We start from the raw sequence: 72,089 nt of genomic DNA on the forward strand, positions 1-72,089 counted from the left end.
GCACCTGGGTGGCTCAGTTGGTTAAGCGACTGCCTTCGGCTCGGGTCATGATCCTGGAGTCCCTGGATCAAGTCCCGCATCGGGCTCCCTGCTCGTCAGGGAGTCTGTTTCTCCCTCTGACCCTCCCCCCCTCTCATGTGCTCTCTCTCATTCTCTCTCTCTCAAATAAATAAAATCTTAAAAAAAAAAAACAAAAAAACAAAACAAAAAAAACCACATGATTACACAAGTCCTGGAACAAAAGGAAAATACCAAGTAAAATTGGAGAATTAAAAAAATAATAATAATGAAAAAAGTTGTGATAACTAGAACATGATATATCAGAATACTGGTCCAAATGCTTTTATCAGAGGACATTTTATAGCATTCAATTTTTAAGACAAACATATAACTCAAAAAAGCAGGACAAAGAAAACCTGAATTAAATAAAAGAGAAAGAAGAAATTAATGATTAAAACAGAAATTTAAAAGTTGGAAAATAGTAAAACTAATCCAAAAGCTGGTTTTATAAAAACAGGAAAAAGTCACTAATTAACAGGACTAAGGGACAAATGAAGAAAACAAACACTATTTGAGGCAAAATAATCTTCAAAAGTGAGAAAAAATTTAAGTATCATAAAAGTTTACTTTGTATATCTATTAAAATACTTTTAAAAATCTGAATGAAATTGATAGTTTTTTTAATAAAAAACTAATATTAAGTCTAATTAAGTTAAAAAGTTAGAGATCAGTTCCCAGAGAAGCAACAGAGAAAACAAGAGAAAGCTACTCCACAAACAAAAACAAAACAAAACAAGGCACTAAATCTGGAGATCTTCATAGGAAATTGTTTCCAACCTTTTAGGGGTCAGGTCATGAAAATGTTAGTTAAACTATCCCACAAAAAAATTGGGCAAACTTTCACATTTGTTATGTGAGGAAATATATGATCAGTTCTCCAAACCTGACAAGGACATCATCAAAACATACAAAACTACAGACTATTCTTCTGTATAAAAATGGATGTAACAAACAAACAAACAAAAATGGATGTAACAGGGGCGCCTGGGTGGCTCAGTTGGTTAAGCGACTGCCTTCGGCTCAGGTCATGATCCTGGAGTCCCTGGATCGAGTCCCGCATCGGGCTCCCTGCTCAGCGGGGGGTCTGCTTCTCCCTCTGACCCTCCCCCCTCTCATGTGCTCTCTCTCATTCTCTCTCTCTCAAATAAATAAATTAAAAATCTTTAAAAAAAGATGGATGTAACAACCAAAGTGAAAGGCTAGGAAACAAAATGCAGTGGCATGTTAAAAAATAAAACACACTTATTTAGGTTGCGAGGATGTTGATGAAATAAGCCATATAAAGTGGCAAGAATAAAACCTTGCACAAAGTAAAGGTGCAACTACTGTTAGTCATGATTATTAGTCATCACAGATTGGACAAGTGAGATTATTACAGGACATGAGGAAGAAATCAAGGAACATCAATGCTTAACTAGCTGCTAGAGAACAAACCTAGAAAATTCGCATTTCCCAATCTCAAAACTCACTACAAAGCTACAGTAAACAAGACTGTGTGGCACTGGCATAAGGAAAGACCTCAATCAATGGGAGAGAATTGAGAGTCCAAAAATAAACCTTACATTCATGGTCAATTTATTTCCAAGAAGGGTGCCAAGACAATTTAGTGAGGAGAGAATGGTCTTTTCAACAAATCATGCTGGGATAAGTGGACTTCCACCAGCAGAAGAATGAAGATGGACCCCTAGGGCCACCACATATAAAAACTGACTCAGGAGGTAAATCTTTGTGATCTTGGATCGGGCAATGGTTTCTTGGAGAAGTCTAAAGCATAAGTAACCAAAGAAAAACAGAGAGAAATTTAACGACATCGAAATTTAAAAATTTGAGCTTCAAAGGGTACTACCAAGAAAGTGAAAAAACCCCATATATTAGGTGAAAATATTTGCAAATCATGATCTGGTAAGTCTAATGTATGGAATATAAAAACTCCTGCAACTTCACAATTAAGAAAGCAAACAGCTCAGTTTATAAATTTGGCAAATAATTTGGTTTTTCCCCCCCAACTTTTCAATAGCCAAATATCTTTCATTGGTAATGTTATTAAGCTTATATTTTGCAGAAGAGACACGGGAAGAGGAAAAATGTCCACAAGACGGTGAAAGAAAACAAAATGCCAGGACCCTCTCACCCATTCATTTCCTCTGAAAAAATCCACAGGGAGAAAATGAGCATTCCTGTATTACAGATGATGATACCGTGGTTCAGAGAGGTTCGCGGGCCTTCTCACTTTTACCCCTGCCAAGTTCCTCGCCCATGTGGTGTAGTAATCATCCACGCTTTCCTACCTCACCAGTCCTCATCAAAACCCAGCACACTTCAGCTCTGCTTCCCACACCATCACCATCGCTCCTGCGCCTCTGTGGGGCCCTGGTGCGTCAGTCACCAGTCCTGAGCGCGGGAGGAGCTGCCCGGGTCCCTCCGGAGTTGTGGGACGCCCACGGTGGGCGCCAGCGCCGGAGAAGAGCCCAGTGGCGGTGGGAGCCCGGGGATGGGGGGAGTTGGGGGTGCAGATCCTGGGCATCCCAGCGGGCAGCTGGACATTCCCCCTCCAGCTCTGGATCAGCACTTCTACTCAACGCCTTCAAGGCGGAGGGCGGCGGTCAGGCGGTCAATGGGGACCCCATGGGTGGCCTGGCAGCACCGCCCACCCACCCAAAGGGCAAATAATTTGAATAGGAATTTCTCCAAATAAGATATACAAATGACTACTCAGCACATGAAAAGATGTTCAACATGATTAGTAATTAGGGAAATACCGACCAAAACCACAATGGATGGCCCTTCATGCCCACCAGAATGGCTTAGATCAATAGGACGGACGATATAGCTAGTGCTGTGGAAGATGTAGAGAAATTGCAAGCTTCATACGCTGCTGGTGCGAAAGCAAACTAGTGCAGCCACCTTGGAAAACCGCTTAGCAGTTCCTCACAAAGTTAAATCTAGAGTTCCATATGACCCAGAAATTAAACTCTTAGGTATACACACAAGAGAACTGAAAACACATGCACACAAAAGCTTGTACACAGATGGTCACAAGAGTATTATTCATATTAACCAAAAGTGGAAACAACTCAAATGCCCATCAGTTTATGAATGGGTAAACAAAAAGTGGTATATCCATACAACAGGATATTATTCAACCATAACAAGTAAGGAAATACTGATTTATGGTACAACATAGACAAATCTTGAAAACATTACACTAAGTGAAAGAAGCCAGATACAAAAGGCCACATATGTATGATTCTGCTTTTATGAAATGCTCAGAATGGGTCGATCCTTAGAGAAGGAAAGTAGACTAGCGTTACCAGGGGCTGGGGGAAGCAATTAATTGGGATCAACTGCTAACTGTTACAGGATGTCTTTTGGGTTAATGAAAGTATTCTGGAATTAGATGGTTGTACAACTTTGCGAATATACAGAGACTACTGAATTGTACACTTTTAAAAAGTGAATTTTATTGGGTTATAGCTCAACAAAATAAAATCCAGCAGGCCACAAAAAGCTAGAAAATGGATTAAAAGGGAATTGTTGAAAATTTAGTAAATTTTTAATAACTCTAGAATCCAGGTGGCAGGTGAATGGTTGTACCCTATACAAGTCCTTTGACCTTTTCTTTATGTTTAAAATTCTTACCAAAAAATGTTTGTGAAGTAATTGACCAGAAACAGTTTTTTTAAAAAATAAATACGAAGCAGTCATCAGGGTCAGTGCAACAGAGAGACTTCAAGGAATTTAGAAATTAGGAAGAGAACTTTATGCAAAGCAAACTCAATGCACAGGATCCGTGTTGCCCATCAGGATGAGGCAGGGGAGAAACAGGAGACACTGAGCGTAGGCCACTGGACTTGGCCTAGAGTCTTGCTTCTTTTTTTTTTTTTAATCTTATTATGTTATGTTAATCACCATACATTACATCATTAGTTTTTGATGCAGTGTTCCATGATTCATTGTTTGCATATAACACCCAGTGCTGGCATTAATTCACCTTTAAATGAGACCCTCCTAAAACCCTCCCCAATCTCCCTACCTTCTCCTGTTCCCATCCTACCTTCATCCTCTCCTTTCTCATTCGCTAAGTGTTCATTCAGTATGTTAACTATGTTTTATCACTACCAGTGTCACGCATTTTAATTATTTGTATATGTGTCTTTCACTCCTAAAAGACTGAGATCCTCAAGGGCTGCTGTCATTTCCTATAGATCTGTGGATCTGCCCTCCAGGTCTAATCTTGTTTCTGCCACTTTGTTGGTACTAAAGAAAAACAGCATTTGAGGATAAGGCTATCTAAGAGGAGCCATTCCACTGTGTAAGAACAGTGAATCAAAATTAATTTAAAGTGCAGAATCAGGAAAATTATAAAATATACTTATAAAAATGAGAGTAATAATATGGCCCATAATAACATTAATATCATTTTTGTTGAAATACAGTCTAGAGACAAGTGGAAAAAATAATTTATTGCAGATTCTCTTACACATGAACATGGGACATTTATACATATTTAGATGTGCTGATATGAAATGCTAAATTTAAAGACAAACATTTTTACACAAAAGTAGTTGCACTATATTTTATAAAGGTAGGTATTAATAAATTATCAGAGATATTTAAGAACAATGGGCCAATTATTCCAATAGGAATGCTTTCTATGTCAAATTTAAAGTAACTTTTCTGAACATGATGGCCTGGATATAATCACATTCTTCCAAGTTAAGAAAAAGAAGCTCATTTCTGGAAATAAAGGCCAGAAATGGCTCTTTCAGGAGTATCCCAGCAGTGTCTCCAATTTTATTCTTGGATGTGGTTAGAGCGCCTCACATTTATCCTAGGCTAATGTAATAGCTCAGTGTGAAACAGAACAGCTTTTTATAACAGCTGCATGTGGATAATGAGATTTAATACAAGGGATATAGTACAAATGATAGAATTTTAGAGGAATTATAATGCCACATGATTTGAGTGAGCAACCAAATACTTTGGTAACAGAAATGTGCATCCTCTATTTTTGAAGGAAAATGAGCACAATTCAAAATAGTCACTATTTTCTTAGCATGGTATATTAATTCTTATTTTGGGAATCTGAAAATAAATGGCATTTTTTTTCCTAAAACTTAGAATTCACTCCTTTATAAAATGATTTCTATAATGATGTACACCAACATGATATAAACTTTGTTCTATGTTATTATAGTCATGAAAATATACATAGACATATACATGGAACACTAAGCAGATTTGGTAAGCCATGATATGATATATACACATGACCAAATACTGTTCAGTGTCACTTAATTAAATTCAACAAATATTTATTGGGTGCCTACCACTTGCAAATTACCATGCTCGGCAATGCTTGTGGTAGATCTTAAGACACAGGAAGCTCACATCATTCACATCTAAAGCCAAACTTCAGGTAATATACTAAACCTTGAAAATAATCAAAAGCAGAGCTAAGGTTGAGTAATGAATCATGAAAGCTATACCGAGGAGAAAGGCTTGGGATAACTGCAAAAGACAAAGCGAATCTGTATCCACAGGGAATAATGGCTCCCAGGCTTGGCGTGTGACAGTGGACAAGAGCCCATTCTGCCATCTTCTTCACCCCACAGTCTAACATTCAGTCATCATCCTGGGTTGTTTCCTTTAAAAAGTGGAATAAACAGGGATTCATTTTCAGTGATAATAAAGCTAGTAGTATCCCCCAAAATATTTTCTTTCTTTTTTTTTCCTTCAGACAGAAGTGTGATCTGCATTCACATCTGTTCTTCTGTCCTCCTACCCTAATTCTGGGTGAAACAGGGCCACCCACCTAAAATGAGCAACACTTGAGGTAGAGTTTAATTTATCAGAAGAACACCCGTAAGCATGCCAACACCACAAGTAAATTATTTAAAGTAAAAAGAGCAGAAAGAAGATAAAGATAAATATTTTAAAATTTGGCATTCCATTCCTTTTAGGACTTAGGCTCTACCAGCATTTTTACGGGATGTATGCATACGGAAAAAAGAAATAATCAGCGAGTCTCACACCCCTCTGAAGAACCAATACATCAACAGGGGAACAAAGTATCAAACTCGCTCCTGATGCAGCGCACTGCGTTTGGGAACAGAGGGGGCATGACCTTGGTGTGTGCAAGCCTGGTGGGAGTCGGGATTCCGGGTCGGAGGGCCAGTGTCTGAGGACTGTTCTAGCACATGGCTTCCAGCTAGAGTAAGACCATAGCACTAGCATGAAGCTGAGGCTCCCTTACACAATCATTCAGGTTCGGGAAGATTATAAATTGCTCTTCTTTCTAGGAAAAATGCCCAAGGGACTAGGATGTCTAAAGATCACCAAACATTCCACAGAGAGATGGCTTGACCCTCGGAAGGATCCGAGGCTTCATGATGAAGAAAACTCCCATAAATTGTGGTCCTGACTGCCCAGTGGTGACCTCAGAATGGCTTAGGGAGCTAAGGAAAGAGGCCGGGGAGTCTCTCAGAGCCCTCTCACCTCAGCCGTGTTTGAGCCAGATTATGGCGGAAGAACAAAAACAAAACAAACAAACAAAACAGGTCTTCCCCATCTGGTGCTTTTGGTTTTAATTTCATTAGAGGACAAAAGCCCGCAAACATAAAGTATCCCCTAAGAAGTTTTTATTGTTCTAACTGGCTCATTAATGTTTCAGTATTTCCGCTACTTTATTTGAAAGTTCATTTCTGTAAACAAGAGTTCTTTTCAAATAAAACATATTCTCAGTGATTATAATTTAGCTCTCTCTATATTTTATTTATTTATTTATTTATTTTTAGCTGTCTATATTTATATTCTGTCTTTAAAAAAAAGGAATTGCATGCTGTTTAGTCATACCTCTGTTCCTGTATTTTTTCTGGAAAGAAACCAAACTTGCATTGGCTCTTTTTTGCCCTTCATGGACACAGGGCCTCGGTGCTCCAAATGGAACTGTGGATCTGAGTTTTCTGGTGTCATAAGACATCTAAAGGACAGGGGACAGGGAATAGGGAGAGACATATGCAGTATGGTTGCATGGAGAAAGTGACATGAACCTAAATTAGAAATAGAGACAATAATGACACACACTAAAGTTTTATTTAAAAGTAACACAAGGTTTTAGTAACAATGATCATATAGGGAATTCCTAAAGTGGTGTGAAATCATTAAAAGTGGGAGTAATGATCCAGTCTTCTCAAATAAGAAATAAACAATCCGAAGAGCATTAAGTGATGACTGCTTATTTTTTTAAAGATTTTATTTATTTATTTATTTATTTATTTATCTATCTATTTGACAGAGAGAGAGAAAACAAGCAGCAGGAGTGGCAGGTAGAGGGAGAGAGAGAAGCAGGCTCCCCGCTGAGTTGGGAGCCTCACTCCAGGCTCGATCCCAGGACCCTAAGATTATGACCTGAGCAGAAGGCAGACCCTTAACCAACTGAGCCACCCAGGCGCCCCATGACGACTGTTTAAAAATAACAAAATCACTGAGAGTTAAGCCACACGTAAAGAGACATTTTTCTTGCAGATCAGTAAATACTAAGACATGTTTCTTACCTGTATGTATATTCAGACACATTTATTTTTCCTTTTTCTCCAGTGGTTTCTGTTCTGCTTGTGAGGTTAACGGTATTTCCAAAAAGGCAATATCGAGGCATCCTCTGCCCTATGACACCAGTAACTACCTCTCCAGTGTGTATCCCTATTGTGATCTGCAGAAATCAAAACTTTGTTTCAATAAGTTCCATCACCAAAACACTAATTTTTGATTACTTTATATTACAGAATGTGGAGTCATCATATAAAAATCATAAGAATTCTCTAGAACTCCGAGTGTATTACAGCATATTTATAAAATAGAAGAACTCCAAGCGTATTTATAAAAATAAAAAACCCTCACAAAATCTGTCTTCCAAGAGAAACATTCTTTCTCTAAAGTCTGAAGATTTCAAAGATATGAATCTGGCAACTTGTATGAGACACAGGAAAAGAGATTTTAAAAAATAAACCAGAAAGGACAGGAAGTTTTATCTCATCCTCATGATTTCAGCACATGAAATAGACTAGGTAATTTCAAATAGGTGGACAGATTTCCCATCTCTATGAAAAAATGGAATACAATGGGTTTGAAAAAGATTATATACAGTCTTTGTTCTCAAGGAGTCTTTCTTTATACATAATTAATAATTGCCTGGTAAAAAATGTGAGTCAGATGTCCACAAAGGTCTACTACTACTATTATAATATCTATTTTATTTACTAACCTGAACAGATTCGCCATCCACTTGAACCTGACCAGCAATTTCCATCATGTCCAAGGCCAGGTGGCAAATGGATCGTGCATGGTGGATGCACGGCTCTGGTAAACCACTCACTGTCATATACTTATCACCAACTGTCTCCACCTAACACAGCACATATAATTTACATGTTCATTGGTTAGAATACACATTACCGTTTCATTTACTACCTTTATATATAAACAATGTTTTTCCAAGGCTACCAATAGCTTTAAACTTTCCTTCTCTGAATTATTTTAAAATTCTAGTGCATTCAACTCCAATAAGATGAAACCTTGTAATTATTTCAAATTTACACACTGGCACTTGAGGTCTTTGATTACAGGCAGGTACAGACACAGCATTATTCTCTCCCTAATAATTCCTGGTTTCTCGCCCCAGATACCTTACAATTCAATAGGACATTTAATTACCAATAACTCACTAAAATTATGATGAGTTACAGCACAAGAGCCACTGCCCAAAGCCCAGTGATTTATCACGTTCATTAACCATTTATATTTTGATGTGCTCACAAAGTGTTCCAGTGTACCTCAGAAAACCACTCTAAAATAGACAGTTTTTGTGGCACTCCTATTACTCCAGATGCCTGGAGATGGTTTAGTTAACATTCTTGCTTTTATGAAGCAATATAATCCCCTGACTTCAGTTTTCCAATATTATCGCTGTTCTTAATTGAAACAAAGGGCAGAAATGCCTTATAAATGTTTATCTTCAAGTCAGTGTTATCTAAAAGCAGATCAGAGTCCCCAGTACCCTTCTCCTGCTCTCCGACTTCTTTCCTAGGCAAAGCATTTATCTATTTCAGTAAAAATGTCTCCTGCAGAGCACTACAACGAATGTTACGTTTATATTACGTGTGATAAACCACCTGCGCAGATTCATTAACGTAAGTGCAAATGAGCTGCTGAACATTTCATTTTCACCAGGGGATCATCAGTGCTATTCCTTTCGGTTACCAGGAAGAGAAAGTTTTGTAACAAGAGGGAATTATTTGAGAAAATGGTAAACCGGGAATACACGGAGGCTGGCTGCAGCATGGCTACAGCGCTAGCCTCAGAGAAGGTGCCGGCAGTGCCCCTGAGCGTTAGGGTCCCAGAATTCAGACTCGGAGGAGCCCCGCATTAGGATACGATCTGGACTTGCCTTATAAACAAATGGATTTTTCCGGGAGTCAGTCAATGTGTCAAATCTGGTGTAGAGGTCATTGAGGAGGTTTACAATCTTCATGGCCCCTTCCCCAGATGCGTGCTTGCTACAGAAAGCATTGAAGCCCACAATGCCACTAAAGAGGATGGTCACATTGTCGTATCTTTTGGCAGGCACCGGACGCTTGTGTCTCAGCTCATTGGCGACAGACGGAGGGAGGACAGAATACAACAACCTGTTCAGTTCAGCGGGGTGGGGAAAAAGCCACAGTAAGAGATGCTGGGAAGAGCTTTAGTGCTTCTACTGTCCACCTCCTAAAGCTTTGATGTCATGTGTACTGTAAAATCCTCGAGTGGTAATAGGACACCCATTACTGGCCGTATATGTAAGCGAGGTATCAAAGATACTGAAATGTATTTGTTTTAATCACATACAACATCTCCACACACAAACCAGTTCACGCCAAATGAAAATAAGCCTAACAAATAAATAGGCAAAGCGGAAGACCGGCCATAGGACGGCAAAGTTTTCATCTGTGGGACTGAATTCCGACCTGCCATTATGGTTCACAGTATGAAAGCGGTCATCTCGAGCACTTAAAATGCTGTCTGCGCAGCATAATACCAGGACCACGTTTCTCTCTTAGGATTAAGAAATCTACCTGAATTTGTGTAAATAATATTAAAAGAAGTAGATTTCTGGGCGCCTGGGTGGCTCAGTCGGTTAAGCGTCTGCCTTCAGCTCAGGTCATGATCCTGGAGTCCCGGGATCGAGTCCCGCATCGGGCTCCCTGCTCGGCGGGGAGCTTGCTTTTCCCTCTCCCTCTGCTCCTCACCCCTGCTCGTGCTCTCTCTCTCACTCACTCTCTCTCTCTCTCTGTCAAATAAATAAATAAAAATCTTAAAAAAAACAAAAAGGAGATTTCTCTTCAGTTTCATGCATGCCTCACTCCTCCATGGAAGAAACTGATAAAACAGATGAAGATTGGACTAGACAAGAAAATATTGTATTTCTATAGGTAATACGGAGATTACTCTGATGGCTTCAGGGATTACACTGAGGGACAAGTGTGGTAAGCACAATAGGAAGGGGATGAGAGCCGAGGGTTGACAGGAGAGAAGCAGAAGCGAGGGCGACCGATGTCTCTTGGCATGAGGACCCAGCAGAACAAATGATGCCTCTCTGCTTTTTTCTTCCCTGTAGCCAGAGGGCATTCCGTGCTAAGTTTAATCTTACAGGCTTCATAAAATATGTTATTTTCAGGAATGAAGTTGTACCACTCACTAATCAAACCTACAGTTTGAACTGCTTTTCAAACAGGGGGAGGAATTTGAGCTGCCTGCCCTATATACTTTCTGAAATTTGCAAAATACCTGGATAGATTAAGTAGTCCACTTAGGGCCACAAGGAAAGTGAAGAGGTCTCCAAGAAACTAAGCATATCTTAGTCCAGACAAGTGAATTAAGAAGCTAAGGATAAAGCAAAAGGAAAGAGAGAGAGGCTTTCAAGCAGACTCTCCATTGAGCACGGAGCCCAAAGTGGGGCTCGATCTCACAACCCTGAGATCACGACTGAGCCGAAACCAAGAGTCCAACCCTGAACTGACTGAGCCATCCAGGTGCCCCAGTTATTAATCCTTGTTATTAATACATAGTTCATTGATGTGTTTATGTGTTGACACAGCATTCATCCAAGGGCAGCTACACATGTATCAATGGAAAGAAAAGTATAGAAAGTGATGCTGTTACCAATACCTGGGTGTTCAAGAAGAATGAAATAGTTCTTATGCGAAGTAAGACAGATCAGTTCAATTTTCCAACAAGACAGTTGCCAATTATAAAGCGTTAAGAATGAACACACAAGACCCTGGGTAAAATCACTTATGAACATCCAGTGATTTAGTGCCTTTAACTAGGGTATGCAAACAAAGCCAAGTAGTATGCACACTGCATATTCAAATGAATTACTTGAAAATTAAGTATTATCTTTTTTTTTTTTTTAGGTTTTCTTTTCTCCCATGACAGGGAAAACTATTGGTATGAAATGATCAGATCATCCCACCAAATTTGTGGGTTTGCATATATCCATTTTGACTCTAAAAGTTCATACAAAGATACTAACATAGCATTTTAATTTATTAAAATTCTAACTATTAACTTTATTTTGTTCAGAAGCATGCACAAAAGACATAATTTTATTACTTAAATTTCAATTATATCATGTACCTTTTTTGGAGTTATTGAAACTTAAGGAAGTATTATCTTTAATGCTACTTGTCCAATTTTTCACAATTTAATCCACCATTCATAGAAAATAGTAGTTTTAGATTTTGTTACTTTTTTTTAAAGATTTATTTATTTATTTGAGAGAGAGAGAGAAAACACATGGGGGTGAAGGGGGCAAAAGGAAAGAGAGAGGCTTTCAAGCAGACTCTCCATTGAGCACGGAGCCCAAAATGGGGCTCGATCTCACAACCCTGAGATCACGACTGAGCTGAAACCAAGAGTCCGACCCTGAACTGACTGAGCCATCCAGGTGCCCCAGATTTTATTTTTGTTAACATATGTCATTACAGATGTAATTGTTGTGATTACAAATGACATCACAATCTGTCAAATTCATATCTGCCAAGCCCTAAAATAACCTAGACTCCGAGAAATCTTTTAAAAGACAATGGCCAGTTCTAAGTACAGTGTTCAACGTAACCCTCAGAATCCAGGCAGCCCCTGGCACACAGAGGATGCTCAGGACACAGCTCTCCCATGAAGGAAGGAATGAATAGAGAGTTCAACATTAAATACGCATTTGAATTATTATACTGATTTTCCGAGAGAGCTATTTTGGCATCTGTTCTTTCAACATGGTTTATAAAAATAGAAGACATATTTCCACTACCATTAAGACTGATTTATTTCTGTACGCATAATTTCTTTTTAAGTGACATGGAAGGTTTTATTTACTACTCCGGAGCTACAGTGGGCTCCATGCCCCTATGGTGTGGTGATCAGACCTAACTGTAGCTGAGTCACATTATACGATGCCCTTCCTTCACCACGAGGTTACATTCTTACGTGTCTGTCTTTTTCTTTTCATCTTCCAAGGCTCTTAACGTGAGCTGCAGCCTGTCTGTGAGGATTTCCAGTTCTTGGGTCAGTTTGTATTCCTCTCTGAATTGTTCTCCCAAAAGAACGAGATCACGTGTGGCATCGTGCAGAGGGATGTCACTCAGATACAGACCTCTCCTTGTCAGATCGTCCAGATTCATCACACTGTTATACAGGGAAATGAGGCAAAATCAGTGCCAACTTGTCTGCATGATAATCCTGAGCCTAATGACTGTCAAGGAGTATAACTCTGTCATCTCCTTCTATTCAATTCCTCCTACCCATTCAATAGATCAGGTTAAAGACAAGAAGATTTGGAGTCACATGAAGACTATGACTTCATTCTCTTACATATTTAAAAATCTATCAAAGACATATATTTTGCCAAATCATACTTTTAGATGCCATCAGCCTAAATTGAAAGATAAGGTAGAAACCCGTCCCATGCCTCCTGATCAGGTATTTATCACAAGGCTGTTATTCACTGCTATCACATTTTCCTCTCGTTATAAAGAGATGAAGAAAAATTTCTTTTTACCCTCTGTAACAGGGATGATAGTGCTTCTTTTGAGAAACCAGTTCATTTTGGCCTTAAGGATTCTTTGACTCTTGTAACTGGTTACTTTTCCTTTTTAGATGCAATGATTAAAAGTTTATAATCAGATTTATGACCTGATGTATTTTATATATTTATGACTTTTTGACATGTATTTTATGTGCTACTCTTCCTTCTGGTTCTAATTTCTTCTACTACTCTTCTTTTCTTGGAAAATTTTTCTCATTTTTGAAACATTATTTAATCTTGCTAGATTTTATGCATCTCTGTAACCTAAGTTATTTTTACCTAAGTTATTTTTAGAATAGCATACTAATACTTATTGATTCAGCGATGATCTGGTAAGTGACTGCTTTTTAAAACTTTATTCTTTGGTTAAAATATCTTAAGGTTATTTTATTGGTTTGAATTTTTTAAATACAAAGTAATTACTTCTGGGCATTCCCAATAAGAATTTCTTTAAAATGACATAACAAGTTTTGACTTTACTGAAGAATTTTGGATTGATAAAATGTCTCTTGTTTTACGTTCTCAACAGAAATGTCCAAAATCAAAACAAAAATTAGCATGTCAATATAGAAAAATAAAATGATCAAAGAGTTAACTAATGAAACACATGGTCTCTTTAGATTTTGTTAAAATGCATATGTATGTTAAAGCTCACGTTCAGAAAAGACCCACCTGAAAAGAGGTCAGATCATCTGCTAAATGATATAAAAGACCTACCCAAGAGCAGAGAAAAAAAGATTATAATCTTGAAATGAAAATGGCTGAAAATGCTCATATTGAGTTAGAAAACAATCAAATTATGTCTCGCTCTTTTAAAAATTATTTTAATGGACTATTAACATTCTTTTCCTAAAGTTAAACTAATCATCTTGAAATTATTTACTTTACAAGTAAAACTGCTTTTAGGTGATCTCATTTAATGTAAGTACAAATCTTTCTATACACATGGACAGGTACAATATAACAAACTGTGAATATGTCACTATGTGAATTTCTGCATATGGCAATTAACAAAAAGACTCCAAATTGTCTGCTTCTGTTTCCAAAGAGAACTTTATCTCCATGAACAGAAATTGTCCCTACTGAAAAGCTGTCGTTCTACTAAAGCTCAACTGGAAAAGAGGCAGAAGAAACAAACACTTACAGCAGATGAAGATATAGTAGATCAATGTAGGTGACTAATTAAAAAATATAAAGAATTTATGTTCTCTAATTTTGTCTCTTTTATTTTTATGATACATATTCTCAGGAAAAAGAGTCATTAGTCTTATGTAGTCTTTAATAGTGTATTAAAGGAAGTTGTACAAAGTTCCTTATATTTTTCAGAGATTTTAAGGCAGTATCTTTAAATGAAAAGTGATCATGGTGAACTTTAAATTTTTAGCCAATAGCTCACCAAAACATGCTTGATTGAATGTGTTACTAAATAATGTGTATAGCTTTCAGTTATACAAAGTTATAAATACACAAAATATCACCTAACAAGTTCCAGTTACCTTTTTCTATTTTTCTAGGTAAATGTAGATATATTTTTCTTATTGTGAGTTTCCATGCATCTTTTAGTAAAATGGTTTGTCAAATTGGAAAAACAGCATCCTACAGTTTTACTTCCCTCTGATGTTTATTATAAATAACATAATTTACATAAATTTCAATGTAATACTATATTTTAAATAGTGAATCCTGATTAAAGTTGCTGTATATTTTTGATATAAAATAGTTCAAATCCAGAAATAATTTTAAGAAGTAATTTCTCAGTGCCAAACATATCCATGTATTCATGCCCTCATAGTGGATGCTCTACAGAATTGCTTTTCTATATGACACCTCTTTGGAAGGTATAAAGCTATAGAATTAGCTACCTGCAGATTAGATTTTTCCATGATCTAATGGCATAAACACTCAGCAGACTGATTAAGACAGGACAAATAAGAAAGAATACATGATTTCTTCTGAGCTTATTACAAATGTGAAATGAAATTATCTCTGTTATAGAGAGGTATATAAACAAGGTTGTAAAATCTAATTATACTTAGAACATGTAGACATGATTAAATAAAATGTTATTGAATTTCTCTGTTAGCTAAAGATGGGTACTTATATCCATTATAATTAATCTAAAAAATGATTACCTTGGTGAACACAGAAAAAGTATGCTATCTGCTTCAGGTAAGTAGATCATTTGACCCTTGAGACGTAAGCAGCTGATCTCAGTCCCAGTCAGTTCATCCTCACATTCTAATTTCTCTACATCCAACAATCCTTCCTTGAAAAGGCAAGACATAACCATTAACTAGTACCTTTCTCCCTACCTAACAACTCAGCAAAAAAGCAGGACACGCATGCTTCATTTCCCACCAAACCATAAGGGAGAATAAATGCACCAAGTAGATGAGGAAGGGCATTTCACCAAAATGGTACTAGGTAGTAAGCAAAGTTGGCTACCTGGCAAACACTGCAGGAAAACGAATTGACTAGCTCCTTGAAACCCAGAAAGACAATAGCTGTACTTCTGTTGGCATATTTGTTTAAAGCTTCCATGAATCGTATTTCTGATTTTCTAGTATGACTACAACACATAATACTAAGTTCTAGCAAAGAATAAACCAAGCGTCTCCAGTCCCCACGCGTGGATTCACAGAACAGCTGGGAGTAGTTCCAAGTACATAAAGTACATGTGGGTAAAGGCCTTTGCGAGGGCTGCAGGAAGGTCAAGATGTGTACTCTACGACACTTTTGCTATACCAATCTGAAGAATGGAAACTATGAGATCTGGGTGCTACCTAAATAATCAACTGAATGAATATGTTTTCACTTTTATTTTCCCACAAAAATGGCATGAAGAATAATAGACAATTTAAGGAAGAATTAAATCAGGGCTTTGGTTGAAGTTTAAAAACATTTTCTTTGTCAGTTTTGATTTCTAAAATAGCACATGGTAGCTTTAGGGAGTAAAAGATGTTTGTTTTATTATGTGAAACTGACCTGTCCCAATGAGACAGTCTCAAAACTTATTTTTGTTAATTCTGATCAGTTGATAATGGTTCCACTGGCTCTCAGGCAAACCAAAAATCAGTACCATTGCCTTTGAAAGAGGACTCCCTCTGAGGTTTTGGTTGGGATCTGTCTCTACCTTCTCCATATCATAGAATGGTAGAGTAGCTAACTTTCCCTCAGGACCACTTCTAATTTGTAACATCCCTTACTCAATCACATTGAAAGAAATAACATCTTGATTACCTTGCTTCTCAATACAAAAACCGTATTGATGTGTGAAAGGATCCCATGGAAACTAATGTCAATATGAGGACGAACGAGAGAGAAGACAGACAACAGGCTGCAGTTCCCAGGCTGGAGCTACAATGTAGATGGAAAGAGAAGAACATGTGATTAGCTGAAATAATTCTTTTGATTTGAGATTAGATTAAGCCAGCTCAAAAAGACTTAAAAATAGAAAACCATAATCATTTGGTAGGGGAATTGCCTCAACTATGGACCCCTCTCTTGACCTATGTCACTCGGCAATCAAATGGGCATCATATCGTTGCATGAACACGAAACCTAATATGGCTTCAGAGCATTCATATTCAAATATAAGCTAATATAAGTAAGGGAAGCATTTTCAAAGAAGGAAGAAAAGAAACGTGTCTTTTAAAAACGTAGCATGAGGTCTCAAATGCCTGTGGCTTAAGATGAACTTTAAATAGCAAACCCACCAGCAAACACTCATAGTTTATTAAGAGATGGCTAATAATAATAACAGGTAACAGTTAATAATTGCTTAGACACTGGACCAAATGTTCTTTATGCACTCTGTCTCCTCACATTGTAATGAAGGGAAAATAGGCAGAGAGAGGCCAGGTAATGTGCTCACATTCATACAATGAGAGAGAGGCAGGGCCAGCATAGGAACCCACACTGTACACTACCCGGCTTCTGGATATATAGGTCTACAACAGATCCCATATGGGCTAATCCTCAATTAATAAGTCTCTTTAATTAAAAGTGGAAAGTATCTCTAACATGTTAGATACAACTTCAAAAGTTAGTTAGGTGAGTTTGGAAAAAAGATGGCGGAGGAGTAGGGGACCCTATTTCAACTGGTCCCCGGAATTGAGCTGGATATCTACCAGACCACTCTGAGCACCCACGAAACCAGCCTGAGATGTAAGAAGATCTGGATCTCTACAAACAGAATATCGCAGGTGGTTGGTTTCGAGGTATGAGGCGGGGAGCCCTGATTCCACGGGCAGATATCAGAGGATAAATGGCAGCAAGAGGGTGCCTGGCCGTGGGGATCCTACACCTCCAGTGAGTGACAGCCTCGCTCACTGGGGACGGGCACAGACTCACGGGGAAAGGACTCTAAGGCAGGCCCCAGGGCGGAAACCCGGAGCTGTGGGGTTGCCCGGGCAAACTGGGAGCGGCTGGCGGTTTTAGAAGCACAAAGGGCAGAGACGTGCCCCGACCTGGAGGCAGGACTGGGGAGCACTGCGGAGGGGCGCACAACCCAGGCTGCCACAGTTTATAGCAGCACGGACAGAAACGGAGACGGTGTGGCCTGGAGAGATCACTGAAGAACAGACTGAGGTCTCTCTGCTCTGAGGCAGAGGGTTGGAAACGGTCTCTTCTGCTCTGACTCGCGGAAGAGACACGGAAAGCCGCCAGGGAAAGGCGCCAGAGACCAAAAGCCCCAAAACTGATTCCCGCTGAGCCCATCCCCCGCCACAGGGGGGCAGGGCAACTCCGCCCAAACAGGGTTGCCTGAGTAAAAGTGCGGCAGGCCCCTCCCGCAGAAGACAGGCTGGGAAAACAAGAGGCCAGCAACTTTAAGATCCCAAGAAAACAGGTGCATCTTGCTTGGGTTCTGGTCAATAATTTGGACTCTATACATTCCCTCAAACACCCATCAACAGAATGACTAGGAGGAGAAGCCCCCAAAATAGAAAAGACTCAGAGATTATAATTTATGCTGCAGATTTACAAATGGATGCAGATATAACCAAGATGTTGGAGATGGAATTCAGGCTAGCAATTGTGAAGACAATGGCTAGAATGGAGAAATCAATTAATGGAAACATAGAGTCTCTATGGGCAGAAATGAAAGCTGAATTGGCAGAACTTAAAAATGCTATCAATGAGATCCAATGCAATCTAGATAATCTAACAGCTAGGGTAACTGAGGCAGAAGAACGAATAAGTGACCTGGAAGACAATATAATAGATAAAAAGGGAAAAGAGGAGGCCAGGGAAAAACAACTCAGAATCCATGAAAATAGAATCAGAGAAATAAGTGACACCATGAAGCATTCCAATGTCAGAATAGTTGGAATCCCAGAGGGAGTGGAGAGAGAGAGAGGACTAGAAGATGTATTTGAGCAAATCGTAGCTGAGAACTTCCCTAATCCGGGGAATGAAACAAACATTCGCGTCCTAGAGGCAGAGAGGACCCCTCCCAAGATCAAGGAAAACAGGCCAATGCCTCGGCATGTAATAGTAAAACTTGCAAATCTTAGAACCAAGGAAACCATCTTAAGGGCAGTTAGGGAGAAGACATTCCTTACTACAGAGGGAGGAACATCAGAATAACGTCAGACCTATCCACAGAGACCTGGCAAGCCAAAAAGGCCTGGCAAGACATATTCAGGGTACTAAATGAGAAGAACATACAGCCAAGAATACTTTATCTGGCAAGGCTTTCTATTAGAATGGATGGAGAGGTGCAGAGCTTCCACGACCAGCAGAAGCTGAAAGAATATGTGACCACTAAGCCGGCCCTGCAAGAAATATTAAGGGGGGTTTTATAAAAGGAGAAAGACCCCAAGAGTGATCTACAACAGAAATTTACAGGGACGATCTATAAAAACAATGTCTTCACAGGAAACATGATGACAATTAATTCATATCTTTCAATAATCACTCTCAACGTGAATGGCCTAAATGCTCCCATAAAACAGCACAGGGTTGCAGATTGGATAAAAAAGGCAGGACCCATCCATATGCTGCCTACAAGAGACTCATCTTCCATGCCAGCGGACCTCAAAAGAAAGCTGGGGTAGCAATTCTTATATCAGACAAATTAGATTTTAAACTAAAGTCTGTAATAAGAGACACAGAAGGACACTATATCATTCTTAAAGGGTCTATCCAACAAGAAGATCTAACAATTGTAAATATCTATGCCCCCAACATGGGAGCAGCCCTCTACATAAGCCAACTGTTAACCAAAATAAAGAGTCATATTGATAACAATACGTTAATTGTAGGAGACCTCAATACTCCACTCTCAGCAATGGACAGATCATCTAAGCAGAAAATCAACAAGGAAACAAGAGCTTTGAATGATACATTGGACCAGATGGACCTCATAGATATTTACAGAACATTCCACCGTAAAACAACAGAATACTCATTCTTCTCGAGTGCACATGGAACTTTCTCCAGAGTAGACCACATACTGGGTCACAAATCAGGTCTCAACCGATACCAAAAGATTGAGATTATTCCCTGCATATTCTCAGACCACAGTGCTTTAAAACTGGAACTCAATCACAAGAAAAAATTCGGCAGAAATTCAAATACTTGGAAGCTAAAGACCACTCTGCTCAAGAATGTTTGGGTCAGGGGCGCCTGGGTGGCTCAGTCGTTAAGCGTCTGCCTTTGGCTCAGGTCATGATCCCAGGGTCCTGGGATCGAGACCCACATCGGGCTGCCTGCTCATGGGAAGCCTGCTTCTCCCTCTCCCACTCCCCCTGCTTGTGTTCCTTCTTTTGCTGTGTCTCTCTCTGTCAAATAAATAAATAAAATCTTAAAAAAAAAAAAAAAAGAATGTTTGGGTCAACCAGGAAATCAAAGAAGAATTTAAACAATTCATGGAAATCAATGAGAACAAAAACACATTGGTCCAAAACCTATGGGATACTGCAAAGGCGGTCCTAACAGGGAAATACATAGCCATCCAAGCCTCACTCAAAAAAATAGAAAAATCCCAAATTCACCAACTACCTCTACACCTTAAAGAACTAGAGAAAAAGCAACAAACGATGCCTAAGCCACGCATTAGAAGAGAAATAATTAAAATTAAAGCAGAGATCAATGAATTAGAAACCAGAAACACAGTAGATCAGATCAACGAAACTAGAAGTTGGTTCTTTGAAAGAATTAGTAAGATCGATAAACCACTGACCAGACTTATCCAAAGGAAAAGAGAAAGGACCCAAATTAATAAAATTATGAATGAAAGGGGAGAGATCACGACTAACACCAAGGAAATAGAAACAATTATTAGAAATGATTATCAACAACTATATGCCAATAAACTGAGCAATCTGGATGAAATGGAGGTCTTCCTGGAAACCTATAAGCTGCCAAGACTGAAACAGGAAGAAACTGACAACCTGAATAGGCCAATAACCAGTAACGAGATTGAAGCAGTGATCAAAAACCTCCCAAAAAACAAGAGTCCAGGGCCTGTTGGATTCTACCAAACATTCAAGAAGAAATAATACCTATTCCACTGAAGTTGTTTCAAAAAATAGAAACAGAAGGAAAACTTCCAAACTCATTCTATGAGGCCAGCATTACCTTAATCCCCAAACCAGGCAAAGACCCCATCAAAAAGGAGAATTTCAGACCGATATCCCTGATGAATATGGATTCCAAAATCCTCAACAAAATCCTAGCTAATAGGATCCAACAATACATTAAAAGGATCATCCAGGGGTGCCTGGGTGGCTCAGTTGTTGGGCGTCTGCCTTCGGCTCAGGTCATGATCCCAGGGTCCTGGGATTGAGTCCCACATCGGCCTCCCTGCTCTGCGGGAAGCATGCTTCTCCCTCTCCCACTCCCCCTGCTTGTGTTCCCTCTCTCGCTGTCTCTCTCTCTGTCAAAATAATAAATAACTAAAATCTTTAAAATAAATAAATAAATAAAAGGATCATCCACCACGACCAAGTGGGATTTATCCCTGGGATGCAAGGGTGGTTCAACATTCTCAAATCAATGTGATAGAACACATTAATAAGAGGAGGGAGAAGAACCATATGGTCCTCTCAATTGATGCAGAAAAAGCATTTGACAAAATACAACATCCTTTCCTGATTAAAACTCTCCAGAGTATAGGGATAGAGGGAACATTCCTCAAGTTCATAAAATCTATCTATGAAAAACCCACAGCAAATATCATCCTCTATGGGGAAAAGCTGAGAGCCTTTCTCTTAAGATCAGGAACATGTCAAGGATGCCCACTCTTGCCACTATTGTTCAACATAGTACTAGAAGTCCTAGCAACAGCAATCAGACAACAAAAAGAAATAAAATGTATTCAAATTGGCAAAGAAGAAGTCAAACTCTCTCTTCGCAGACGACATGATACTTTATGTGGAAAACCCAAAAGACTCCACCCCCAAATTACTAGAACTCACCCAGCAATTCAGTAATGTGGCAGGATACAAAATCAATGCACAGAAATCAGTTGCTTTCTTATACACTAACAACGCAACTGTATGAAGAGAAATTAGAGAAACGACTCCATTTACAATAGCACCAAAAACCATAAGATACCTTGGAATAAACCTAACCAAAAAGGTAAAGGATCTATACTCTAGGAACTACAAAACACTCATGAAAGAAATTGAAGAAGACACAAAAATATGGAAAAATATTCCATGCTCATGGATCGGAAGAATAAACATTGTTAAAATGTCTATGCTACCCAGAGCAATCTATACCTTCAATGCCATCCCGATCAAAATTTCAATGACATTTTTCAAAGTGCTGGAACAAACAATCCTAAAATTTGTATGGAATCAGAAAAGACCCCAAATCGCCAAGGAAATGTTGAAAAAGAAAAACAAAGCTGGGGGCATCATGTTGCCCGATTTCAAGCTATATTACAAAGCTGTGATCACCAAGACAGCATGGTACTGGCACAAAAACAGACATACAGACCAATGGAACAGAATAGAGAGCCCAGACATGGACCCTCAACTCTATGGTCAAATAACCTTTGACAAAGCAGGAAAAAACATGCAATGGAAAAAAGACAGTCTCTTCAATAAATGGTGCTGGGAAAATTGGACAGCCACATGCAGAAGAATGAAACTCGACCATTCTCTAACACCATTCACAAAGATAAACTCAAAGTGGATGAAAGACCTCAATGTGAGACAGGAATCCATCAAAATCCTGGAGGAGAACATAGGCAGTAACCTCTTTGACATCACCCACAGCAACTTCTTTCAAGACACATCTCCAAGAGCTAGTGAAACAAAAGCAAAAATGAACTTTTGGGACTTCATCAAGATAAAAACTTCTGCACAACAAAGGAAACAGTCAACAAAACAAAGAGGCAACCCACAGAATGGGAGAAGATATTTGCAAATGACACTACAGATAAAGGGCTGGTACCCAAGATCTATAAAGAACTCAGCACCCAAAAAACAAATAATCACGTCAAAAAGTGGGCAGAAGATATGAAAAGACACTTCTCTGAAGAAGACATACAAATGGCTAACAGACACATGAAAAAATGTTCATCATCATTAGCCATCAGGGAAATCCAAATCAAAACCACATTGAGATACCCCCTTACACCAGTTAGAATGGCAAAAATGGACAAGGAAAGAAACAACAAATGTTGGAGAGGTTGTGGAGAAAGGGCAACCCTCTTACACTGTTGGTGGGAATGCAAGTTGGTACAGCCACTTTGGAAAACAGTGTGGAGGTGCCGCAAAAATTTAAAAATAGAGCTACCCTATGACCCAACAATTGCACTCCTGGGTATTTACCCCAAAGACACAGATGTAGTGAAAAGAAGGGCTATATGCACCCCAATGTTCATAGCAGCCATGTCCGCAATAGCCAAACTGTGGAAAGAGCCGAGATGCCCTTCAACAGATGAATGGATAAAGAAGATGTGGTCCATATATACAATGGAATATTACTCAGCCATCAGAAAAGATGAATACCCAACTTTTACATCAACATGGATGGGACTGGAGGAGATTATGCTAAGTGAAATAAGTCAAGCAGAGAAAGTCAATTATCATACGGTTTCACTTATTTGTGGAACATAAGGAATAGCATCGAGGACACTAAGAGAAGGAAGGGAAAAATGATGGGGGGGGGATTTGGAGGGAGAGATGAACCATGAGAGACTATGGGCTCTGAGAAACAAACAGGGTTTTAGATGGGAGGGGGGAGGGGGGATTGGTTAGCCTGGTGATGGGTATTAAGGAGGGCACGTACTGCATGGAGCACTGGGTGTTATACGAAAACAATGGATCGTGGATTACCACTTCAAAAACTAATGATGTATTGTATGGTGACTAACATAACATAATAAAATTTAAAAAAAAAAGTTAGGTGAGTGTAAAAGGTAGAAAGGATTTTTCAAATGGGTCTGAATAATACAAATCAAAGGCAGCCTCTCATCATCACCCCAACTGTTGTCCTTTGATGCTTTGTCTGCTCAACCCCATGAGAATCTATCATTTTCTTCTTAAGTAAAATTCCCTTCATTCCCTGAAAATGTCAATGATTGACTTTGAAAGATATTTGAAGTCAGCACATATTTACTCAATGAATGAATAAATAAGTGAAAGACGCTTGTTACCAGAAAATCACCCATTTTCTCCTTTGAAAAAAATAAAAACCATTCCCATATAATTTTCCCACTGTCCCTGTAAGTGACTAAAACAGAAAAATAAATAAATAAGTAGCCTTCCTAGGGAAAGTTGCAGTATGCTCAAATATACTCAGCTCACATTTGAAAACTTTATGATATATGATATGTTGCACATCACGTGATATACAATGTGTTAAATGAATAAATGGCCATATGTAACAATGGAGTCTTCATGGCCTTTTGTCTCAGGCCTCAAGGAAGTGTGAGGTCATTTTACCTGGGGAAGCACTCTATATATGGCATTGCCACACTGAGTGACCACTAGGTCCCGGTCAAATATTATGTGAAAAGGAAAAGCTTTGCAGAAGGTATAGGGGCTGATGCGTGATTCCTGGGTACCATTTTCTTCAAATCTATCAAGATCTTCATAAAAGTCTTCTTCTTTTGACTCTTTTTCTTCAATTAAAAATTGAGTATGATCACATTCTTCATTTCTTTGCTGAATAACCTGGATTTCAAAGAGGAAGATGGTGTTAATTGTCTGCATTTCAGTTTGGTTAAAATACCTAAATACCTAAGAAACTGGTTATGAGAATTGCATTTAGAGGATTAATTATGCAAATACTATGCATGTCTTAAATAGGAAACTATTTCTAGACATTGCCTTGTGCAATGTGAAAACTGAATAATTATTTACAATAAAATTGCGAATCTGGTATGGGTCCTTTAGTAGCCCAGACGGCCTCTTGGGTAGAATTAGGAGAAAAGCACCCCCTTTTCCTGTAGGCTCCCACTCAGCCAGTATATTTGTTCAGTGAACAATCTACAAAGCATACAAAGTGGCTCTATTTAATATGATAAAAAATGATATTCACAGAGAGAAATGAAATTTAATAGAGATATATATTTTAAAATACATGCAATGTCACGGTGCCTGGGTGGCTCCATTGGTTAAGCATCTGACTCTTGATTTCAGCTCAGGTCATGATCACTGGGTCGTGAAATTGAGCTCCATGTTGGGCTCCGAACTCAGGGAGGAGTCTGCTTGAGGTTCTCCCTCTCCCTCCACCCCTCCCCCTGCTCCCACTAAATAAATAAATAAAATCTTTAAAAAAATACATGCAGTGTCATTTTTATCCATCAGTTGGCAATTATGCAAAATACCAAATTGGGTAAGACACAGAAAAAGAGTCATCTCAAATACCACCAGTGGAAGGGGATCTTGATTATACATTCTGAAGGGTAGATTGACAATTTACAAGTAATCCCCAAAAAGTTCTATATTCTCTGATTTAATTACAAATCTAGGAACTCATTCTGAGGACCGTGTGGGTCACAAAGAGTCAAACAACAGTTCTCTTTATTGCACAGAGCTAAGATCGTGTATTATCAATAGCAACACAACTTTTAAAGTATAAGACCTGGCTTCTTTCACCTCGTAATCTAATAAAAGAATTAGAATTAGAATTAGATCTTTAAAAAAAAATTAGACTAGATTTAGAATTAGATCTTTTAAAAAAAAAAAGAGGACAATTTTTACATCACAAAATGAGAGATTCCAACTATATTCCAGGGACAGACGAAAAAAATCTACAAAGAAATAATGAACAGCAGAACAATATCTGATTTTATATTCTCTTACAATTTGACTATCCACATTATGGGTTTTTTGTATGTTGAAGGCTACAGCTTAGCCAGTCACATATCCTTCTGCTGCCCAACTGGTGTGTGCTCATAGGAGATGCAAACTAGGTTTCATGTTGCCTTAAGCAATGTATAATTGGAACGAGATATCTGCTGCCACAAGGAAAAAAATATCCTGTAGAATGATTTCCAAGGCCAAATGTAGAGTATTGCTGGTGCAGCACTGTTATAGCTCAAATATATATCTGATGAGGTCCACTGGCAGTGATAACTAAAGGTAAATTCACGGAGTATCATGCTTAATATTCTATATGTCACATGCGTTCAGAAGAGTCTCCATCACTGACCATTACCTTCATGTCTATTTCAGTGCCATGTATCTGTTGAGCTACTGTTTTGATGATTCCGATAACAATATCCTGAAGTCCTTCTCTCTCTGAGTAGTAGTGCAGAATGAGTCCTTTGCCCTTTTCTGCATCGGTGCATCTAAAGGAAGGAGCACGCATACCCGGGTAGATAGTAGCGAGGTGGTCATGCAGAGCATCAAGGTTCTGCAATAAAGAGGAAATGGGAAGAATAGATGATGCCCCCACAATGGCAGCTGACATTGAGAAAACAAGATAAGGAAACAGGGCCCAAATCTGAGGTTAGTTGGCAGAATGATTGAGTGAAGGTTCACACAGCACACAACTTTCCCCTGTGTACCTGGACAACTGTAAGGGATGAGCCATAGAGAACTTAAAGCTAAAGTAGTATGATTAAGACAAATATCTGAGGCTATTAACAGTTAATACACTTAAAAGAAGGATAAATGAACAAGTGGTATGTAATAAGAAGCAAGAAAAATATAGTTATGGGCTAAAGCAAAGATATGCATATTTATAGGAGTTTGGGGAAGTTGTATATGCATGTTATAACAAACAATACGGATGCCCAAAGTGACCACATATTACCCTCTGTTTACACTACAATCCTAAAAAGTATGAATGCAAAGAATTATATCAGTGATAAGCCTATGAAACATAAGCGTATTATTTTGAGAGGTAATATTTTAGAATTAAAAACATTTTATAAGGTACAGTAGCAGGATTGTTTCATATTATTAGTACCCTCCAATCAAGATACAGCATCACCGCGGACCTGTGAAATAATTATCTTTTGGAATGGAATCTTGGAAAACTAATACATTTACCAGTAAATGTTTTCTGTACTTGTAGCTTTGCCCTTAACATAGAACATACCAAACTCCCCAACATCCTGTTTTACTCACTGACACACAAAACTTATTTTATAATAAATTGCACCATTGCACCAGGAGGAATGGGGTAAACTGTATGTTTTATTTGGCCCAACATGGTCTTTCAAATAACAGTTCATAATGTGCTCGCCTGTATGTGTCACACGTATGTCGTAAGATACACACATCGTAGCACAGTATAAGAATTAAGAGTGAGGTAGCTTTAGAATTAAGTAGACTTTGATTTAAAACATGACATTGTCCTCAGCCCTATAACAGCAGCGAACTAAACTGTCAACACCTAAAGGAGCAAGGAAACAATTATCCCCTAGAGACCACATAAAGGAACAGAGTCCTGCTGACACCTTCCTTAGGGTCTAGTGAGACCTTAATGGACTTTGACCGAAAAAATACAGAATAAATTTGTGTTGTTTTAGGCACTTATATTTGTGGTGATTTGTTACGGTGGCAATAAAAACTAATACACCAAGCAAATAGTAATCGACCAATAACTGGTCATTATCACTAAAGACAAACAGGTGAAATAAAATAGTTTCAGAATCCCATGAGGATAAAAGAATGCATCAAAAAAGAAGGTGCTGGAGAGAGGCCAAAATTGAACTACGGTTCTAGTTCCAAATGTCTCAAAGAAGCCAATTTAGGAAAACAGAAGAATCCAGTGAGATATTAGGAAGTAAGTACAAGGTGGTTCCATGGGTGCCCAAATTCGAGAAATACCCCACCAGGGCACCGATGGCACTGTGGTTTAGTTTTCTTCTGTCCCCTCCATTCAATGATTCATTCATTCTATAGTTACTCCATATGCATTATATATCATGAACTGTATGAGGCACAAGCTGGGGGCAGGGAAGAGAGTCAGACACAAATCTGCAGGACATGGACCTTGACTTTAAGCAGCTCATGGTTCATATCACAAATAAATGTGCAGAGTGGCTTTTGAGGCATAAAAATCAGAGCCAGTAGCTCAGACTGAAAGAATGGGGTCCAAAGACTTCAAAGTGAAGAGAAGCCCTGAGCTAGGTCATGAAAGGTTGACATTCTGATTTAGAGAAATGTTTCAATAGTCTTCTCAATTGAGTGAATCTGGTTTCTTTTTCAACTGCCTTCAGGCCTAGTGATTTTTGTTTTCTTCCTGAAAATTACACCTGTTAAAATCAAATCAGGCCCGCTCTTAACAAAAATTTCAGTTTGTCCTGATTGCCTCTAGAGGTTGCTATTGTCATATAAAAGGAATCCAATATGGCAGATGCTAAGTATCGGACAGTTTATGGAAGCTGCAAGCCACTGAAGGCCTAAAACTATTTTACTTGGTTGAGTAGTAGGAAGTTCTTCCTGTAAGTTTTCCTCATGAAAATTCTTCCCTGGGAAGGGAAGACATGAAGACTGTTCCTTTATGGGTGCCTGGGTGGCTCAGTTGGTTAAGCGACTGCCTTCGGCTCAGGTCATGATCCTGGAGTCCCTGGATCGAGTCCCGCATCGGGCTCCCTGCTCGGCAGGGAGTCTGCTTCTCCCTCTAACCCTCCTCCCTCTCATGCTCTCTGTCTCTCATTCTCTCTCTCTCAAATAAATAAATAATTTAAAAAAAAATCTTAAAAAAAAAAAAAAAGACTGTTCCCTTATAACTCTTCCAGATCCCTTCTGCAACTACCGGGGTTGCAAAAAAATGTGAGAGAAAATCTGGTGCTAAGAAACATCATGAAAAAAGTTTAGTACTTATTTCCATTTCTCACAAAGTAAAAATTGAGCTTGTTGCTGCATTTAGGAAACGTCTAATGTAGTCAGTCCCGGGTACTATGCTGTGGCTGATTTCAAAGAAAAAAGAAATTGAGTCCAATGATAAATTGAAATACGTATCTTGATTTCTTTACATTTTCCCTCTACAAAATGTTCAAATACACCATAAATCAATATGCCAACATCACTTCCATCCTCACCTATTTTTCTCTTGTGTCAAACTGTACCATTAGCACATTTCTATATGCATCTAAACAGATGGCATGAGACAGTAACCGGCACCATTTACATAAGCAGCACCACTGATGCCAACGAAGGCCAGAGATAGGCCAGGATAGCCCAAGACCCTTTGCCATGAGTCACACAAAGGTAGACGCGGCACCTTAGATGTGGACCCATTTTAATTTAAATAAAAATACTGATAATCCTAAGGTATTAAAATTGATAATAAAATATTGCTTAAATTCATCACTTCAAAGCAAGTGGAATACCAAAACGCATCAAGCCAGAATGTTCACCTTTTAAGTTTTTGTGGTAACCAACTCTCCAGAGTTTTATTGTTTTATTGAATTTGCTATTAATTAAATGGACAAGTAAAGTGCTTTCCTGGAGCATAAAAGATTTAACACCACTTAATCTAAGATTGATTTTCTTTAGATAGTATCTAACACACAAAATACTCTCGGGATTTCTTTAGTTGCAGCTTTCTTTACTTGGTTTTATTGGTTTTATTCTCTCAAAATTCAAGTGATGACCACAGCCTGTCTACTATTAGAAATGGACTTCATGATTAAAAATTAAATTGATTTCATTTGAGTACATTTCTATCGCTAAAAATGAGCCTTCTTCACAGTTACACTGTACTTCTTTGCAGCAACCTGAAAGACGACAAAAAAAGATTCTCAAAAAAGCCAAGGGACAACTCTGTCCACCTTTTATAATATGATCTATATAAAGCTAATTATTCATCCACATGACGGTAGCAATGTATTCTGGAGAACAAGAGTTTCATATTAAAACTGGTATTCTGTTTTATTTCTAAATATATCATGGGAATAGGTATACAAAAAAAGACCTGAATGGCCAGTTATAAAGAAGTACAAGTACATAAAAGAGACATAAAAAAATGTAAACACATATATTTTAGCACAGTAGATTCCCAGCAAACAATAAAGCAAAGCTTAAGTATGCTCTGACTTCATTTTTCTTAGCTTTATAAAGTCAGAAAACAAGAAAGGGATAGAGAGCAGGTTCATTTATCTATTTTCTTTCAAGATGCCAAAAAGAGTAGTCAGGTATTTATTTTTTATTTCACTTCTTATGTTCTGATATCATTTTACTGCTTTTTCTACAAGCAAGACAATGCTAATCCATTAAGTCCAACTCATCTTGTCACCTAGCATTTATTATTTACAGAAGAAAAATGAGTGCTGGCATCCTGGGAAACTGTGGTGGAGATCTGGATTCAGTACAATCCACAGATTTAGGAAACAAATGAGAATTTATTATTCCTTTGAGAAATACTTTGAAGTTCCATATTTTCAAAGATCTTGGAATGGTTCAAAATAAATGCAAGTTGTCTCTGTAAGATGCACAGTAAAAATACGTTCATACATAATTATAGAGGCAGAGTTTCCAGGAATTAACTACCTCATTTCCCTGCTTCCTCGGCATCTAATGAAAAAATCTCTAAATGATCCACATGTTAAGTGGGTGGAGTAAGTCGTCGCCTTGAAAGTTTTAAGAGAGATTTTTCAGTCTCCAAGTAGCCTTATCCTAGTGACTGGGGGGAAGGGAGTGGCCCTGTGTTATTGGAGAACATGACTGAAGTTTAGATTAGGAAGAAACCTTCAAAATCAGTCATTTCAAACCTCTCTTTTTTAAGGAAGAAAGATGAGATCAAGCATTTCCTTTCTTTTTACTTCTTATACTTCTGAAAAACATGACCAACACCAGCATTTGTGTATAAAGTGGCATGCAATTTGAAACATATTTTGTCAAGTTTTATAAGACATAAGTCATTTTAGAATTTGAACATCAAAAAATGAAACAAGCAGGACCTAAATAAAGGTGGAAAATCCAACCGATATAACGGGAAGCACCAAGGTTGGGGTGTGAATAGCATGAGATCAGAACAAGTAAGAAGTTAATGCATTCATGATACCCTCCTGCCTTTTCCTCTTGGAGCTACTTCATGGGAAATAGCCTTCCAGCTGAAAAGATACAATCTTTTTAAGAAGAAATAATGTAAGGCACTGTTTAAAAAGAAATTATATCAGAGTCACGAAAACTGTTTCACTGGTAATATTGTTCAAACTACATATAATTATCATTACCATCCTCTCAAGAAAAGTATGTTAATTAAAGAAAAAAAGGCAAATAATCATAGAATTACCTCTGTAAAATATTTTACTTATTATACTGTTTTTAAATTCATGTTTACAAAATATCCCATTTATATACTGCAATTGACAATGCTTTATAAAATTGTGAAAATATATGTCAGTTATTCAAAGAGAAAACGGTCTTACAATTCTAAAATACTCATCTTCCCTTATAAGTCCTTACTTGTCCATTTTAAAATTGCAGGTTATAGAAATTGGCATTTTGGGTGTTGAGAGAAACAGGTCCTTTTGAAATTCAAAAGTTAAAAATAAAATGAATGGTGCATTTTTGTCTAAGAAATATTATAAATAATTTAGGGAAGTATTAGAATTTCACAGCTGTTCAGGAAAATCCTCATATTTCCCAAAATAACACCGCACAAACATTTAAGAATTTTAGATCCATCATCAATCCCAGACTGCTCCTGGTAGGCTGGCCAAATCACTGCTGTGTTTTAAAAGCCAAAACCTCGAGTCAACCTGAATTTGAAGAAAATCCCATTGCAGACTGCAGAGAGGTACTGGTAGAGGAACATTCATGGATATGAACTGAACGAATGAGTGAAACTGCCACCATACCAAAATTAGTGGAAGGAACCAGTGTTTCCAGCAAATGATAACAGAATATTTGCTTGATATTCAACTGAGATTCTGATGCATATTAAGCAGGCTCATAATTTAAATCCTGACTAATCTCTAAGATTGCACATTGCTCATTTAGTTTTCATTAGTCAACCTGGCAGCTTTCCATGCTCATTTAAATTTCATTTTACCTCTGTAAAAGTATTAGGAGGTAAACAATATACAATGTAATAGCAATACAACACCATTGAGAATGAATTGGTGGCCCCACTGTAGATTGACTTGGGTTTCATTCCCCGAGGCTGTATATCATTCTTATCTTATCAAACATGGCCTGCTCAAAACTCTTGACTCATCCGTAAATATGTAAGTGCACGTGTACATACTAACACAGACATAAAAAATGAAGAGCAAAACAATACACAGAGTGCTGTTCCAATTATGCATTACTGCATGTCAAAGCACCCCAAACTTATTGGCTTAAAACAATAAGATATTATTATCCCTAGTGGTTTTGTGAATTTTCTGGACTCAGGAAATTCTTGGGTTGCGTTAGATGAAGCTGGGGATGGTGTCATCATGTCTGGTCAGGTCACCCAAAAGCTAGGAGTATTTGTTGGCCCTTTGCTAGGAGTTAAGCAAGCACTGCTGTCTGAGAGCCTACACATGACCTCTGCACGTGGGTTGGGCTTCTCACTTCATGACGCTGGGTTCCTGGAGCGAGCATCCCAAGAACAACTATTCCCAGATACTCAGGTGGAAACTTTAAGACTTCTTATGAACAAGCCTAGAAAGTATCAAAATGTTACTTCTGCCATGTTCTATTGGTCAAATAATCACTAAAGCCAACTAAGATTCAAGGGAAGGCAAATTCTACCTCGTGATGGGAGTGGCAAAATCATATTTCAGGGGAGCATGTGATGTGGGAGATATTAATGCAGTGATTTTTGGAAAACACAATCAGCAATAATGCAAATAGGACACTGGAAGTAAGATGAGTGTGGATTAAGGTGCAAATACTGTCACTTCGGACATTCCTTACGAGCTAGTTGTTTTTTTTTTTTATGAAGTTTTCAAGTCCTCCATATTTTCTGCACTGTTTTAATCAATACACTAGAAGCTTCAAATAGAAATTTACTACAATAGCAGCATGAAACTGCACATTTTATTCCTAACTTACAATTAAGGAAATGGCAGAACAGAAGAAAAACTCTTGCTGAAACATGATCTTATCTGTAAAACAACATATCCAAGTAAAATGTATAAAATTCAAAAATCAAAATCAAAATGTCTTCCTGTTTTTATCTTTTCAATAAATCATGTTTCTGTTTACTAAATCAATTAAAGGATAATAAATTCCAAGGTTTATCTACTTTTTTTTTTTTTTAGAGAGCAAGAGAGAGAGAGGAGCAGGGAGGGACAGAGGGAGAGGAAAAGAGAGGATCTTTTTTTTTTTTAAAGATTTTCATTTATTTATTTATTTATTTGACAGAGAGAAACACAGTGAGAGAGGGAACACAAGCAGGGGGAGTGGGAGAGAGAGAAGCAGCCTCCCTTTGGAGCAAGGAGCCCGATGCGGGGCTCGATCCCAAGACCCTGGGATCATGACCTGAGCGGAAGGCAGACGGTTAATGACTGAGCCACCCAGGTGCCCGGAAAGAGAATCTTAAGCAGACTCTACACCCAGTGCAGAGCCTGTCACATGCCTTGATCTCACTATGGTGAGATCATGACCTGAGCCAAAATCAAGAGTCGGATGCTTAAACCGACTGAGCAACCCAGGTGCGCCAAGAACCATTCTTAATAATGTATCCAACTGAGACGCTGAGGAAAGACAACGTCCAGGGAGTTCCTCCCTGGAACCATGATGAGTGGTCAGAGCTGCCCAGCCTAAGGCATAGTCAAATGGTTTTCCATGTTATAATTCCAGTAGCTATTTTATTGTGGCCTGGGAACTCCAAATGGAGATATTAGAATGATCATTTTAAAGTTTCTAGATATAAATAATGTAACTTGTAAATTAATTAATAAATAGTAATTTGCCATGTCCACACGAGGTGGACATTGGTCTAGTGTGTGTCTATTATTATATATTTCAAACTGTAATTCATCTCTAAAGAAGTTATATAGTCTCATCAAAGGAATAATAAAATAAAAATAAAATAAATTTTGTTATCTTTAATAAAAGAATTAATCTTGAGCTGTTGGTGTATTTGCTTCCTCTTTTTGTACAAACAACACATCTTCCTTCTTCAATCTTCAAAAATGATACTTATTCATTCCCAGATACAGATTGTATCTGTGGAGATACCATCATTAAGAGATTGTACATGGTTTCTGGCTCATGAAGTTTACATTCCAGCCCAACAAACAGGAAATAATAATAGAGTGTGAGAAATATGAGGGCTGGGGAAATAAGTGTACTGTGAAAACATGGGAAATGACAATTACCCTGACTTAGAAAGGGCAGAGATTGGAGAGAGGACTAGTGTCCTCCTGGAAGAAGTAATTTGACCAGTGGGATAAGCAGGATTTATTTAGGTGAAAGTAGCAGTAACAGTGTTCCAGACAAAGGGAAGAGCAGGTGCCAAAGGTCAGAAGATAGAGAGAACAAGAAGTTCTGTTTGGCCAGGCTGCGGGAGAGGAAGAGGAAGGATGGATAGAGGATGTAAGTAGTTTCAATCATTTTAATTATTTTCTACCTTTTCCAGCAAGTAATTGGGAATCGTTGAAGGATTTAAGCAAGAAAATTATATAATGAGATATATTTGCATTTCAGAAGAAACAGCAGAGTTATAGAATGGAGAAGAGATCAGAAGAGGTTTGAAGGGAGGCTAGGAAACCATCCAATCTCTAAAGAATGATAGCTCTCACAAAAGTGTAGAGGAAATGAAGAAAAGTGGTAGAATTTTCAAAATACAGTATTTAGGAAATTGACTTTAAGGCTTTGATGACTGATTAAAATCAGGGGGTGAAAAAGAAAGAAAAGTTTTTGAACTCTATTTAAAATGAAACCCAGTTTATCTTACTCTTTAGTGAAGGATTAAAGTTTACAAAAAATAATGTTTTATTAATTTATATAATGAGAAATGTAAATTTTTACATGGGAACAAGGATCTTAAAACAACCTATGAAAAGCAGTTGCTTTGTTTTGTAATCACTTATACAGAAAAAATATTCATTTAATTTCTATGTAAATAGCCTAATCATAAGACAAATACCTAGAGTATTTTAATCCATTCAATTTGCCGGTAAGATATGCAATTTGAAAAACAGGGGAAAAAAGAATTAGGTAAAAAATATCCAATATTGGTGAAAATTTCGCAGTATTCTAACTTTCTAGTTTCTTCATTATTCACACTCACAGTGAAAGAAAAATAAAATCTTATGTAATTTAAAGATACATTAACTAAAGTTGCATATTGACTTTGAGGAAAAAGGACTTAGGGCTACTTAAAGTAATGCCATCCAATGGAAACAGAAGGCAATAAAAGCCACTAGAGCAAGGCGCAAATACTAGCCACATAAGTAATATTAAAGTTAAAAAAGAAAAAAAAAACAGGTGAAATTAATGTTCATGATTTTTTTTTAAAGATTTTATTTATTTATTCATGAGAGATAGAGAGAGAGAGGCAGAGGCAGAGGGAGAAGCAGGCTCCCCGCGGAGCAGGGAGTCCGATGCGGGACTCGATCCCAGGACCCTGGGATCATGACCTGAGCCGAAGGCAGACGCTTAACCGACTGAGCCACCCAGGCGTCCCCATGATTTTTTTATAGAACTCAGTATATCCAAAATATTATCATCTCAACATGGAATTTATATAAAATATTTATCAGCAATTTTGTATTCTTTTTGTACTGCCATTGAAATCTGTTCTGTATTGGGCGCCTGGGTGGCTCAGTCGGTTAAGCGACTGCCTTCGGCTCAGGTCATGATCCCAGTGTCCTGGGATCGAGTCCCACATCGGGCTCCCGGCTCAGCAGGAAGCCTGCTTCTCCCTCTCCCACTCCCCCTGCTTGTGTTCCTGCTCTCGCTGTCTCTGTCTCTGTCAAATAAATAAATAAAATCTTAAAAAAAAAAAATCTGTTCTGTATTTTACCCATAGCACATCACATTTCAAATACTTAGTAGCTACATGTGGCTAGTGGCTATCCTATTGGATGGTGCAGTACTAGAACGCAGGGAAACCCACCAAGAGGCTGCTTGCTCTCTTACTATGCCGTTACAAATTTAGTAGAGGGTCACAAGGAGTAAAGGTTAAAAAAATTTTTTGTGGGGCACCTGGGTGGCTCAGTCGATAACCGTCTGCCTTCGGCTGAGGTCATGATCCCAGGGTCCTGGGATCGAGCCCCGCATCCGGCTCCCTGCTCCGCGGGAAGCCTGTTTCTCCCTCTCCCTCTCCCCCTGCTTGTGTTCCCTCTCTCGCTGTGTCTCTCTCTGTCAAATAAATAAATAAATCTTAAAAAAAAATTTTTTTTTTGTAAAATCATTTGGATAGTTGTTTTGTTATGGAGATGTGGCCATGAGAACAAAAGTTAAAGTTAAGACAGAGGAAATGCAAATTGCAACTTTGCCAATAAGGGGACAGGAGTCAACAAAAGTTTTAAAAAACGGAATATGCATTCAAAAATCCAAAATCCCAAAAAACTTTCAATATCAAACTTTAATCCATTTAAAATAACTCATTTAAATACAGCCTGTTAACGCTTAATTTAAAAATCTCCTGGCAGCGACTTCATTTGGAATTGGCAGCTTTTTTTTTTTTTTGACACCAGTAGTTCTATAAATCCACGGCAGGGCATTACAAACCAGTTTCCATCTTGATTTAGTGCTGTTTTAAGTTTATAAGAAAAATGTCACTATGTAAACAACAGACATTTTGATTAAACACTACAGTTCTTATTTTGGCTGTTAAATCAATAATGCAGCTGGATTGAAAGTAGTTTACATTCCCTCCAAACTGGGCTTCGGCTCAGCTAGTATTACACTGACATCATTTTCCAGCAAGATCTGGCCACTCTCAGCAGCTGGGTCAGAAATAATCCTTTACAAACAACCAAATAATTTTCAACCTTAACACATTTCAAGAAGAGGGTCTTATAAATGCCTGTGCTTAAAATAGGGCAGTCAATCCAAAAATAGCCTCTCATCTAATGGGTAATTTAATAGTAAAAACTTTTAAGGTAATTTAAACAAGCATAGAAGACAAAGGTCTTTGGGGACATTATTTTTTTCACTTCAACAGAAATTGACTTTGGGAGTGCTCTCCTATTTTCTTTTCTACAGTAGCTTAATTAATATGTAACTGGGAGCAATGCTTCTCAAATTTGTTTTGGTGGCCGAGGACCTGAAAGCCATTGTGCTTTCTCCCAAACTTTGAGCCCATGGAGAACGTCATCGATACTATTTAATTATACTATACAAACTAAGAATACCTTAAAAGAGAAAAAATAAGACCGCATTATATATCTGAAACATAAAACCACAACTACTGGCACATATAAACCATGAAAAAGGGGGCAGTTAAACAGATCACAATAGGCCATGCTGAGATTCTCAGAGAGCATTAATTTAAAACTTGAATATTCAAGGTCAGCAACCAAAAGTTAAAGAAAAATATATGAAACAAAAATGCTAAAATGTATTCAATACCACCCAATAACCATTATTTTAGGTGATTCACTGTGATTCCATTTCAGCAGCAAGACACCGTCATCTAGCTGGCTGAGCAAAAGTATTCCAGAGCCTCTGTTTAAGAATCAGTTAACTCAGGGGCTCCTGGGTGGCTCAGACGGTTAAGCATCTGCCTTCGGCTCAGGTCATGATCCCAGAGTCCTGGGATCGAGTCCCGCATCGGGCTCCCTGCTCAGCCGGGAGCCTGCTTCTCCCTCTGCTTCTCTCTCTCTCTCTCTCTGTCTCTCATGAATAAATAAATAAATAAATCTTAAAAAAAAAAAAAAGAATCAGTTAACTCAGAACTTTTAACTACGAGACTTCAAATTACTTACCTGTAGAAATTCTCTGACATTAGATCCCAGGACACGCAAGATTGTATCATAACCAGACTCTTGACAAAAGACAAAAAACATCTTCCCGAACATTTGGAGGATTTCCCCAGCATTGAGATCTATTTATAGGTTTGGGAGAACAACAACAATAAAACATATTACAGCTAGAATATTGTTAATGGGAAGAATGAAAATAGGTGCATAATTAAAAAATTAAAATATCCTCAATTTTTGCGCAGGTAGACATTGATCACAAGAAAAAATTCTGACCTGAACAATACAATGAAATCTGTGAAGACAAAATATTGACAGGTCAGCAGTGTAGATGTGTACCTACGTGCAAAACAGTTTCTCAGCTTTCACAACAAACTACTTTATTAATTTTGAACTTTTTTAAACCTATATTTAATGTATTAACTTAGTTTTTCTGAAAAACACAGAAAAAAAAACAAGAATGCACATGACAGTATGTTGGTGAAAAATGGCTTTCTTAATGTAAATATGCATATTTAATAAATTGGTTACATATAATATGTACCCCAATATCCTGCTTTTTTCTTAATGTTCAATTATTAATATTTCCTAAAATCTTTACATTTTTCTCTGTAATATCTATTTTAACTGCCATCTCATTAACTTAGGGATACAACAATTTATTTAACCAATCCACTCTTATCAAAAAGGTAGACTTTTCCAATTTTTGATAATACAAGTTATCCTGAAATGAAAATATACATAAATCTTAATGCAAATAGATCTAATAATTCCTTTAGGAAAAATTCCTAAAGGGTTTGTACATTTTTAAGAGACTTTGACTAATGATGCAAAAGTATTCTCTACAATGTTGTCTTAATTTACCATCAGATTAACAATGTGTGCGATTTCTTCTTTAACTCTACTTTTGACGACACTAGATGCTTAATTTTAAAAATTACCAAATCTATATGAATAAAATTTCATATTTGTTTCAGTTTTGATTATTACTAACGAGGCTGAATATTTTTATTATTAACAAATTACCATTCTTTCTTTGTAATTCTTGTATTCTGTAATAGGTATTTGCTCTTCTAGTTATCAGTGGCAAAGCTAAAAAGTTTCTTTCTATTCTACCCAAACTGTGGCCTAGTTGTAAATTAAGCACAAGAGAATAATTTTGAGAACAACTTTTTTTCCCCCATGAAGCTGTTTTTGAACTTTGCCTACTTTGCATGAGCTTTCCCTGATGTAGACCTGTTTCTTGTTTCTTTTACCAATAGTTAATGGAACACAAGATTGCAAGAGAGGTTTGGGGACAATATTTTCTGCATATTACATTTTTGTAATTACTGTGTTGTTGACACTATAGCTGAAGTTATTATTACATGAAGTCTCAATAACTTTTTTCCACCCCAACACATGGTTTTCTGTGAGGGCGTGCAGAGAGCTTCTCCACTCTCTAAAGAGCTTGTGACGGAAAACTAGGACTCCGGAAAGCCTGAGCCTTCCCTCCACTGTTGTGCAGTGTACAACCTATGGAACTATACAGTGGGATCTTGGTTCATGTATTCCTCTGGGCTTCTATGTATAACTTAGCCAAAGAAGGAAAGTCACATTCAACTTACTGAGGACTTTGCTTGCAGCAGCAACCAAATCATAAGTTTTAGAATCATCATATATTATTCTGACAAGAAATTGTCCTTCTTCATCTAACTGTGCCTCTTTTCTGGAAAACAAAAACAGACAGGAGGCAAATGCTGAAATAAAAAAATAGCTAGTATAGCTAAAACTATTGTATAAACGATGGTTTGACACCTGAAATGGGATGTTTTTGGCAAATTTGTTTAAATCAATGCCATTTGCCTAAAAGTCTAATGATTAAGAAGAAATTATTTCACATTCTCCTCCCCAAATCAACATGATATATTTAAGCATAGTTTAGCAAGACTAATATTTACATAGTACTCTAATGCCCAATACAATGCCTGATATTAACTATAATCAAGAAATAACTTTTGGGGGCGCCTGGGTGGCTCAGTCATTAAGCGTCTGAATTCAGCTCAGGTCATGATCCCAGAGTCCTGGGATCGAGTCCCACATGGGGCTCCCTGCTCGGTGGGCAGCCTGCTTCTCCCTCTCCCACTCCCCCTGCTTGTGTTCCTGCTCTCGCTGTCTCTGTCAAAGAAATAAATAAAATACTAAAAAAAAGAAGAAGAAAGAACTTTTGGTTCAACAAATAGTCAGCAAATATCAGTTGAGTCCCTCGCTGTGCCAGGCATGGTTTCAGGCATTAGGTATCGAGCATTTAGCAAGATAAACAAAAATACCTGACCTCTTGCAACATATGCATTCTAGCAGGGGAGACAGACCAGGCATATAATAAGTAACATATAATGGTAAGTAGTTTGAAGAAAAATAATGACAGATAGTGGGGTAGGGAGCTTGAGTACAAAAGCCAAGAAGCTGAGATACTGGCAATTGAGTAGAGTCTGAAAGAAGCTCTGGGAGTGAGCCAGAGCAATGTGGGGAAGAGGGCTAGGCAGGAGCAGCCTGGGGCATTGGGGGGACCAGCAGAGGCCAGTGTGGCTGGAACAGGCATGGGGGCAGAGTAGCTGTAAGGGAATGGGTCAGAGTGGTAGCAAGGGGCCTGGGTGGACATTAGGATGACTATGGCATTTACTTGAAAGAGATGGATGGTTTTTGCCTTTGTGACCCAAGAGCGAGAGGAACAGACCTCTGTTAAAGGAATCAATCCTGCTGTTGCACTGAGACTGGACCAAAAGGGTTTAGGAGAGAGCAAGGAGACCAGTGAGGAGGCTACTGCCAGCACTCAGGCCAGAAAGGCTGGTAAGTTGATTCAGAGTGGAAGCAGTGCAAGGAGGGAGAAGTGGTCCAAACTGAATATATTCTGAGGGCAAATTCAACATGATTTGCTGGTGGATTGGATACAGGATGTGAGAAGAGGACAGGACACACAGATGACACTGAGGTTTTGGCCTGAGCAGCTGGAAGGATATCATCACCAATGGCTGAGCTGGAAAAAGCTGTTGGAAGTGGACTGGAGCAGGGGTGCGTTAGATCAAGGGTTATGTGTTAGGGGCGCCTCAGGGACTCAGTTGGGTAAGCATCCAACTCTTGATTTCAGCTCAGGTGTTGATCTCAGAGTCGTGTGTTCAAGCCCCACCTTGGGCTCCAAGCCCAGCATGGAGTCTACTTTAAAAAAAAAAAAAAAAGAGTTATGTTTTAAACATATTAGGTTTGAGGTGCCAAGTGGATGGATAAAATCTCCTAACATATCCTTAGCTTATTAAATACAGTAGCTCAAAATATATATAGTATTCATGAAAGGAAATTATACTTACCATTTTTAATGGTTGTCATGATCATAGAAGTATTTTTATCTTGATAAGATTTGGATTATTTTTCTCAAACAAGTGTCCAAAGGAGAAATCTATTATTCAAAATATTGCCAGCTGTAGAAGAGAACTGACAAGTTTGCTGATATCTTTTCCAGCGTTAAAAATCACAAATAGGTAGAGCTTGGAAATCCATCTGACTCTCAATCCAATTCATCTAAATCCCTGTAGGCTGCCAGGAGAATGCAAGACAAACCAGCCACTATCATCAGGTGAACTTGCAACACAGTAGCTCGAATAGCTACTCATGAAATGCTGCCAAGGCAGGCCACAGTCCCTTCCTCTCTCTCTCCGGGCTAGAATACCAGCGTCTGCTCAAGGGAAGAACTCCAAATGGTGCCATGGATTAGGTCCAGGGGGCATGGAGATATTCTTTAAAAGTACCCTGTGTGCTTAAGGGCGTACCATTTATTTGCCTGCAGTTGTGCATAACATTGCATGTAAAAAAAAAAAAAAAAAGAACCTGATTTTGGTAGGCACAGAGATCTGTATTTCAGAGCCCAGAATTTACCAGCTGAATGAACTTGGACAACTCACACAAAGCACATGAACATTAAACCCCCACTTTTTAAAAACAAGAGCAGTAATATAACCCAGCTTCCACATTTTAAGAGATACAATGTGCAAAAATATGTTCTAAGCTGTTGAGGAGTGTATGTGTGTATGCGTGTGTGTGTGTGTGTGTGTATTACTAATGGCCATAGTGCTTCCCATGTCTACGTATTCAAAAAATTAAAGAGCTGTATATAAGAAGTGGAAGTCTTCCTTTTGCTGAACTTACATAGCTATTAAATGAAGGGAACACATGTTCCAAACCTCAAGTCTTTTTAATACCAAAGGTCAGTGAAATATCCCCAAATTATGAAGATGTAATGTACAAACACTGACTTATGTCTCGATAAATGCTATTATGTGTCTTATACATTCTAATTTCTAATTGTATAAAAATATAAAATATAGGCAGGGAAACCTTTTAAAGAATCCTCCCCTATCCCAATAACCACTGCTAACACTATATTTGAGTTGTTCATGCTTGAATATACTTGTATGGATGACACACACAATTATACTGCCTTAAAAATCTCCTTTTTTGACTTAGTATTTGATGGATATCTCTTCATTTCATTCAATACATTTCTATACTTTGCATAAAATTGCATTGTATAGACATATTGAAGTTTTAGTAGATACTGAGATTTCTTTTTTTGCAAGTATAAACAATGTTGTGATGAGTATCTTTGTACCTATTAACTGTATTTCTATGTAAAAATGGAATAAATTCCTAGAAATGGGATTGCTGAGTTGAAGGATATGGATAGCCTTATTTTTCTCACTTTGCCACTAACATTTTATTACAAAATAGCATTGGTCAATAGATTACAATTTTGAATGCCCTCTAATTTAGGGCATTCTAATAAAATATAGATACATTTTAATTAAATATATAATAAAGTATAAATTAATCTATGTTCTCACTGTGCCCTCTTTTCTCTCTTCCAACTGGGATAAATCAGATGACATAAATTTCTATAATAAACTCAGTTCCTCAGAAACACTCACCAACCCATAACAATAGTTAAATGAATGAGGTACAAACAGAATACTCAATCCCTCTGCATAAAATAGAAGAATGGCCATTTCCCTAGAAAACCCCTAACCATGAGTCTATGCATTCCTTCTTTCTTTTCTCTTGTTTTAATAAAATAAACTCCCTCATCTTTTAAGCTTTACTTCCTGAAACGATCAGCCCAACGTGCTCCCTGGAGGGAGGCTGAAATATAAATTAAACAGTAGTACATGGAAGGAAAAAATCATCTTCTTTGAAAAATGTCACACTAAATTCTAATGAATTATTTAAAATACTTAGGATTCCTTATTTACATTTATCTTAGAAATCTTTTGGAATTGTGAGTGGCTCTTTAATTACTCTCCCCCCACCTCACCCCAGAAAGGGGTATTTTGCCACAAATATTTGAGCACCTATTATGCCCTAGGCACTTTTCTAAGTACTTTTAATATATTAATGAAGGAAATAAAGATCCCTGCCCTCAAAGAGCTTACATTTTTACTGGTAGAAACGAGCAACAACTATATACTCAAATTTTATAACCTATCTTGAGGTGATGAATGTTACAAAACAAGGTAGATGAGGATAAAGGTTTCGATGAAAGTAGGGATGTAGGAAGAAGGGGAAGGATACAGTATTAAAATAATGATTAGGGGCGCCTGGGTGGCTCAGACGGTTGAGCGTCTGCCTTCGGCTCAGGTCATGATCCCAGGGTCCTGGGATCGAGTCCCGCTTCGGGCCTGCTTCTCCCTCTGCTTCTCTTTCTCTCTCTCTGTCTCTCATGAATAAATAAATAAACTCTTTAAAAAAATAAAATAAAATAAAATAAAATAATGATTATGAGAGGCTTCCTTGGAGAAGTTAATTTCCCAGCAAGATTTTAGGTGGTAAAATTGATCTCTATGACCTAATCTTTCTGGACCCATTTTCCTTTCTTCTGTAAATCATTCTTCATCTTTTTCCCTCTTCAGGGGAAAGGAAAATTTACAGTGCAAAAGGAGTAGTATGCAAAAGAATTAATTTCAGGCAATAAGATCAAAGAAGCTACTAGAAATACCTTCTCAATGTGTCTTAATTCTCAATACTACTTTTCTTCTAACTTCTGGACAAATTTGTATTTGTTCAGACTTTATGCTGTCAAATGATTTAGCCTCCAGAGGGTGCAGAGATGATAATAACCATCTCTCAGATACATCTTGAAGATATATCTGCCACTATTTTTTGAGGGAAGCTTCAGTGGGCCTCCTTCTGACATTACACTCTTCCTTTGCTCCTCTTGGAGATGTTTTTTTCCCTCGCTACTTAAAACCACAGAGGATAACCAGCAAAGAAAAGCTGGGAAGTAAGCTAATATTCAGATTACATAAACAATTTCTATAATTCAGGTAATATTAGCTCACCTCATAATTCTCCATAAGTTTCTTTTTTTTTAAAAGCAAAAGTAAAGGATGCTTCAAATATATAGATACAACATTTCTAACAATATTTAAGGTTTATTTTCTTGACAGAATTTCTTTTGTGCTTAAATTATCCAAATTCAGCCAAGTACACTAACCCAATTTTCTAGATTCACTCACCTTTCAGAATATATTTTCTGAGCATTAACTTTGTTTAAATTGTTGTATACACAAAGCAAGGATGTAATTCCCTGTTATTTAAATTATATTGAGTTTACATGTGAAAAAACCAGAGGTTGATCTGCGAAACAATTTTAAATTTTCTCAAAAATGAAAGATTTTGGACATACTTTTTTTTCCAATAACTCTCACAACAATGTTGTGATGAGTATCTTTGTAGCTATTAACTGTATTTCTATGTAAATGGAATGACAGCAAATATCATATGAACCCAGAAGTAAACTGGATTAAAATATATTCAATAGTGTTCATTTATGAAATGCAACCGATAGAACTATTATCATCATATATCCGAGTTTGTGTTATTATATCCTGCTGCTTCCTATTATTTTAAATATCTCTTGGATAACCCCAAAGAATACAGTCTTCCCCCTCTTTCCAAATATCGATTGCAGTAGTTTGTGTTATCTTTACCTATATACTCAATAACTGTATTTGGGCTAAGCATTACATTTTTCTACTTGGTGCATTATTCAATAAAAGAAGTCAGCATACGGTAAGACATATTAAGAGATTTATTTTTTAGGTGGCTTAAATGAGGTTGGATGAAGTGGGGGAAAAAAGGCCCTTTCTTTGGTTAACTAGTAAACCTAAACAGAGAGAAACTCATCTGGTTTCATCTGTACCATAAGTCAGAGTGTTTTCTCACACAGCATGCAAAAGAAGCAGCTAAGCTACTTCCACAGGAGGCTGCACTAAGCTTGGGCAGGTTCACCTCTCAGTGTTTCTGTTTCTTCATCTGTAAAATAGAGGAACAGCAGTACTTACCTGGAGTCCTGTTGGATGGCAGCATTAGTCTACATAACAGATTGAGAATAGTGTCTCCCACCCATTTAATGCCCAATACAGCCAACCAACAATATTTTAGTTGTTGAAGAAGAGGAAGGAGGAGGAAGACAAACTGGTAAGTGGAGAGGAGGAGAAGGAAAGAAATGACAATCAAATATTGGGAATTTGTATTCAGCATCAAAAATGTCAAACTAAAGGTGCACTTAATTTGTTGATTTGATGGTAAGTTCTCTTAATTCAAATAGCCAAGAACAAATAAGTCCTGTCTCCCCTAAGGACTTTAAAAATAAAAGACCAAGCTCTCACCTAGAGATGGAATAAGAAATCATCATGTTCCATATATTTGTAGCCAGAGCAAGTGTTTAAAAATTAAGTAGGCGCACATGAACAATTTTCCTAGTAGTCATTTCCCTCTTTTAGTGATGGCTATTTGTTGGAATATAAATTGATCATTTATTTACACTAATTACCTTTCCCCAAAAGAGTAGTAGGTATTTTAACTGTGGTGTTCTGTGGTTTTGGCTTTTGCCTTTTGCTTTTCTAATCATTGGTGCCTAACCCAAGTGCTGGAACATGCGCTCAATAAATGTATGAATCTTTTAAAAGAAGTGAATGTATTAATTAAACCCATTTCCCTCACATGTTTCTAAATGCCTATTAAAAATCAAGCAATCAAACATTACTGGCAAAACTGAGCAGTTTGTTTTCAAGCTACCATTTAATTTTTAAAGACTAGGTACACAATTTGTCATAAATACCCAGGCAGCATTTCTCATAACTCCATACTTAAGGAGTTAACCCTTAACTGTGAAATGTGAATGTACAAAAAACTGAATTCATATTCTGACACTGAATTCCTGCTATTATACACTTTTCAGATAAGTTTAGTGTACTAGAAGGACCTGACCTTTAAGTAAAGAGGTTTCTCATAGAGGTAAGAAAGCAGGTGTTCTGTGAAGTAGACCCTGAGTACAGGCATCTTAAAAATAAAGTCTCAAAATAGGGTCTGACCTCAGAAGGAAAAGGTGAGCACACATCAAACAGTCAACCTGACCAGTTATCTTTGAAAACCATTATCACAGAACATGTTTAATTAAAAAACAGAATGTAGATGTCATCTTGACAATAGCCCCAAGATGGTCTATTTTAGTGTACAGTAAGGACATCATAAATGCTGAGTTGTGTCCAACCAGTACTAAAATTGAAATTCCCCCACTTACAAAACACAGATTACTCTATATAATATCTAAAAAGTTAAAAATTCACATTGTTTTTTTTCTGAGTGGTTGTGAAGTATTAATGACCTCTCAATTTTCAGTAGTGGATTCACACTAGGTCTGAATCTGCACAGGAGAAACTCTGGATTACGGCAGCTGCCGAGGGGAGAAGGGGAGAGATGGGTCCTTTAAATGCAGCAATGGCTTCCTGCTTGGAGTCTCTTTCAGTTAATAAAGGTCCCTCCTTAAGGCAATGTGTTCACTCATCCAAGTACTATAAACAGTAACAGTAAATGCTGTCAAGAGTGACACATATTGAGGCAAAGTGACATCACTCTTGATATATAATTGCATTTTCTTTCTTTGTACAGGTTGCCAAAGAGTCTCATTAGTAACTGCCCGAATTCTGAAGGCACATCCATAAACATCTCATATGAGGCATTTTCAGTAGCTTCATCAGACAAATGAATTCACTTAGATCTTTGTGTGTGCACTTCATCATGAACTCACCTTGTGACCTGCTGAGTCACAGCTCTTCTAAAAATAAATGGGTTGCTCAAAATTTCTGAGACTCTGGTTTTCTTTAATAAATGTGCTAGTTGGTGAATAAAACCACCTCTAAAAATGTCATCGCCAAAATCACCTGTATAAGTGCTTGAAAAGCCCAGGAAAACAAAAACAAAAATGAGTAGTACTAATACACATGCATATTGCCCAGGCCCATGCTAAACTGGCTGCCTTTGGAAAGAAGGTTCTTCTCTTTGCGGGAAAGCACATAATATAATCATTGCAAGCCTATCTCTGTTCAAATCCTTGCTGTGATGATTAACAGCTGAGTGATTTGACACAGGGCTTTAAAGTCTTGAAGGCTCAGTTCCCTTACTTACAAAACAAGGACAATGAACAACTCTATTCTCTCTGGTGGTTGTGAGGATTAGGTGAGACAATGAGTATAAAGCACTTTTCAATAGTGGGGACTGGGACTGAGGAAGCTTATGGTAAGTGTGCGGTATATATGAGCTGTTACGTTCAAAACTGAATGACATGATGAGCATTCTCGTCTGGGTTTTACATTTAATTTCAGTATTACAAACGTTTATCTACAGATTATAACACTGACTTTAAACAGCACTGTATCTACCCAGCTTTTAGACACTTGCTAAAGGATTCAGTCTTGTCCTGAATCCAATCCAGTAGCTGGTTTTTGGTATATGAAATTGGTAATTCAACAGTAGTGTTTTCAATCTTCTATTATATACATACACAGAGGGAGATGACACAAAAGAACTCTGACTCTTCCAAAAGGAGCTGCTATAATATACTACTCTATCTTCTGCCTTTGCTGATATTAAAAAAAAAAAAAAAAAAGTCCATTTCAACAGAGTTTATATTGTGTTAAATAGTGGTTATAAATGTCATCAATCTGACATACTAAATCCTGGTTATAGAAAAAAAATCTGTGAATGTGTATGTGTTCTACTCCCTAGAAATTAAAAATGTGAAGGATTATATATATAATATATTATATATATAATAACACACCACACATATACACACACACAACACATACACACATACACATGGGGGAAAGAGAGAGAGAGAGAGAGAGAGAGAAGATAAAGACCACAATATACCAGGCTCTTTCTTAGGTAACTGCTACAAAGCCTAGAATCTACCGAGACAAAACAAATATTAATCAATAATAGAAATACATAATTATAAACCCTGGTATGTACCATAAAGAAAAATCACAGTTTCGGAGGTGAGAGAAGCCTTCCTTTAAGAAGTCACATTTGTTTTGCCATCTCAGAGCTGAAACACATTCCCATTTCTGGGTAGGGGATGGGGAGAGTGAAGAGGAGAATCTGCTAAGCACAGGTGTTATCCAGACACATAATATGACCTCACCGATATGAGGAATTCTTAATCTCAGGAAACAAACTGAGGGTTGCTGGAGTGGTGGGGGGTGGGAGGGATGGGGTGACTGGGTGGTGGACACTGGGGAGGGTATCTGCTATGGTGAGCACTGTGAATTGTGTAAGACTGATGAATCACAGACCTGTACCTTTGCAACAAATAATACATTATATGTTAAAAAAAAAAAAAAAAGAAGATAGTAGGAAGGGACAAATGAAGGGGGAGAAATTGGAGGGGGAGACAAACCATGAGAGATGATGGACTCTGAGAAACAAACTGAGGGATCTAGAGGGGAGGGGGGTGGGAGGATGGGTTAGCCTGGTGATGGGTATTAAAGAGGGCACGTTCTGCATGGAGCACTGGGTGTTATGCACAAACAATGAATCATGGAACACTACATCAAAAACTAATGATGTAATGCATGGTGATTAACATAACATAATAATAATAAAAAAATTCAAAGTCTTCAAGAACTGAAAACTGGCCCATGAGGTTGGAGTGCTGAGAGAAAGCAGGGTATGTGGACTGAAAGGTCCCCACGTTTGAGTGATATGAAAATTGATCACAAAGAATTTCAATAAAACAAAAATTTAATATTTCTTGATTCGACAATGAACGGTAAGTAGATCAGAATATGCAATGGATCCAAAACCACAGTAACAAAGAGGTACAAAAACTACTTCAGAATATTTGCCTTTTACCTGGAATAGAGACTTCTTTAACCTCAATATCTTTCGACAGAAAAAAGGTGCTCCGTCTTACTAGGCACAAAAACACCATTTTCCCACTGTTTCCTGTTTAATGAACAACGAAGCAAAGAAGCAGATGGAAAAGCTGCAAGTACTCATGTCTTCTGAGTTGTCACCCTCTGAACTGGGCCAGTTATACAGATTTCTTAAAGCGTGTTTTCCTGTTAATGTCTACACACTATCGACTCATAACTATCCCTTTCCAACACACTGAAGAGAAACATGTGCTAAAGTCCCTTTTCCTGCAGAGAGGCAAGAGTCGAAAGGACATTGTTCCTTGTAAACAGTAGCAATGTCTAGTTAACATCGGCCACAGCTATGTCTGGATAGGTCAAAAGGGAGAATACAGATTTTCTAATTTTTCCTCTGGCTCTGATGTTAATGAGCAAAGCTCCTTCTCTGAAATACCTAATTAAATATGTTTCTATAATTTTTTGTTCAATTCTCAAAAATTGCAGAAAATATTTGCAAGTATTGCAAGTAAAACAAAGACTTACCTTGATTTCAGGGGGATGCTTCAAATCATCAAAGAAATACCCTGGGATCAGGCTATGACCTGGCCTATCACTTACACATCATGCTGCTCACCAGACATGGTCCAGGTTCCGGGAGAGTCTTAGGTGAAGAGCTCACTGGCAGATATGTGGAGGGATTTACACACGGACATCTTTCTCCTAGGAAGAATAACTTCAAATGCTAGTGACCTTATCAACCAACAGACTGTGCCTACCTCCATCTTTCAGGCTAACTAGCAGGTCTTCCTACAGGAAAAGGTCTTGATCCTAACAATTATCTAATTTACCTATTTTTATCTGTATATTATTTTTTTATTCGGACCGAGGAAGTTTCTGGGTGTGACAATATGGTTTCATTTTTTTTTAAAGATTTTATTTATTTATTTGAGAGAGAGGGCATGAGAGGGGTGAGGGTCAGAGGGAGAAGCAGACTCCCTGCTGAGCAGGGAGCCTGATGCGGGACTCGATCCCGGGACTCCAGGATCATGACCTGAGCCGAAGGCAGTCGCTTAACCAACTGAGCCACCCAGGCACCCAATATGGTTTCATTTTTATATGTATATTACATTAGCTCCTATTTCTATCTTAAGAGAAGCGTTTCTATCACCTGGCACCAGAAGAGCAGGGTTGGAGTCCCGACCTTTTAGCTTCCTGTATATAATCCCCTAGGACAGTCCCTTAACCTCTTGGAAGCTCAGGTTTATCACTAAAAATAAACAAACAACAAACAATATTGCACTCACTTATCTGTGGAATCTACAAAGGACAAACTCAGAGAAACGAGTAAAGTGGCGGTTACCAAGGGGTGGGGGTGGGGGAAATGGGGAGCTGTTGTGCAAAGGGTAAGACTGCCAGTTGTAAGATTAACAAGCTGATTATAACTAATAACATTGTATCATATACTTGAATGTTACTAAGAGAGTAGAGCTTAAATGTTCTTACCACAAAAAAGAAATGATAACTGTGTAATAGAAGTGGTAACTAATACTATGGTGGCAATCAATTCACACGTGGCAATCATTTCACACTTCATAAATGTATCTAATCAACACATCGTACGCCTTAAACTTACACAATGTTATGTGTCAATTATATCTCAATAAAGCAGGAAAAAAAATGAGCTGGAAAAGTCTTTCCAATTTCAAATGGGTACTGTTGCACTCAACTGAAATTGCAGAGAGGAAAGGACTGGAAATTTTAAACAGTTTTTAAAATATAGAGTACCAGTGATATATAAAAACCTACTTGAACAAGGGTACAGAAAGGTATAGAAATTTAATTGTATGGCCTCATGAATATGAAAATCTGATTAAAATATGACAAAACATAGGGGCACTGGGTGGCTCAGTGGTTTAAGCATCTGCCTTCAGCTCAGGTCATGATCCCAGAGTTCTGGGATCAAGCCCCATCAGGCTCCTTGCTCAGCAGGGAGCCTGCTTCTCCCTCTCCCTCTGCCTGCTGCTCCCCCTGCTTGTGCTCTCTCTCACTCTCTCTCTCTCCCTATCACATAAATAAATACAATCTTAAAAAAATAAGATAAATAAAATATGGCAAAACATAGTGCCTTATTTTGCTTGTTTTAATTTTTTTTTTTTTATAAAATGTATATGAGGAGCAAATGCTACATTTTCAAACAATAAATAAGGATTAGGGGAGGGAGGATGAGAAAAATGTAAGATTGATTCCAAAGTGGAAGCAGCATCATGAAAGTAACAATCCTCCCACAATCTGCAGAATGGAGAAGGTGGGTGGGACAAGTCAGACACAGAGAACCCAGTCATAGTGCTGTTAAGAGAAGGACAAAGGAAAGTGTTAGGAGCCAGAATGAAAGAAGAGGAGAGTCTCAGGGGCACTTCAAATTCAAAGAACTGGTATCAGTTGCACAGAATGGACAAAGGAGAAAAACAAGTGAAAATGACAAGGAAGTTACTACTTATCCTAGAGTGATGAGGGAACATTTAGTTTATGTAGACCTCAATGAGCTACTGTTGCTTAAAGGAGAACTTCATATCTTTCAGGTGAGCTGGGGAAGAGAAAAGTTGAAAAATTTTGGTTCTGGATGACATTAATAATAGTTACCATTTATTAAATAGTTCCTTTTCAAAAACTGTGCTAAGCACTTTCAGATATTTTTCAACATGTTACAACAACTCTATACAATAGGTATTATGTTCTCCTTACGCCAAAAGGCTTAGAAAACTTAGGCAACTTGGGAAAATCACATAACTAGCTTATAGCAAAGCATGTGCCTATATGAACCATAATGATTAATTTGTGATTAGCAAATTCAACTAGATACATTAATTTCAAAACTGGAAGATAAGCATGTTTCTATGCTTGAGTTACGGGCAGAAATCCTTCCATGTCTGTGTTATAGGCAGAAAATTCAAGAAAAAATAAGACAAAAATATCCTGATAACTCTGAAAAGAGTTAGTAGCATGATAAGATTTTATTTAGAGGCAAGGAGTATATCTTACTTTTCTACCCTCAGTGCCTAAAACACTACACTATGCTCATTAAGACTAAGCTTAACTAGAAAATGAAAAAAAGGAATAAATCAATGAATGAAAAAGTATGCTGCCCTGCTGTGGGTAAATCAGTTAAAACTAAACATATATGAATTCTTTATTCAAGGAAAATGATTGACAGCCTTCTAGAGGAATTGCTCCAACATGTACCAACTAATGGTGTGATTACATCCTTTCAAATCTCATACTAAAATTTCGATCCAAATATTTATCTCATACCTTTTAGTAAGACAGAGAAGGGCTAAGCCATGTACTGTATAGCACTATGGAGTTTCATATCTATTTTTAATTTGTTCCTTGGCCTGCTCAACTCGAGGCAAAATAGTTTTTAGGAAGTCATTTTGTTTGCTTGTTTTCGATAAACTTTTAATCATCTTAGATTTTTTTCAGTTTTTTGAATCCATCTTTATGTTTCAGTGAAGTTAAACCAATCTAAAATTGAACCCATTAATTTGATGCAATGATTAGTTTTGCCAGGGATGATGGAAAAATAACAGAAATGATTAAATCAAGTAGTTAGGTGCTTTTCTAATAGCTATATCCTGACTTCATGTTTTCTCTGAAATGATGATTGATTTTTTTCATCACCTTGGGACCACGGCTTCTAGAAAGGACCATGTGAAAATTGAAAAGAAACCAACAAAACAAGATTTAAAATAGATTCAGAGGTCTCTTTTTCTTTTTCATATGTATATTTGGTCTAGATCAGAGGTTAGCAAACTACAACCCATGGATTAAATCCAGGCCACTGCCCCAATTGTCTGGTCTGAGAGCAAAGAATCATTTTTATATTTTAGATAGTCACATTTTAACAGTTATGTCCATACCTACATAATAACCTCAATATTGACTTTTGGCCTGCAGCACCTGGATTATTTACTATCTGGCCCTTTAAGAGAATGTTTGCTGACCCTTAGTCTAGATTTTTTTTTTTTCTTAAAAGGAAGAATTTAAAGCCTCTGTGAAATGGTTATATGATTGGTAAGAGTGTAAGTGGATACAGAGTTTACAATGAAGCATTTTTGGCTCCTACCACTTAAAATTTGCTGTCTGGAATCTGTTACTTAGGGTTTTATTTGTCATTAAATGTTTGGCATCCTTTCTCATGAAGAATGTATAGCTATTTCCTACTAAACCAAAAAAAAATGTTATATAAAGTTTTATAAATATTGATTTGTATAGTTTCTCACAGACCAAAAAGGAAGATGGAGACGTTTGGTACTCACGGAGACCAAAAAAAAAAAAGTCACACATTTAGTTTTTCATAAAAAGTTAAAACAGAAAGTGTATTGTATATTTTGCATATTGAACCATTGGTTACAGTGATCCTTCCCCTCCTGGAGTAGAAGATGAAATTGAGAGGAGGCATCAGAATCTTCCAAGGAGCATTTTCAAATTAAGCTCCTCCAAATTCTCCTCTCCTGCCCCTAGGCAGTGAGAATCTCTTTGCTCTGCTAAGCAAATGCTCTTCCAGGGAGTACAAAGTCACCCCTCAGGGGTACTGACTGGGTTGGAAACCAATGAGCTGCTTTAATCCCTCTCAACACAGAAAACTGAACAATGTTCTCTATTCCAGATCCTAAATGCTACCCAAGACAATAAGGGCTCCAACAAAAGGGATGCTCAGACAAAAATGATTAAAGTTAACACCTGCATTACAACACTAGTTTAACTAACAGTATTCCCCTTGCTGGGGTACATAATTGTTGCAGGGGTACATATAAAAAGACACATATGATTTGTTTCATTTTACCAGAAAAAAAGATTTTGAATGATTTAAATTATCAACACTTGAACAGATTAAGAATACTGTCCAGAAATACTTAGAGATAAATCAGTGAGTTAAAAGATATTGATGTTTAATTAAAAATCAATACACTGTTTTTTAAAGTAGAATGTAACAAAGTTCTTAGCCTACTTTGAGAGAGTTAAGTTCTCACACCAGTGGAATTTGAATATTTTTCGATATTTTGACCTTCTCTGGGGAAAATGTGGCCAATACAAACAAATCAGTGATAATTTAATTTTTGAAAATTTCTGATACATTTCTCTATAAAGCATATTTTTCATCTTTGTATTTAACAGTGATTTAAGTTGGTAGTGGGTAGGACATACACTCTAAATCTGGTTTAAACACATAATAGCTATTTAGCCATAATAGCTATTTTTTATTGTGCCCTCAAAATTTCAAATATATTGTCATAGCATATTCTCTCAGAAATTTGGAGATTTCTATATTATGGATGAGAAAACATGTGGGTGATATGCATGATGCTTTCATAAATTCACAAAGTGGCTTAAAGATAATCCTATACTTAAATTACAGTCTAAAATCTTGCTTTTGACGTCTGCCTTCTCTATAACTCTAACAAGCATAATAAAAATTATGAAGGCATTAATAAAGTAGATCCAAATCTACTTTACTCAAATCCCTAAGTAAGCTTTAGTACCTAAATACTCATTTGATTCAATCCATAATTTCCAAATCTCCACTTCTCTTTATAATATGTGGATATGCCCTGTGGGTAACATAATTGGCTCATGGAACATGAAACCAGGCTCAACGGTACAGACCCAAGGAAGAGAAAAGTCGCATTCTAGAGCTTAATATTTAACCCTGGCCGTTTCCATGGAAACGGATATTTAAAAGAAATCATTATCATGTAACTGCATCATAAGACTTGTTAGAATTGACTGCCAACAGTTGCAATGTATTTAGAAAAAAATAGCATGAAAACACCACCTACTTGATATAACAAAATGAAGTCAGTGAGGTCAGGAAATGAAAGTAAAGAATAACAATGTGTTCTCCTCCGCCCACCCAGGTAATCACTTCCTCTACTTCCATTTCAATGTGACCTATTGTCGCTCCATCGCTCCAGGATGAAAACCCTTATACATGGTTTTGGTATAGCTAGTTGGTTGTGCTCATCTATACAAGTCAAACGCAAATTTCACCAGAGTAAGAGAAGAAAGAATTTTGTTAGATCGAAATGTTCAACATGCCCGCGGAAATGATCCATCATTCCAACAGGCTTAAAGTCTCAGGTGGCTGTGGTATTTCCGTCCGCATCCAAAGTACCGTCAGCGCTAGACTGAAACTAGGATGCTCTCCTACATGGCAGCCTTCACCATAGCAGAAGCCAAAAAGAAGGGGGAGGGGTAGATTTTGAGAAAATGAAAGAAAAAAATCCAATTTTACTTTATTTCAAATGAATAAATGCACTTGATTCAGTTGCTCAAGAAATCATCTCAAGAGAAGTGAGTTTTGGCACACCAAAAAGGCTTAACTATTTTATGTGTCTTCGAGGTGTGTAAATTCTAAACGAGCCAAGGTTTCCTGTTTGTTTCTAAGGCCTCAGGCTCTTTGAACGTCGCGGAGGCCTTAGTGGTCCCCGGGGCCCCTCTCCGCGTGGGAGTCGCCCGGCTTGCAGAGGCTCGGAGCCGCCCGGGCGCTGGCAGAGCGTTCCCACGCTCAGGCCGGGTCGGGAGGCCGCGGTGACCCCGGGGGCTCCTTCCCCTGGCTTTCGCCCTCGCAGCCCCGCCCCGGCCGCCCCTCCTCTCCGGGTCCCCGCTCCGGAGCGTGGGAGCGCAGCTGCAGCCGGGAGCGGCGGGCGGAGGCATCTCCGAGGATGAGCGCCCGCGACCCAGGCAGGAAGCGGAGAATGCAATGAGGCGCGGGGGACAGCGCCGGGGCCGCCCCGGGACGCCCCCCACCCCCACCCCCACCCCACCTCGCGCGCGCACACGCACACACACATACACACACACACACACACACACGGACGCACGTACACGCAGCGCGCGTCGCCAGAGCGGGGCCCAAGCTAGAGGGGCCAGTCACTTACTTGATGTCTTCCCACACCTCCGGCCCGTAATTGCGGATCACCAGCAGCTCCAGCGCGTGATTCACAAATCCGTACTGCAGGGACAGGGGAAACCTGAGCGCCAGGGACCAGCGGTGGGTGGGAGGGGGCTCGAGGGTGGGCTGCAGCATCAGCTGTCACAGCTCTGGTTTAACCTTGTCCCCTGCCCTCTGGCTCCGCTCGGTTCGGGGTACTCGGTGCTAAAGAGAGGCATCAGACGCGCGCCACCTCCACCCCAATCAAAGGCCGATCTTTTCCGCCACCGTCCGCCCCGTCGCCATGCCACCTTCTTACCCCTCCGCTCACCTGTCACCGCTCCGAAGCAGGCTGGGCATCAGGGAAAGTGTGGCAAAGGGGACGCGAACCCGGCACATCCCCCGCCACTGGCCCTCAACCACCCACGCCGGTGGGGTCCGCCTGAGACGAAAAGCCCCCGCGCCTCAGCCGCAAGTCCCCTTCCCGAGCCCGGGAAGTGGCGGCGCGATGCCGAGTGGCGGACCCTCCCCTCAGGAGCGAAGGCACTGACCGCCCCCGTCGCGACCCCCAGCGTTCCCACTACCCCTGCCCAGGACACAGGCGAAACAGAGAGACTGCTCCCGCGACCTGCGGTGCGCTCCCCCGGCCCCCGCGCCAAGCTCGGGTGGCGCGGCCGGTTCCCTTGGGCAACCAGGCCCGGCGAGGCACGGCGTGAGGTTCCTAGCCTGCCCCGGCTGGAGGCACTCACCATGGTGTCTGCGACCCGAGCCGAGGAGGCAGCCCCCACGCAGAGGCACGGCCGAAGGGACCCGGGTGGCGGCTGCAGCAGCGACCGCGCAACAGGACCGCGGCGGCAGCATAGAGCTGGAAGCAGCGCAGAGCCTCGGCCCGCCCTGATTGCCACCTCTTCGCAGCCAATCGAGAGTCGAGCCGCTGGAGGCTGGTCGTTGCCTCCCGGTTTTCAACCAGTCAGCGACAGAGGAGGGAATTCGGATGCTCTCTGCGCTCGGGCGCTCCAGTGCCTTCCAGTCCCCGCCCCGGTGACAAGGCTTTCATTTGAGGCCATTACATGACGACGGAGAAGCCCCAGTTTCGCTTCTTGCATGAATTCCGGGGGAGGAAGAATACAGCTGTTGTGGTCCCACCAAATGTATTCTTACCCAAAGGTCTGCCTTCAAGGGTAGCAAAAACTAAGGAGAGAGAGAGAGAGAGAATGTGTGTGTGTGTACTGCAACAGACAAGCCCTAAAAAGGAATACACCCTCATGGTCAGCATCCTCATGTTCATCGTCCTCTTGCAGATAAACATTTCCTTTGTGGCTTGATTCCTCAACAGCTTTTGGCAAACTGAAAGCTAATAATACTGAGCTTAACACATACTACTTGTAGTTAATGAGACTAGTTGAGTGAGCCAGCTAAAGTATTCATTCAATTTGATGAGCATGATAATACAGTTTGGTGAGCATCCTGTCAAACCCAACTTTGCCCATTATTAAACTGCCCTACAAGATCCTGTATTCTGTGCTTGATCCTGGTGGGACGCCTGACCCTATATCATAGACAAGAGCTATTGACTCCAGGGAATTTTCAACTGTCCAGAATTGGCTTCTGTTCCTCTTTCTCAGAGGTAACAGATAAACTGGGGGGGGGGGGGGACAGTACAAAATAAACAACCTTTTAAGTAATCTATCTCCCAGTCAACATTCTACCAGACACTTAGGTTCCTTAGTGCTCTGAGGCCCACCGCAGGGAAAAGATGAGAGGAACAGGAACTTTCTGTTGATTAAAACTGCCTGAGGCGCATGGATATGGTTAACGAGTGTTAGGGAAAGGGAAAGCAAGCACTGCTTCTAGGTCACCAGTCTCAAGTGGACCTGAGAAGCCAGGATACCACTCTGTAATGTGAATAGTTTACTGTGAGAACAATTTCAGTATGGTAGAGAAAATGTCAAAGCAAGAAAACTATACTGGCATTGGTACCCAGAGATCTATATTGAGGTGTAATTGATAAAGAAATAATTATATAGAGGGGCACCTGGGTGGCTCAGTCGTTAAGCATCTGCCTTCGGCTCAGGTCATGATCCCCAGGGTCCTGGGATTGAGCCCCGCATCGGGCTCCCTGCTTAGCGGGGAGCCTGCTTCTCCCTCTCCCTCTGCCTCCCCCACTGCTTGTGCTCTCTCTCTCTCTCTGTCAAATAAATTTTAAAAATCTTAAGAAATAAATAATTATGTAGAAAATAAACAAAACAACAAATAACTTACAAAAACACTAATTTTATCAATGATGAAATGGTCAATTAGATTCATACAATGGAACACTTTTACACAAAAATTAAATACTAAACTATTATTTATTATTAACTATTACTCTTTAACCATTAAAATAGCTTATTACTCTATACAACTCTGAAAAAGATAGATACATAACAATACAGAAAAATATGTTATTAAATAAACAAATGACACATGAATGTAATTTTTTTGGTTATATAAGATAAAATGCTATTTGGGTAATAAGACCACACACACACATTGCTGTAAGCATAACCTTTGGAGAGATGCATAGGAAAGTTTTGATTTGCCTCTTGTCTATAATTCAAACTAGTGGTTGGAGAGATCAAGACTTTTTACATTTTGTAAGATGATCTTCTATACCTTTTGATATTTTTCTATGAAGATGTAAAATTTTTTAATTTGTTAAAAAGAATTTTTATCAGGGGCACCTGGGTGGCTCAGTCAGCTAAGCATCCGCCTTCAGCTCAGGTCATGATCCCAAAGTCAGATTGAGCCCCACATCGGGCTCCCTGCTCAGCGGGGAGTCTGCTTCTCCCTCTCCCTCTGCCTGCCCCTCTGCCTACTTGTGCACTCTCTCTCTCTGTCAAATAAATAAATAAAAATCTTCCAAAAAAAAAAAAGAATTTTTATCATATCTTGACCTGTCTTCTGGTGACCAGCGGTAGACCCCTGTTGCATCTCAGTCTGGAGTGTGCTGTGGTGTCCTCTACCTTAGACTTTCATAGGTAAAAGATAAAGAGGGGAAACTGCTCTCTAACTATGAAAAATAAGAAAAGTCCACCTGGAGAGAGATATGAGAGGAAATGAAGGATGAGCATCCCTGTCAACTTTTGTTCTCTCTCTCTGAAGTTCAAACATTCCCCCATCATTGCTCTTCTGTCTGGTAACTTTTTGCAATGATTGTCCTTCTGTCCAACACCTATTTGCATTTGTAAGTATATTTTGCTGTTTTGTTTTCTAATTGTCTTATATTCACTCTGAATCCAAAAAAAGTTTTGTTCACCAAATCTTTGCCAGCTTTTGTTTGGCCCAGAAGATACTACAAAGGATATGATGTTCGGGGAGAGGGGGTTAGCCACCAGCAGTGGAGGATCCCAAAAGGAAGTCACTCTGCTTCTGCAACACCCTACCCATTGTTGCCACCACCATTCCTATGACAAAGGAGCATAGGAATACAGTCACAAGTAGTCTATGTGGTATTCTCAGAAATAATGTCTTACCTTTGTAGGGACCAAGGGCAGGCCACCCCAAGATGGGACACTTCGGTATGCAGACTATTTTTTAAAGGTTGCTTTTTTTTTTTGTAATTTTTATTTTATTTATTTTTTAAGTAAACTCTAATCCCAACGTGGAGCTCGAGCTCACAACTCTGAGATTAAGAGTCATACGCTTTACTGAGCCAGTCGGTTGCCCCTGGTATGCAGACTGTTTTGAGCAGAAGGCAGTTTGAGACCCTGCAAGCTCAAGAGAAATTTTACCCCTCTCTTTACTGCATAAAAGAATTGACATTGAGGGTCTTTTTTCAGAATAAGGTTGACCAGTAGAGATAAATTTTATCTGAGCGACTCATCTGTATGGCAGGACAAACATCTGCTTATGAAATGTCTGTTCTTCTTATTGCCCTGTGAATTGCATTTCTTCTGTTAAAAAAACAAAATTAAACTAAGTAAATGTGAAGATCTAATTGTCTTTATTAAATAATTCATGAAGCAGGCAGCACCCTCTCTAGCAAGTAGAGAGGCACTCCAAGAGTTGTTCCAAATGGAAGATTTTTATAGAAGAATGATGGGGGGGGGCAAGAAGCTTATTAGCAAAAGATTGTTCCAGGTGAGCTGGTTTCTAGGGGGGAAGGCAAGATGTCTCATGCAGATTACCTCATCTTTCTTTGGGGGATGGAGAGGACCCAGGTGCCAGACTCAGTGGCACAGACCAAAAACTTCTACATTTCTGGGTTTCCAACCCAATCAGACATTGAAAGTGCAATAAAATTATGTATTGAGCACTGGTTTGAGAACTCTGACGAAGTGACACCATTTGGGGCCTGTGTTTGTCTTTTAATAGTTTCCTCTAAAGTCCCAGACCCCTTCTCCTTAGTTCAGGATGACATATATACTTCATTTTGCCAGACAGTCTTCGTGATTTCCGTGTCTGTGTGGATTGCCTGTTTGTACACAGTTACATTTTATTGTCTCCTGTGAATCTGTCTGTTAATCGAGGTAGAAGAACGCTTGAAGGGAACAGGAATTCTTGCTCCAGGAAAGTTGGCATAGTGGACGGGATACTTTCACTCGCCAGACACTGCTTGCCCTAGATACAGCTGCCACTGAGAGATCCTGGGAAATCCGACATACAGCCGACAGAAGGTAGGATTTCTTACCATGTCAGCCCCCGGAATCCATCTGCGGAGTTCGATGGAGCAAGAGTGGTGAGAGTCGTTTATCTCTCTTCCTAAATTTAGATTAGAAGGAGAAAATATCTGTGCAAGTAGTCCCTTGGGCTTAGCAACTCTTTGGTTACTGATCCCTTTCCTCCCAGAGATCATCTTTGTTTTCTTTTGTCTGTGTCTTTCATATTGTTTGTCAAATGGACTTGGAATGTGGGTGCATGAGGTAAAGGCTGTTGTCGATGGACAACTGTGGAAGGCAAAGCTACAAACCTGGTGGGCAGGAGTCGAGCTTTTAAAACCTGTTAGAGCATTCAGCCACCAAACTCAGACTCCCATGATAGAAGTTGGTCACAGATGGGTCAGATTGATACTAGGCGGTCCACCACCTTCAAGAAAACTTCCATGCAATCAGGTGTGCTATAAAACAGCACGTGGTGCCCATGGCACAACTCTCCTAGGTATGAGTGTGGCTCCAAGAGATCCAAGGCTTAGATAAAGCAGTTAATGTACATATTCCACATAGAAGTTTTTCTTTTTTTTAATTTAATTTAATTTTATGATGTAATGTTAGTCACCATACACTACGTCATTAGTTTTTGATGTAGTGATCCACGATTCATTGTTTTCGTATAACACCCAGTGCTGCATACAGTATGTGCCCTCCTTAATACCCATCACTGGGCTAACCCATCCCCCCACACCCCTCCCCTCTAAAACCCTCAGTTTGTTTCTCAGAGTCCATAGTCTCTCATGGTTCATCTGTGCCTCCAATTCCTGCCCCCTCTTCATCTTCCCCTTCCTTCTCCTAATGTCCTCCATGCTATTCCTTAAGTTCCACAAATAAGTGAAACCATATGATAATTGACTTTCTCGGCTTGACTTATTTCACTTAGCATAATCTCCTCCAGTCCCATCCATGTTGATGTAAAAGTTGGGCATTCATCCTTTCTGATGGCTGAGTAATATTCCATTGTATATATGGACCACATCTTCTTTATCCATTCATCTGTTGAAGGGCATCTCGGCTCTTTCCACTGTTTGGCTATTGCGGACATGGCTGCTATGAACATTGAGGTGCATATGGCCCTTCTTTCCACTACATCTGTGTCTTTGGGGTAAATACCCAGGAGTGTAATTGGTGGGTCATAAGGTAGCTCTATTTTTAATTTTTTGAGACACCTCCACACTGTTTTCCAAAGTGGCTGTACCAACTTGCATTCCCACTAACAGTGTAAGAGGGTTCCCCTTTCTCCACAACCTCTCCAACATTTGTTGTTTCTTGCCTTGTCAAATTTTGCCATTCTAACTGGTGTAAGGTGGTATCTCAATGTGGTTTTGATTTGAATTTCCCTGATGGCTAAAGATGATGAACATTTTTTTCATGTGTCTTAGCCATTTGTATGTCTTCTTCGGAGAAGTGTCTTTTCATATCTTCTGCCCATTTTTTGACTTGATTATTTGTTTTTTGGGTATTGAGTTTGAGAAGTTCTTTATAGAGCTTGGATACAAGCCCTTTATCTGTAGTGTCATTTGCAAATATCTTCTCCCATTCTGTGGGTTGCCTCTTTGTTTTGTTGACTGTTTCCTTTGCTGTGCAGAAGCATTTTATCTTGATGAAGTCTCAAAAGTTCATTTTTGCTTCACATAGAAGTTTTTCTTTCATCTTGTTCTATGTCCTAAAAGCTTGGTTTTTTCACCAGTGAGAATATTCTCTTTGCTCTACACCCTCCGAGAATGCACTTAATAGGGTGCACTTTGATGGCCAGTCCAATAGACTGGGGCTTGGGGTTTCTCTGTCCTGCTGTGCCAGCTCTTAGGGGAGTTTCTCAGGAGAGGCAGGAGCCCATAGGAACCTTTGTCGTCTCAACCTTCACTGTTTGTTGGTGCTGGAAAATTTTCATCTCACTAGCACCAGCCTTGTGTCACAGATTAGTGGACCTGTGACCAGACATGTCTCATGTTTTCATGGAAAACCAGAGATACACCATCCTTGTTGTCTTATTAGTATAATGTCTAATCTTAGGGACTCCCTTGACAAGATAAAAGAACAAAAATCAAACTTAGGACAAAAATAAATGTCCTTATCCGATGTAAAATCCCCTTCTTAAAATCCAGCCTCACTTCCCTAGAAAATTTACAGAGATCACTTGGGCCTAATCTCTAGGTATAAAGTATACCGGTTGTTCATGTAAATGCTGAAAGCCAGAAATGAATTTAACAAAAGCACCCAGACTGGCCATAGGGCTTGCTTTGTGCCTACCTTCCAGGGCTCTTGCAATCAGGCTCTGCCAATTTCAGACATTATTACTATGCAATATCCTTTATGGGTGTATCCTAGACCCCCACCGCAAAATAATTTGTGTCCCCTGGACAGCAGCAGATCTTTTAAATTATAAAGCCCTTTTACCTCTACTTTCAAAAGATTCTACCAAATTTAGAAAGATTATTTGGCTCTATTCACAACCTTCCCTTCAGAGAGGAAACAAGATGACCAAAGTTTTTCATAGGTTCTCCTACAAATGGTCAGTTGAAGGCCAATATTCAGGAGCTGAAAGAAGCCAAGATTGAATTATGTACCTAGAAAAAAAAGGCTTTTGTTAAAATACATTATACAGACTTCATAAAGGCATAGATCTTTTGGTTCCTATTTTATTTAAAAATTCTCCCTGATATAAAGAAGCAAATTCTGTTAAAAAGACTAGTTTGTCTCTTGATATTTAGGCTGTAATCCAATTCTTTGGGGAATTAGAAACAACTGTTTTTGTCTTACAAATTTATGCAAAACCAGAACCGCAGCTCTAGAAGCAAGTCAAAACCCACCTATCTTTATCAAACACTAAAGCTCACCTATTCCTAACAAAATGTTTGCGGATATTATAAAAGATCAGGATATTGGAACAAAATTGTTCTGTACTTAAAAAAAAAAAAAGGTAAATTTTAAATAGCAATTACCCTGAAACTCTAGGGAAAAATTTTTTTAATTACATTCTTTCTCTGTCCCTTCAAATTATAAATCTTACTGTATCTTTTAAATGTAAACACAGCCCACGGTTGCCTGAGACTGAAGAAAGGAAAAAAAAAAAAAAGAGAGAGAGAGAGAGAGAGGAAGAGGCCTTTTTAAAATACAAACTACAGAGTCTAACACCTCAGATAATGGACAGATATATTCTAAATATCCACCTTGGCAAAATCTTGGGTAGTCTCTCTGTGCCTTTGTGATGTAAATTTTCTACCCCCACATTCGCTAGGAACTAAGAACCTTTCTTTGAAATGCAAACTTAAGGGAGAAGTTTTTCATCAGAAAAAAAAAAAAGAGTAAGGTTTTTTGAAAATTGAGCCTATAATATCCTCTGCACAAATATTAGTAAAAACAAAAGCTGTAAGATTTTGTTTGCATCTTGTCTGTGTATTTTTAAAATGTGTGTCCATGTATGTTGTAAATGTGAGTTATTTTTTCTACCTCTGGATGGTGTTGCTAAAATTAATTGTAAAAGGGCTCTATTTAATCAGTTTAAAGGCAAGCCCTTGTAAGGATTGGGTATTCTAAAACTCAGAAAGATAAGAGCTAACCCAGATGTTTTCAGGTTCACATGACCTGGGAAAATATTTGGTATCATAGTTAATTTAACGTCTTTGGTTTAATTAAGATATACATGTCTTAATTATCAGAATTATCAGCATTAAATATAAAACTTTTATTCTGCTTGTGTTGACTGTAAGTCAAATAAAGTCATGATATCCCTGTTGCAATTTTTTTTTAGAAAAAAAGGTTAGAATGGCTGAATGTGTCTAGTGCCTCAGTAAGTTTTATTGGTAGTCTAAACATAATTGTTAAGAACAAATAAACTAAATAGATGTAAATAAATGAAAAGATTTGTGGATAAACTTTTAAATAGCTCCCAGAATATTTGGTAATCTAAAACAAAGTTCTGTTAAGTTAAATGATGAGTCAAGTTAAATCTGTTGACTATCTAGGTCATTTCCAAATAAGATAAAATAATGAAGCATTAAGTACTAAACCTGGGTTTATCTACTTTTGTCTTATTACAGAAAAACTAAAGATAAATTTGGGTCTTTTCATAAATATGCTTTATGCTTTATTGAAAAATTATACTGTGAAAAAGTTTCTAAAATTATGAAATATATTAACAGCTTTGCCAATCTAAAGAACTCTTGTAGGGCAGGCAGCTGGGTGGCTCAGTCGGTTAAGCGTCTGCCATCTGCTCAGGTCATGATCCAGAGTCCTGGGATAGAGTCCCATGGTAGGCTCCCTGCTCAGGGGGAGTCTGCTTCTCTGCACCTCCCCGGGCTCCTGCGCATTCAATCTCTCTCTCTCTCAAATGAATAAATAAAATGTTTTTTTAAAAAAGAACTCTTGTGTAACAGACAGTTCACAATTGCTCATTACTCAGCTTTCACGAGAAATTAAGGTTTCTCACCATTACAAAATCTAATCAATATAATGAAGACTACTGGAAATGATAAGGGAAACAACTTTCCATGCAAGGAAAGTAAGATTTGTGATTTCAGTAAGAAAAAGTATAAAGAATAAGAATATGGTTCTGTTTGGGGGAAAAGAAAGTGGTTTTGTCCTAAAGTGAGGCTGGTTATTTGGGGAGGGAAGACTGAGGACAAAGTCTGAATGTAAACAGGTTGCAGGTTTGTGGAGAGGGAATCTTTAGAGAGGAGTTACATGTGTGATCAATGTTTGCTACGATTAAGATAAATTTAAGTAAGCAAATGAGTTCTAATGCCAAAAGCACACTAGTGCAGGGCCCCCTGGGTGGCAGAGTCAGTTAAGCATCTGACTCTTGGCTTCAGCTCAGGTCATGATCTCAGGTTCCTGAGATGGAGCCCCACATGGGGCTGTGCTCAGCCCTGTATCTACTTGGGTTTCTCTCTCCCTCTCCCTCCGCTCCCCCACCTCTAAAATAAACAAGTAAATCTTAAAAAAAAAAAGTACACTAGTGCAAAATATTTGTGTTCTCTTTATTAAAAGGACAAAGATTTCTTGAATATTGGTTTGCTCTTAATAAGAAAATATAAACGAAAGTTTTTCTTTACCTTTTAAGTTATCTACCTAAGAGAAAAGGATTCCATGTTTTGCCAAAATAATTTGCTATGTTCATTATATATAATTTATTGTTATATGTTTGCCCTTGATTACGTAGGAAAACTGAGTGTTGACATTGAAAGAGCTAAGTTTTGCTCACAACTATGTAACCTACTGTATTTGCCTTTGATATCTTTTATTGTCACTTTGATTAAATGTATACTTCAGTATTGTTTCATAATGATTTCTGTTCATATTTAATCAAATATTCAAACCTTTGATATTTTTTGACATACTTCCCCAAATCAAATTCTAAAATAAAACAATCTAACTGAAATTTTCCAGCAGGCCCTTGAAACATTTCCAAACAATAACATTGTGAGAAATTAAACTAATTAGGCTTATTTCATATGTTAAACTACATGGGAAGAATAAGTGATATTAAACCCTCTTAGATTCTATTTCTAGAGATATGTTATTAAAATAAGTTTTCTAAAAGTTGTACAAAACTCCTAGAAACTAATGATAATAATCAGGTATGTTTTTATCTTGAGGTGGTGTGTGGTGTGTGTTCAAAATAATCAGATTTCCTTATCAACTGCATTGTAATTAATTTGAATCAGCTCTTTAAGCATGGCCATTTTTAAGTCTTTTCTCATTTACAGAGTTACACTGTTACTCAGATGCTCTTGTAAGAGCTTCCTGAAGATGTGTTTCAACTTCAGTGAGATTCATGGAAAGAACTCTGAGTACAGGTTTCTGATAGCCTTAAGATCATAAAACTGAACTAGGTAAAAATTTCTGGTTTGACTAGAAAAACTGAATTCAAGCAGAACGAGAATTAATATCATGGGACTTGAATAAACTAAGGAAGATAATTATAAATTTTACAACTTATTGTTTGTAACATTGCTGACTTTTTAAAAATGCTTTGTTTTTCTTGATTTAAGAAAACTTTTTATTTTAAACAAACTGACAGTGATTTGATAAAATATACCTTTGTGAATAAATTGAAACATTTATGTTGCTCCCTGCCTGAACCCTCTAGAACTCAAAAACTCTCAGGTAGTATTCTTAAATTTTTATGGCAAAATATTTATTTGCATAAGTTCAATAAGAATCCATATTTCTTATGACAGGAACACCTGAAATCATTGGTTATATTACTAAAGCTTTGACTGGAACGTGTTATTTGAGAGAGACCTGCAGATATGACCAGCTTTGAGGAACTCAGGTTGGCTTTATGGAGTCAATAAAGCCCCTTGGAAATAAGAGCCTGGTACCTTGCTTACAGACTTCCCAGAGCCTTGCCAGGTAAGTAAAGAAGGTCATTCCTAGCAGGTGCAGGAGACAATACTTTGAGGACCTCGAGAAGAAAGGAATTCACCCAAATCTATAGGTATTGTAGGCATAATCTGATGACAAGTATTTGGCTTGGGTTCTGGCCTTCAGAGGCTGTTAAAAGTTCAGTCTAGAGATTCCTAATGAAAATTCCAGTAAAGTAGTTTTTAAAGAATCTATATGGTTATTGCAAGACTTATGAAAATCATCAGGCCAAGTTTTGTTTTTGTTTTTTGAAACTAGACTTATTTTGCAACTAGTGTTAATTTGGCTATCTTTGGTAGAAATGAGAGCGATTATAGAGAGAAAATTTGTTTCAATAGTGCATTTTTGTAGATATTTGATTTGGATACTATTCATTATAAACTGGACTAAATCCTGGTTTATTCTAGTCCTCCAATGCCTGGTTACAACTCTCTAAACTAACATTTGATTGTTTTCCCCCATCTTCTGACTTAGAATCATTTGAGAGCTAATACTACCCTTTTTTCTAAATCCCTTCAAACTGAATATAAACAACTTGATGTAAACTGCAGAGAAATTACCACAATAGTTGATGTATAGATGATCTTTGTGTCTATTGCTCTGTGGGCCACTCAAAAAGATCCCCAGACATTTAAACTACAAACCAGGACAATCGATCAGATTGTCACTGCTTGCCCTCTCTCTATCTGCAGATGCTTGGAGCCTGACATCTAGAAATCTTGACTGGCTACCTTTGAGAACTCAGAAACAAGTTTATAATTTGATCCAATCATTAACTGTTGTTTTTCTTTTGTTTCCATAGAAATACTTTTCATTTAATACCTGACTACTGGAACCATAAGCCTAACTTTTAGAACACAACTGCATCACTGCCTCATGAAATGAACTTAACTGAACTGACCTATTGTTGGGAGTAAGGGACTAGTTCAAGGACATGAAATAGTATACCAGGTCACCTTCCCTGAAGTTTCAGAGGAGGGAACTGTAAGGGCCAAGGGCAGGCTGCCCCCAGATGAGCCACATGGCATGCAGACTATTTGAGCCAAGGCAATTGAGACCCTACAGTTTCCTGAGAAATTTTTCTCCTCCCTTAACTGCATGGAAGAATCTAAACTGGGGATTTTTTCCAGATTAAGGATTAATAGCAGACATAAATATTATCTGAGTGACCCATCTGTATGGCAGGGCAAACATCTAATTATGAAACATCTGCTCTTCTTATTATCCTGTGAATTGTATTCCTTTCCTCTCAAGTTCCAGACCAATACCCGCCCCCCCTCCTTAGTTCAGGATGACAAATATTCCTCATTTTCCTGACTGTCTTTGGAATTCCTATGTCTGTGTAGATTTCCTGTACATACTATTAAATTTGAATATCTCCTGTTAATCTGTCTCATGTCAATTTGACTCTTGGTCCAGCTACAAGGATTCTTGAAGGGGAAAGGAATTCTTGCTCCCTGATACCCTTTTCTCTGTATTCCCCATGCTGAAAAGAATTGGTTATGTAGGAATAGGAGGAGCTTAAGGAATTGCTTAGCCAGCCCTAAAGTTAACACTATTTGAAGATCAGTTCAATTCATGAAAAATAAATAAATAAGAAGGCAGTATGTGACTTTCAGAACTATCAGCTGAAATGACTGACAATAAGTTAGTTTAGTAAGTTAAATATTAAATGTATTTTAACCACTGTTTTCAAGGCTTTTCCAGAGATGTGAAAATAATAAATCTTAGGTTGGTGATAAAAAGAAACACATTTTTGGAGGATGTTCTCAGGTCTGTGCATGTGTTTTTCAAGTTTTGGTGTTTAGCCAGTTTTTCCTACCATGGAATCAGGGTTTCTATTTTGGATCATTTCATGGAGCAGTATGTTCTTTAATTTCAACAATTCTGATTTGATTTATATTTGTATGCTTCTTAATCTGCATGGTTCAGAGCCCAATTAATATTTCTTCGTGGAGCCTCTGGTACTTGAGCTACATGTATCCATTCCAAAACAGTTCACTATTCTTAAAAGCCTCTAGATATTTCTAGTCTATGTTCAGTTACATGACTGAGTATTACTGATACAAAAGGAAATAGGAGAGAATGAGCTACTAATTCATTTGTTTGAATACTTCTCTTTTTATCTTTTCTTTATTAAAAAAAAAACAACAACGATCAGAGTCAACTCTGAGGACAATATGGTAAAGTAGTTAATTGCATAGATTCTTCAGTCACACTGCTTTTCTCCCCATGATTTAGTAGTGGTGTAAACATTGGACAAGTCACTTGAGTTCTTTGAATACAGTTTCATCACTTATAAAATCGGAAAAGTAGTAGATCAATACACTCCAGTGTTGAGAAGATTAAAAATAGTACCTACCTCACAGGTTTATTGTGAATAGCAAATTGTTAATACAAATGTGATGCTTAAAACAAGAGTGGCACCCATTATGCACTGAGAAATTATCAGCTAATATTATTTTTGAGGTTGTTGCTGTTATTGCTCTTTTTTTTGTTTTGTTTTTTTAATAAATGCTTAAAATTTTTAATACTTCTGTCATTTCACAAAACATCTTTTGTTGACATTCTACAAATGATACCATCCAATAATGTTCCAATACTTTCTTCTTGTGAATATAGTTTATATATCTTTTTGACTTCTGTAATATTTGTTATGTCAGGAAGGTTTTTTAGAGAAACTTGATGACCTTCAACCTGAGATATTAGGTCTTCTTGATTTCTTTGTTTTTCTCCCTCTTCAGTGTAAACAATAAGAATTGAAAAAATCATTTGCTGAGATACCAAATTTTTTCAAAGCTGAAATATTGTCATTTGGGGAAAGGTTGAAAATAATTTCAGTTGATAGAGTTCTTGTCTTCATTTTTCCCAGTTTGTAGAGATGAACTTCTTTGCTGCCACAAGTATCTGAAATGGATCGACCATCACCTTAAGGTTTATTAATGAACCATCAATAGCACCTTCCATGGCCTTTTTTCTCAAGACTCCAGCATTTTTTACATCTTTAAATAACAGAAGGGTCACCCTGCATTCGGGAAATAGGTCCAGCTGATATGTTAACTGCATTTCATAGACAAGTAGGATTCAGGGCGCCCAGGGACCCGGGTCCAGGTCCCTCTAAGACGCGCTCCTCGGCCCTTTCACGACGTCAGGGAGCAGGCGCCTGGCCCTGCCGCGCTGTGTTCCGGGGCTGGCCTTCCAGGCCTCCGCTGTTAATTGCTGTTTTTACAATCAACCATTAACCTGACTAAACCCCTTGGGTACCCCCTACAGAAAGGTAGGCTTAGCCAGCCCTAAAGTTACCTGGCCACCACTGGCAACGAATGCATAGCGTAAAGAGCAAAAACACAGCAATTGGAAGATCTGGATCAGACTTGTCAGTTACTGCTTGGCAAGTTAACCGGAGTCCCAAATTCCCCATTTTACAATGGTGATAACATTGCCTGGCCCACTTTCCTAAACTAAGGTACTAGGAGAATCAAATGAGACATGTTTGAAGGCTTCTCTTAAACCTTAAAGAGCTACCCCACTCTGTTACTAATTGTATGGAATTAACAATGGAATAAATCAAAGAGTCATGTAAGAAGCATTGAGTGACAAGTGACAACTATCTCTTGGCTGTGTAGGGGCCAAGGGCAGGCTGCCCCAAGATGGGCCCCTTTGGTGTAAACATTGTTTTGAGTTACAAGCAAACACAACCCAGCAGATTCAGAAAAAGCTTTCTAAGCTCCCCCTCAACTGCCTGCAGGTACCAGCACGAGAGCTATTAACAGAGATTCCTCTTTATCCAAGAGACTTATTTGTATAATAGTATGCAAACTATTTGTTTTGTCTTCCAAACATCTCCATTCACCCTCCTCCTAATGGTCTTTCTCCTCTATATCCTCAGATTCTTACCCCTTTCCTTAGCTCATATAAGCCTCATGTTGCTTCACTGTCTTTGGAATTTCATGTCTATGTGGATTCCCTATGTGTATGAAATTCAATTTGATTTCCTCCTGTTAATCTCTCTCATGTCAATTTGATTCTTAGTCCAGCTAGAAGGATCTTGAGGGCATAGGAAATTCTTTCTTCCCAACAGCTGCATCTACCTTTGACATTCATATCGCTGTTCTTTTCTTTTTTGTTGAAAATAAAATCCAAACATAACTAAATGATACAATAATGTTATGCATTTTCTAACACTAGTAAAAATAATGAAAAGGAAGTAAATTGTCCATTGATCCATTTGCATAGAGCATGAGGTTCTTTTTTTCTGAATGGGAACTTTATCAGCAACATAAAAAATTAAAATTAGCCCATGCCAATATGATAAAATAATACTCATTTCCAATGACATTTACAGCAAAACAATTTCATTGAATGTAATCATGAGTATGTTTACACAACATAAGTATTTAATAAAATGTCATTTAGAATGCATTTTGAAGGATCTTTATGATTTCTGCTGTCTCTATATTATGGCTCCCCACATGGCAAAAAACATCAAACTGGAATGCAGAAACAAAAAGTCCTAAACTGGTTTAACCAGATTCAAAGAGCTGGTAATGAGGTTTCACTTGAGAAGCATCAATACCCTATTGAAAAGATTAGAGTGTGAAACAACATTTGCTCTACTAGAATGATTTTAATGCTGTTCAGTTAAAAAAAAATCTTGCCTCTAAATAACTTTTGCAATTTACCAAGTACTTTCATACACGTCATCCCCTTGTTTATGAGGGAGAGGGTTTTGCTTATTTTAGATGTGGGGACCCAAGGCTCAGAGGAGTGAGGGACTCATACAATGATAAGGGTCATGGCTCTACTCATTCACCCAGGAGCCCATCATTAGATTCCAAACCTATAGCTCCTTCCTTAAGACATCATTCTTTTCCTTTATGTGTCTGGAGAAATCAACAGTTGGTGTTTGTTTATTATAATGCATGATAGAATAAAAAGAAATCAAAATAAAAGTTATCTGTAATGAGCTATGTAAATCGGAGGGAATTGACGTAATCTTCACTTTTCTTGTCTTTAAACCAAAGACATTATAGATAGTAACTTTTATACCTTCTGTAGGGTTTTGGTAAGAATCAAGTGAGTAGATACATATAAATGTATTTTATGTACAGTACAACTTAATGTACATTGGATTTGCTATCTTTATTATATGGTTTTCTGTCTGAATTATATGAATTGTGAACGTTCTTGTGAGAAAATACCACAAAGGAGATATGAGAGTGAGCTACATAAGACTTTTGACCTTTGGCCCTACTATGACAAGCTACTGAACTGTCTAAACCTGTGAAAGTAAGGCAACTGTAAAGAAGAAATATGATAATTTATGTAAATGACATAGTACAGTGTTTGACACACAGTAAACACTCATCAAATGTGAATTTACAATCTATTTAAGAAATGTATTCATAAAAATGTAAATAGTCCACTTTAACATGAGGTAAGATAACACTTGAATCTTAAA

The 72,089-nt window shown here is 38.3% G+C and overlaps 1 protein-coding gene and 1 pseudogene across 1 annotated transcript; both read right to left on the bottom strand.

The window, feature by feature from the left end:
* Positions 1 to 4,508: 4,508 nt before the first annotated feature.
* GUCY1B1 (guanylate cyclase 1 soluble subunit beta 1) lies at positions 4,509 to 56,410 on the bottom strand. The gene is made up of 14 exons (XM_044912590.1): positions 56,318 to 56,410; positions 55,576 to 55,649; positions 39,017 to 39,117; positions 37,416 to 37,534; positions 25,802 to 25,999; positions 24,082 to 24,312; positions 16,418 to 16,534; positions 15,310 to 15,443; positions 12,580 to 12,777; positions 9,506 to 9,743; positions 8,324 to 8,464; positions 7,617 to 7,771; positions 6,916 to 7,042; positions 4,509 to 5,707 (listed from the first exon to the last, which is right to left on the bottom strand). The coding sequence occupies exons 1-14, from the start codon at positions 56,318 to 56,320 to the stop codon at positions 5,684 to 5,686; spliced, it is 1,860 nt and encodes a 619-aa protein (XP_044768525.1). The 5' UTR covers positions 56,321 to 56,410; the 3' UTR covers positions 4,509 to 5,683.
* A 12,758-nt stretch (positions 56,411 to 69,168) lies between these two features.
* Positions 69,169 to 69,694, bottom strand: LOC110588601 (annotated as a pseudogene).
* Positions 69,695 to 72,089: the final 2,395 nt, after the last annotated feature.

This window comes from Neomonachus schauinslandi, chromosome 2 (assembly GCF_002201575.2).
Source record: "Neomonachus schauinslandi chromosome 2, ASM220157v2, whole genome shotgun sequence".
Lineage (NCBI taxonomy): Eukaryota > Metazoa > Chordata > Mammalia > Carnivora > Phocidae > Neomonachus > Neomonachus schauinslandi.

What these genes read in the sequence shown, in the direction of transcription:
- GUCY1B1 (XM_044912590.1), bottom strand. An exon ending in TGCTGCAAGCAAAGTCCTCA is followed by an intron (nt 37,535 to 39,016) that starts GTAAGTTGAATG and finishes ACCTATAAATAG; the next exon opens with ATCTCAATGCTGGGGAAATC. An exon ending in GCACTGAAATAGACATGAAG is followed by an intron (nt 24,313 to 25,801) that starts GTAATGGTCAGT and finishes TTTGAAATCCAG; the next exon opens with GTTATTCAGCAAAGAAATGA.